This window comes from Gossypium hirsutum, chromosome A03 (genome assembly GCF_007990345.1).
Source record: "Gossypium hirsutum isolate 1008001.06 chromosome A03, Gossypium_hirsutum_v2.1, whole genome shotgun sequence".
In the NCBI taxonomy this organism is placed as follows: domain Eukaryota; kingdom Viridiplantae; phylum Streptophyta; class Magnoliopsida; order Malvales; family Malvaceae; genus Gossypium; species Gossypium hirsutum.
The window spans coordinates 4,019,167-4,091,255 of record NC_053426.1 but is presented as its reverse complement, the minus strand read 5'-3'; the positions used below and the strand labels follow the sequence as shown (position 1 = coordinate 4,091,255).

The window sequence follows — 72,089 nt, the reverse complement described above, 5'->3', positions numbered from 1 at the left end:
GAGAGATGTTCAAGCTAGTGCAGTTGATAGCAGTAGGAGAGGGACAAGACCGATCCCGAAGAGGGGTCAGATCAAGTCGAGAATGGCAGCGAATGCTTTTAACTCCATTGTCTTTGTGCTGTCTAAAGCTGCTGGCAGTCCGAATCGTCGTCATTCCCACCAGAATACATACTTGAAGGAAGCCTAGAGCATTATAATTAGTGAACATATACAAAACATTGTATTGCAATTAACTTGTTAATGTATTATAAAGTAATTTTCCTCTTCTCCTTCATTTTTTCTCTATTGTTATATTTACATATATATATATTTATATATATATGTATGTATATTTGCACTCTATAATATTCACTTAACATGCTGATTGAGTCTTAACTCGATTGGCACGGGCATTAATGCCAATGCAGGAAAACATGGGTTCGAGTGTACTGAAGCAGATTATTCTCCTATTTATGGGTTGGGAGGGCTATAGGTAGTTATTCTGTCAAAAAAAAGAAGATATAACAAGAACCTATAATGAGATAGTTTAAAAAAAAATTCACTTAACATATAAAAGTGTGATGATTCCATTGTGATCTTAAATCCCTATATAGCTTTCTCACCTCCAAAAACATTTCTTTACACCGGTGAGATTGATTGTTGTAGTACTGAGATTTGATATTGTAATAATGAGACGTGAAATTAAAATTAATTCAACCATAGTTATGAGGTGAACTATAATAAGAAAAAGAAATGATTTTTAACAAATTGAAAGAAATGATGGTAATGGTCTTTTCTACCTTAACCAGTGGTCGAGGGTTCGATCCTCATTTTGGGTATGGTGCAACTTTAAAACTCGTGGCAAGCATCCATCCCTTAATTGGTCTAAAGAATATAGAGGATTAATAATTGGGCTCGCTCCGGTACATTCAGAAATAAAAAAATATATATATGCATTTAATAGAAATCATAACATGATAAATCTCATAATTAAAAAGTATTAAGATTACTAATCATTATTTATCTAATACGGTAATATATTTGAAGTTGTTGTAATGTATTTGAGGAAGTTCAATATTTGAAAGATCAAATCGGATTGGACCAGGTAAAATCTCTTGGTTCGAGAAAGTTGGACTAGATCGAAACATTGAAGACTTAATTGCCAACTGTCCTTGTTTACCTTGATTGTTAATATTATATTGTATAAGGCTATTTCTACTATTTAATAGAGATATTGATAGATCTTCATTATGTTAGCAAGTTGCAAGGGGACATTGTTTGTGAAAGTGCTTTTGTGATTGTCAACCTTTTCTGTTGTGATTTTACGTGTTAAGTTCTTAAGGGATAATTTAGTGGTGAGTAATCTAGTCTTCAAAGAGACAAGAGTGAGGAATTATCATTGGGGTATAATAGACTTAGGTTCACTCGTTGTAATCGTTTGAAAATAGTAAATTCATCACATTGAATTAGACTCCACAAACGTAAAGAAGCGAAACTGCGTAAATAAATTTTGTTGTCCCTATTTTGTAAGAAGTGAGTTTTCATTTACTATACCCATGGAAAAATCAAGTAGAGTTGGCACAAACATACGCACCGATCTCATGTTCTACAAAAGTTGTTAGATGCTAGTGAAGAAGCATAAAAAGCATATTTTTCTAAGATGCAAATCTCATCATGAGTGTGATGAAATCTAAAGGCGACCCAAATTTATATAAAGTTCACACAAAAGAAAACCTTCATATTTTCTTTTTTGGGATCCAAGTTACATCCTTTACAAGTTTAATTTGACACATCTTCTTATTAGAATCGTAAAAATTTAATATAAATCTTAACAAAATAAGATTTGTTATATTAAATCATCAAAAATAAAAATTAGATGTAAAAGTGTACTTAAATTTATTTATACAAGTCTTTTGGCTTCGGTCTTCCGAAACACGGAGAAACACAGACAAAGGCGTCTCAAACTAGGCAGGGGACTTGCGACCCTAAAAATGATCTTCCTTGCATCTTTCGAAACCCCAACTTGGCCAAGCAGACAATCATGCAAGCATGCTGCTCTAAACCAGACCAAATTGCATATAAACAAACACAAATTTTTCAGTTGAAAGAAATTAAAAAAAAAAAACAGACATTGAATTCCACCTTTCTATTATATGCTATTACTTATCCATTAAAAAAGGGCATACCAGAAATCAGCACCAAGATTCCTAGCAGAGAGCTATTAGATTATATTTGAAGGTCCGCACGTGTAGGCTCGGAAACGTCGTGCATTAAAACCGGTCATCAAAATCATACCATGAAATTAATCTTGTCTAGAGTTGAGCTACAAGGAATCTTTTACAGCCTGATGAATTGGCTGGCATGTCACCCCAACTCCCACCATTCTGCATAAGTCTACTTCTAGACTTATTCCCATTTCAAGCTTGATCAAAATCCTATAAACTAGCAATCAAAGCAATCAAAGCAAGACAAACAGGCATTTCACATTTGTAATCCTTGATCATCAAAATTTATAAAGTAGGATTTGATTGAAGAAGGGAAAGGTTGCCCAGTTCGGCATCATGAGCAACAAGGTGAGAGATGTTCAAGCTTGTGCAGTTGATAGGAGTCCGAGAGGGACGAGACCAATCCCGAGAAGGGGTCAGATCAAGTCGAGAATGGCAGCGAATGCTTTTAACTCTATTGTCTCTGTGCTATCTAGAGCTGCTGCTGCCGGTCGGAATCATCGTCATTCCCACCGGAAAACATACTTGAGGGAAGCCTAGAACACTATAATTAGTGATTATATATTAAACATTGTGTTGCAATTAACTTGTTAACGTATTATAAAGTAATTTTCTTCTTCTCCTTCATCTTTTCTCTATTGTTATATATTTGTATATTTCTACTCTATGATATTCACTTAACAAAAAACCAAAAGTTCATTATATACACCAAAAAGATGACATGAGAATTTATCCACTTAATTTCCATGAAATATACGAGTAGTTTGTGCAAAGTGTTAAAGGAAAAGAGCCTTCCCCCACCCAAAGAGCAGAGAAAATTGAGAACAGTGAAGAAGCTTTATCAGAGTTGAAATAGCATGCCTGTTTCTAATGCAACCAAAGGCACCTATATTTCTATTGTTTAGAGGTATGTATAAGCCTAAGGGTAACACAAAGGTGAACCATAATGAAAGAGGAAATGCCTCAAGATATGAAAATGTAATTTCACCTCATTTTATCTCTTTTCCGTAGCAAAATAACAAAAATCTGAAAATCTCCTATTGGAAAAAGATAAGGTGACCTGAAATCACAGTTTGATACAATCCTTTCTCCTTAAAACATAATAGAAATTTAATTCATAATTGAAAAATATAAAGATTACTAAAATATAGATGCATTATTTGAAATATTTTGATTAATTAGTATATAATTATATAAATTTATTTCTTATATTAAATGAATGAAAAATACCAGAAACTTTAAATCAAAATAAATTTAAAAGGTAAAATTATAGATAATTTTAAAAATTAAATATTAATGAAAATATGTTCAAAGTTAATAATAAGTGAATAAAGTGAACTTTAATAAAGTTAATAATAAGGATTAAATCAAATTTTCATCATTTTTAAGAGAGGTTAAAGTGTAATTTTATCTTTACTAATTTAAAATTTTAAAAATTTTAAAAGGTGCAAATATAAAATTTTTCATTTTAAGAGAGTCTCTCTAGTTACGCCTCTAGTTTGGACTTAGCTATTACCTTTTTATAAGTTAGGTATATATGTTCATTTCAAGTTTTGGTTTGGTCTAACTAAAAAGTATTTGAGCTAAATCAATACTCAAATCAAAATACTCTGAATCCACATTATTTCGATAAAACTCTTTATTTTAAAATAAACAAAAATAAAATCATAGTTAGTTAACAGAAATGAACAACTTCATCTTTTCTAAGCTATGTTGGCTCCCTCTCTTTCCCTATGAGGGTGACGTTTTTGTTTCCTTGGTATGGAGGTTGCTTTTCTTTCCCCAAGTAGGGGCCAAAGATAGTATTCTCAAGGTTCAATCATCACAGCTTTGCGCTTGGCTTTGTTTGTTCTACTTGGCGAGGATTAATGTGACATGATGAAACCAACGCATTAGTAACGTTAATGGCTTAAGAGCCTTATGTTTGGGTTTGATTTTCATGTGTTTTTTGTACGATGGTGCTTTAGGTTTCTTCGTCCTTGCTCTAGGTTAGGCGTGCATGTTGATTTCATGTTGTGGTGTTAGCAGGTTGTGGGTCTAGTCAAGATTCTTGGCTCCCTGATTGTAGGAGCCCTTTGGTTTTGTTTCTTTCTATCCTACCACTTTGTTTGGATTTGATGCAAGTATTTAAGCATAATTTCATGATAAGTAATCATTAAATCAATTTCTTTCAACCCATGTTATTTTGAGATTTTATTTTATTTTGAAAAAATAGCTGCTTTAAATAGGCTTTAACTTATATACCGGCACTTAAATTATTCATTTCAACCATGAAATTGAAGCATATGATACCTGTACTTTATTCATTTCAACAGTTTGGTTTAATAACATTGCAATTTTCTGGAGAAATATACTATAATTCAATATAAATTTAAAAAAAAAAATTCAAAATATTCTATTCAACCTTAAAGATTTGGAGTAAATATACTACTAATATTTAAACAAGCATTTCAACAAACACTTTTATCTCGCTTTTCTCTTTTGTATGAATGTTCATCATTATTTTTCTTTTGACATCTTAACCATCATATCTGTTTGTTGTAAAGTTATTAACATCTTAAAAAGATAAAAAAAAAATAGTCTATGATTACTATCATCATTGCTTTATTGAACGACTGAGTTTTTTTTATGATAATTGTTGAAATAGCCATTTACATTAAGATAATCACCAATAACCCAACTAAGTATACAACTAAATAATCAATTTACAGGCTAATTCTGCTACGCAGTGTTGGTAGAGTTATTAACAGAATAAATGTAGGTTGGAAGAAAGAAGGGAAATAGAAAGGCTACCCAGTTGGAATTTTTGAGGAAATAAATGTAAATTGGAAGAAAGAAAGGAAAGAGAAAAAAGTTGTAAGAAATAAAAGAAATATTTCTTTCAAAAATTAGGATTTTTATTGGTTAAATTGTTTTTTCTTAATTTTGATATTATTTTGATAATAAAAGATACTTTAGATACTACTTCTCCAAAAGGAAACATTAAGTAGCAACTTAAAAAAATATTATAGTTTAAGTATTAAATAGTGGATTAAGCCAATTAATTTTTTTTTAAAAATCTACCTAATTAAATAAATTTTATTTTCTTTATTTTATTTTTCTACTCAAAATTTAGAAAAAGAAAATTATTCACATGTTTAAATAAAATCATGTTTAGTTAAAAAAAAAAGAAAAATTGATTTCATCTTTTCTAACTATTCAACCTTGTCACGTGTAAATCAAATATTAAACATTTTAAAAGCTTTGCATACTTTTATTTAGCTAATGAAATTGAACTCGAGATTAAAAATTAAAAAGATTTTGAAGGGTAGTTTTGAATAATTTGACTAGCATGATATAGATTTATTGGTTAAATTATTTAAATGACATGTTTTATGTTATTGAAATTTTTTTAAATTGATTAAATTATTTAATTAATGTAATCAAATATCTTAAAGAATTAAAAGTTGATTGTTTAAATTAACAATTAAAATAATTGAATACACATTAAAAGGGTTGGAGGATTTACTCCCGAATTTACTTCATTGATTAAATTAAGATTCGGATGACTAAATTCGAAATTTAAAATTTTAAACTAGGATAGCAAATAACAACATTTACTCTCTATAGATTGAATTTTGGGAAGACGAAGGTAAGAAAATGAGTTGGGGTCTCGTTGCTATTAATAGGCCTGTGGACGGTTAGGATGATGCAACATGTTGTTCTTCCAACGAGGGCACATGAAATGCACTGACTGTGTGAAACACCTTGTCCAAGCTCTTCCAAAAGATACATATAGCTGTAAGGAAGGGTTTTAGGTATACCTCTTCCAAAAGCTAGGCAGCTTACCTAACCAATAGGACCGGTTTAGGCTGATTTGGGAAAAATTATTAATTTCAGACAACACAATCCAAATTAGTACTTATTTATTTAAATTTAAATTAAAAATATTAATAAAAATATTTTTAATTTTTAATATCAAATGAACAAGAAATTCAAGTTGTCAAAGCCAGGTCAAAATAATCTTGGGCAAAGAAAATGATTATTGAAATATAAAAAAAAAATTAGAAATCAAATTGTTAATTAAGTTTAAATTGAATTTTCATTTTTTTTAAAAATAGCTAAAAATATAATTTAATTATTTAATCAAAAATTAAAAAAATTATATAACTTTTCCCTCACCAAGTCATTACTTTAGGTATTAAAGAAAAGTTATTTGGGATTTTGTTATGTTATTGAGTCTGAACTCTGAGGTATCATGGATGGATTAAAGCTTCTTTTCGAGCGAAGATATGATAGTGTGTTAATTCAAACAAATAGCATGGAAGCAGTCTAAGCTATTCAAGGCCGACGTTCAATGATTTAGATTTGACATTGGTTAAAAGAATCTACCTGCTTTTATCAGTATAGATCATTGGATCATTCGACATATTTTTAGGGAAGATAATGGAGAAGCTGATGGGATCACAAAATTAGTACAAGAAAGGAGAAAAGGTCTCCAGGTGTTTGATGTCTCCCCTACGAGGCGTTAATTTTAGTCTATTGTAGTCCTTTCACTTCTTTTTTATCTTATCATCAAAAATTAAAAAGAAAATTTTTTAAAAATGTTTATTGTTATAAAAAGGGGAATTCAAAAAAAAATTAGCGAGTTCGAATTAGATTATAAAATTTTAAAAGTTTAAACTATAATTTTATTATTTATTAATTTTTTATTTTATCATTTTCAAAAGGATTAAACATAACATTTTCATTTTTTAAGGGACAAAATGTAATTTTATCATATATTAAATTAAATTTTCATTATTCATAGAAGGAATTAAATCGCATAAGTTTCAAATTTGGGGCCAACACTCTTGCTTGTCCCCTTTAGGATCACCCTTAATTATAAATAAGGTATGTGTATATATATATATATATATAATGCAAATGCAAATACATGTTCGAACAACTATAACGTAAAATAAAATCAATACAAAGCACAATGAGCAAAGAATAAAAGTGATTCAGATAAAATCCAGATGTAACATATGCATATAATGGCATTGAAAATTCACATTACAATTGCATAAAATAAAACTCAAATTTAAATACTTGAAAATCCAAAATCGGCCTTTTAATCATAAAAATACCAAAACTTCATGTCGCACATAAGAACAAGAAAAGAGAAACCGACGCAGAGAATTTTACAAAATTAGGGTAGAAAGTGAGGCTAGAATTTTAGGTGGTCCAGTCATGGAGAACTAAAGCAATGATATTAAATCTATAAACACTTCTATCAGAAAAAGAAAATCTATAAATGGAAGTGATTAGCTTCAAAAAAACAGCACGATAAATTGATTGAATTTATGTCCTCACGCCGCATCAAATAAATCATTGCCTTACCACCTTCTGAAGGTAAATTTATTTTTAGTTTGATGTGTTTATTTTTTTATTTTACGATATAATATCATTATAATATTTAATTTTATCGTCATTATTATTTTTACACTAACAATAAATAAACACACTGTTTATTTAAAGAGACCTTAAACTGCCTGTACCATTCCATATAGCAATCCCACAAAATAACACAAATATCTTATTCTTCTTCAATTATTTGCCCATCAAATTTTCAAACTTTACTATACCCACAATTTTAAGTGTCCCCATTTTGATATTATAATATTATTTGCTACACAAGCGTTTACTTTATCATGTGTTTTAATTGTTAAATTTATTGTTTTCAGAATCAGATCGGATTGATCGATTAGATTGAAAATTATTTAGGGTACTAATCTAAAATAAGAAGTTAGATCGATTAACCGACGAATCGTTGAACCAAGCGGTTGGACATGTTGAATCAATTGATTAAACTAATTTTCTTTATTTTTTTAATATTAATATTAATATAAAATTTTAAATGATAAAATAGACATTTGAATATGACATATTCGAATTTGATAAATTTATAAAAGAAATAATAGTGAAGTCCTTAGACAATTTTTTCACCTTTGAGATTTTTTTAATGGAGAAAGAGATTTGTTGAGTATTATCGAGTGAAAGTATGTACATTGATAAAAGTTTGGTTTGCTTTCACTAAAAGAAGCAATGGTGTTGGTAGTCCACTCTGTTTTATTTGCTATTTTCTTTGAAAGTCGTGATAGCGTACCTAATTTTATTTTCTTTTACAGATCATTTTAATTTTAGAGTATTTGGTTTTAGATTTTGAGATGACGAGGGAAGATTAGATTATATGAAGATTAGTTTTCTGTATCATCGATTCAAAGAGATTATTTGAATCCTTTGACATTATATAATTTAATTTTAGTAAAATTAAAATATAATTATTAACGATTGATCAAGGTAATGCATCTATAATGATTTCTGATATTGCTAATATAGTGATTAGTGATAGTTTATACCTCAACGACTCTAAGCTATTTACGAAGTACGTGGCCATTAGTGTATACGTTAATGCTAGTTTATTCAATATATGTGAAGGGAATCTAATAAATATTATTAAGAATTATAGTACAATATTTTTCTTGAATTTTTTTTTAAATTTTAAGATAATTTTTTATATAGTCGCTTCAGTTTTAGTTCAATTGGTATGAGTATTGTTGTCAATGTAGGAGGACATGAATCCGAGTGCATTGAAGTGCATTATCCTCTTATTTATGAGCTGGGGAGAGACTACGAGTAAATCTAGGCACTATATAAAAAAAATAGATATGATCAGAACTTATAATAAAATTATTAAAAAAAAGAGATAAAACAAGATTCTTTTTACAAATTAGCAAGTATAAATACAATATAATTATAAGTACAATACAATTATATTATAAAATAGAATCAAATTAATATAAAATGCAAATGGACAGATAATCGAAATATATTAGGATAAAACTCACTCATGATCATTGCACATAGTGAGATTAGGTACAGTAAAAATATCATAGAGTTGGACTGCATTTTGTCTCCTCTACTAAAAAATAAACAAATTAGTTAATGTGTATTAGATTAAACAGTAAATTGATCATTCTATTTTAACTGTTAAAAACAGATCATTGTTCATCATTGTCTGGTTATTCTGATATTCAGGTCAATTTTTAATAATACAAATAAATAAAATTTTTAACAGAAATGATCAATTTACTATTTAATTTAACGTACATAAACTAAATTATCTATTTTTTAATATAAAAGACAAAATATAATTTAAGTACTACATAGAACTCCATAATATGTTTACAGATTAAAAACTCAAACAAATCATTGTTTATGATAAAATTTACCAAAAATATCAAAACCTCAAAAAAGAAATAAAAAATTAAGGAAGAAAGTCTGAATAGAATTTTAGGCCACATGCATGAATGGTTGAAGGACCATGCAATAAATATATATATATATATATATATATATATATGGAAGTGATTAGCTTCGAAAAGCAGCAACCATACCCACACTTAGATCTTCCCCATTTCCATATCTGTATGCGTAAAAAATGTTGAAGGGCTGTGGGATTTTAAAATTTTGGATCCGATTATGAATCTGATTAATTTTATATTTGAGTGAGTTCAGATATTTTTGTATTTTAATTATTTTAAAATTTATGATTTTTGAATTTAGATGGATTTAAATCTAAATTAAATGAAGTTTGAGTTAAATAAATTTTGGCATAATTATGTTTTGACCCTCTAATTTTATAAAAAACTTATTTTAACTTTTTATTAAAAATTTCATCTTTTTTAATCCTTATGCTTGCATTTTTATTAAATCACACTAAAATAAATGAAAAAAGTTAACTTTGTTGACACGTGGGTTTTCATATGGATGAGACGTCAGCATTTAATTATTTTTTAAAATTTTAAAAATATTAAAAAAATATATAATTTTTATACTTTTTAAATAAGTTTAATGATTTTCAATTTTTAAAAATACTTTTTACAATTTTTTTGAATTTTTAAAACTTTAAAAAAGTTATTAAATATCGATGTGTCATCCACATGTATGTTTTATCATCAAAGTTAAAAAATATTAACTTTTGTCATCTATTTGGAGGTGATTTGACAAAAAAAAACGTAAGTTTAAGGGCTAAAAAAAGTGAAAAATTAAATGGAAGAGTAAAATGTTTTTTTTTTGTAAAGTTGAAGGCCAAATAATTCATTATGCCATAAATTTTTTATAACTAATTTAAAGGGTAAATCACACCCAATGTCACTAAACTATTACTAAGTTTATGTTTTGGTCACCCAACTTCGAAAAGTTACAAAATGGTCATTCAAAAGTTTTTATATAAGTCGATTGGCTATTAAGTGTTTTTTTTTCATGAAAAAAAGTCTGGTTAACGAGCTCCAAGTGACGATTTGACAATTAGTATGGTGGATTAATGCTTATCGACGAGTAGAAAAATATACCTTAAATCCAATTCGATCTAATGGTCAGTATTGAGGTCGGAGAAGGAAACTGTTTAGATTTTGGTTTGCAGATTCGTGATATTCAAAGTTGTTTCATGAAAAAGAAAAATTGAATTGTAGAAAAGAAGGGAATGAGAACTTTTGAGTGGTGCAAGTGATGCGAACAGATAAGGCCATATAATAGCAATTTTAACAGCTTAATGACTTAAATAAAAACTTTCGAATGGTTCAATGACTATTTTGTAACTTTTGAAATTGAGTTACTAAAACTTAAATTCACTAATAATTTAGTGACTATTATGAATATTTTATCATTAAATCATCGTCATCACTCACATAAAGATTATATAAATTTCTTTGATAATGATTACCCATAGTGCACATGCCTCAATTGAAGACTGAAATTGCAATAGCCTTAGAAGGCAATCAACAACAACTTGAATAACAAATTTGGAGTGATCGTATTATAAAATAAAAGAGAATCATGTTGCTAACGTGTTATAAAATAAAAAGATAAAAAGTAAAAAATAAAGAGAATACGAGAGCAAAGAGAGAACAAATTTTATTGATCAATCGGGATATTTATAAAGCTTCTACAAAGTCTCTAATTAAAGGCATAAGAAGTATAAATGAAGTAGAGATATACTTCTAATGACTATTGGAATTTAAAGTACATCAAAACTTATCATGATCTTGATGGACATCCACTTAATAAAATATTCATAATATTTATTAATATAAAATATTTTCATTTACTCAAATATGTGATAAAATCTATAATTATTATTAAAATATAAAAATACTTTATTCTTACATCCAAATCCAAACCTCGAAAATCATTATTTTTTTCTTTTTAAGTTTAAAAAATAACATTATTCCAATCTAATAAAAAAATGAAGCAATGTCACGTGTTGTTTAGAAAAATAATTAAATTAAATTTTAAACTTAAAATTTATTTAATTAAACAAATCTTTTTACGTTTATATCTAATTGAAATTAAGGGAAATCTACGTGGTTAGTTTGATTAAGGTTTGAGTAAGCAAAATAAAATCGTGGTCAATTACAAAAGAATCTTTTCCTGTTTTCTATACTATCCAATTTTGCTTAAATGTTTCAAAATCTTTGAATACTTCCGTTTTTAGCATTGAAGAAATAATTGAATTTGATTATATCCTGATAGCGCAGTCAAGGTGGGCTTAAGAGAAATCGCTGTTGGGAGAGTGTTGAGGGATAATCATGGCGATTGGATTATTGGGTTTAATAAGAGATTAGGATTTTGTTCTGTTTTCAATGCTGAGTTATGAGATATCTTAAATGGCTTGATGTTACTGTATAATAGGAGCTGGGACAAAGTATCGATTCAGACGGATAACGTGGAAGTTATTTAGGCTATTCAAATAGCCTTCTCAAGGTTTTTTAATTCAGCACTTATTAAACGTATTTAACTTTAATGAGAAATGATACATATTCCTTGAGAAGAGGATATAGAAGTTGACCATATCACTAAATTGGCTTTTAACAAGAATTAGTGACTGCAGTTATTTGCAGAGAATCTATCAAATATTGGCAGTTTAATCTAAGTATTGTACCGGTTTACTTTTCACTAAAATAATAATAATAATAATTTGCACAAAATTGGTGTGTTATACATTTTTTACCTCAATTGATTTTAAAGTTTTTTTTCTCCAATTAGGTACTTAAATTTGGCTTTAAAGTTTAATTTAATTCCTAAAGTTTATTTTGTTCCGAATAGGTACATGAACTTGGCTTTTTGGTTTAAATTAGTACCTGAATTTAGCTTCATAGTTCAAATTGGTTCAATAACTCATTTATCATAAGTACTAATTTGGACCAAAAAGTCAAGTTCAAGTACCGATTTGAACTGAGAAGCTAAGTTAATCCTAAACCCTAAACCAAAATAAACTTTAGATACCAAATTGAACCTTAAAGCCAAGTTTAAATACCTAGTTGGACGAAAAAAGCCTTAAGTACCAAGTTGAACCTTGAAGCCAAATTCATGTACCCAAAATGTATATTTACCCTTTTTTTAATAATAAGAAACAATTAAACTACTTGGGAGGTCCTCTATATAAGGACTGGATCGAATTAATCCCTCTATTATTAAATGGATCAATTTAGTCCATATATTAAAAAGAATCAAATATGTCCAACTTGTAACAAAGTTAACATATATTGTATAAAAAATATCTTGAAAATTATTCTTTTCAATTCAAAACCAAAGATTTCATTTATAAAACCATAAAAATTTTAGAAATATTAACTCTGTTAAACGGTAAATGTTAACTCTATTCCAATTTGACATTATTTAATTATTTTTAACAGTAAAAAAATGAAACAATAGAGGACTAATTTGATAAAATCCTTGTAATGAAAGGACCTCTAAGGTAGGTAAAAAGACCCCAAAAAAGGTTATCTTGCAAAGTTTGCACGTAAAAAAGAAAAACAAATAAATCTTTGTTCTCTAGTTTACAGTTCTGAACATTTAGAGTAAAATTGTCCTAATTTAGCAAATTTACCCCTGTAAAATTTCCTTGGCATTTTCTACATCCATTTGTCGGCTGATCCGTGTTATTTTCCAACCCTTAAAACAAGGTGTGGGTCTCACATTTCCCTATCTCCAAAATCTTGGACCATTGTACCCCTACCATCTTAACTCGCTCACATGGTTTTTCATATCTCCCTTAATCACACTCTAAAAAGACCCTTTTTCATATCCCTAAAACATTCCAAAATTAAATTTAAAAAAATCAAAAAGAATAAAAGATAAAATATTTTTAAATTGCTTGGTGAGAATGGTGATGTTCTTATTGAAGTGATGAGGTGGCAACAATGCAAGCGTTCTACTTTACTCCTCTGCAGCAGCAGCAACAAGAACCAATCTTTTATCTTCTTCATTGAAAACCCTAAATTTTGATTTGATTTTTCCCTTTTTTGGGTACATTTTGTCACTGAATCTAATCAAAGTTGTTCACTTATTTGTTTACATGCAAAACAAGTCTAAATTTTTAAGAATGAAGGAGTCGAAGAAAGATTCAGAGAAAGAAGTGTGGGATCCGATTCAAATGAGGAGTTCATCGGGGAACCCACTTGTTCATGGGTCATCGTCAAGACCCATTCCCAAGCTTATGGTGTGGTTAATCCTTTTCGTTTCGGTTATTTATGTTATTTACACTCTTAAGCTATTAGCGAGCTCGGCTGAAGATTCTTACGATGATATCCCTTTCACTTCATCGCTTCATCGGTCTCTATTAAATCCTAACCGAACGGCGGAGATGACGAAGGAGAAGGCGTCTCTTCACCCACATCGGGATGCTAGAGAAAAACAAGTGGGTTTATTACGAATGCCTAAAGCTCCGCCTAGATGGAGGCCGACGGAGATCCACGACGTCGTTTTGGGATCGCGGCTTCTTCTAAGCTATGGCAAAAGAGGAAAGAGTACATCAAGATTTGGTACAAACCGGACCGAATGCGCGGTGTGGTTTGGCTGGACAATCGGGTGAAATACTCTGCCGAAGATAACCGGACCCTACCGCCGGTCCGGTTCTCCAGCGACACTTCGAAATTCCATTATACGAACTCGCAGGGTCACCGGTCAGCGATTCGGATCTCGCGGATCGTGACGGAGACGTTGAGTATGAATATGGATAACGTGAGGTGGTTCGTGATGGGTGACGACGACACCGTCTTCATCACCGAGAATCTCATTAGGGTTTTGAGGAAATACGACCACACTCAGTATTATTACATCGGAAGCTTATCGGAATCCCATATCCAGAACATATTTTTCTCTTACAGTATGGCTTACGGCGGCGGTGGGTTCGCCATTAGCTACCCCTTAGCCAAGGCCTTGTCGAAGATGCAAGACCGGTGTATTCAAAGGTACCCGGGATTGTACGGCTCCGATGATCGAATGCAAGCTTGTATGGCTGAACTCGGTGTCCCACTCACCAAGGAACTCGGTTTTCACCAGGTAGGTGACTCAGTCTTGTCACTTTTTTCCTATTGTTAAAGTGCAATCCTTTATGCTATGGGTTTTAATTAATTATCTAAATATTCACCTCTAATCATGATTTAGAGTAAGTTAATCGTGATTAAGTTAATGAACAGTGCAATCCCAGTTCCCGATTGGTTAAATTTCAGATTCGGGAAATTTCAGCGGTAGATGATGAGGAGGTGGGACCCACTGTTTTGTAGTGTTTAGACCTTGGTCTCTTGGTTTTTTCCCCAAGCGCTACTATAGCACGTGGTTTCCACGCTCCTTTTAGTGTGGGAACATCCATCTTCCATCTGTGTGATATATGTTGAAGTATTTGAAGAATCGTATATTATATCGATATATGTTGGACAGGAAAAGAACGTGTTTGTGGGTCTTTTGGGTGGGAGAAACGTCTTGTATTGTGTTTACCTGGTGGAGCCTAGTGCATTTGAGGCAACGAATCCTCCCATGGTGTGATTGGATTTTTTGGGCCAATTATCGACAATAGTACTCGGTGGGGGCTAAACTCATCGCTTCCCTACATCGATGATGTTATCTGACTAATTACGAGTTCGAGATGATATGTATTATGTATAAGGCTTGAACATCGAACCCACATTATCTAGGTGTATGCGTTTGTAGATGTTTGTTGTAATTGAAAAATCAATCTCTGATTATGTGTTTTTTGTTGGTTAATGGATACCAGTACGACGTGTATGGGAACTTGTTCGGGCTACTTGCTGCACACCCTGTAACACCTTTAGTATCGCTGCATCACCTTGATGTCGTCGAGCCTATTTACCCCAATGTGACCAGGGTTCAAGCTCTTAATCACCTTATGTTGCCTGCAAAGCTAGATTCAGCCGGGATCATGCAACAATCCATCTGCTACGACAAAACAAGAAGTTGGACCATATCGGTTTCATGGGGTTTCGCAATTCAAGTTTTTAGAGGAATCTTTTCTCCAAGGGAGATAGAAATGCCTTCGAGAACGTTCTTGAATTGGTATAAAAGAGCAGATTACACAGCGTATTCATTCAACACCCGCCCTGTTAGCCGAAACCCTTGCCAAAAGCCTTTCGTGTTTTACATGTCGAGCGTCGGAATGCATTCCAAACTGAACACAACCGTGAGCAAATATGATCGACACCGTGTTCCTCATCCTCCTTGCAGATGGAAAATGGCTGATCCTAACAATCTTCAAATGGTGATCGTCTACAAGAAACCTGACCCGAATCTATGGAATAGAGTAAGTTGCTTTTTATTCACAATTTGCATCAAAGATCAATTACAATCTCTTACTAACATCGAATTCGGGTTTTTTATTTGGCAGTCACCGAGAAGAAACTGTTGTAGGGTGATGAAAACAAAGGAGCCAAGAACAATGGAGGTGGATGTGGGTGTATGTAAGGAAGGTGAATTTAGTGAAATATAGTGAATAAAGTTGGACTATTTTTAGGGATTAGCTTCTTTTTTTGTTTAATTTTTTTATGCTCAAATCACTGTCTTTTACTATTCTTTTGTCTTAATTTATCTGTCCCAAATCTCCAATTCTTTTTGCAAGAGTTTTTGAGATAGTCTCATTAGGGAACCAAACAAGTATGTTGTATAGAAATTTGTATCCCATAAAAGTTACAGCCCTTTTTTTCATCATTATTTGACTCTGCGTTTTGTATTGCTATCATTTAAGGGTTTTTGTTATTCGAGCTTGAGTAGCTCGACCATATCTTGTGTCAAGCTTGAGCAAAGTATCGAACTTCAGATTTTGAATCAAGCTCAGCTCGGTTGAATATCACCCCTAAGCATGAAGAAGGAAAAAGGTGAGGCATGGTTTAAGTCAAAAGAAGGTGTCAACGGAAACCAACTACACACCAACAAGGATGGAATTTAGTGACCGGCAATCATATGTATACCTCAAAAGTCAAAAAAAAAAACCCTTGATTGAGCCTCTTTAGTCCAATTCAAACCCTAAATTTAATTAACAACATTTTCCTGGTTTAAAATGAAGCATTGGATTGCATTGCAACTCAAAAGCCATGAGAAACTCGCTTTGAAATGCGGAAAATTCAGTGCTGCAAATCTACCCCATACCTATTTCCATCCATTCCTTGACGACACCTATCCAAGTTTAGCACGTTGTGGGACTCGTGAGGATAATGACGGGTTGTAGCAGGTAGGCTTTTGTGTATCTTGTCACACTTTCAAATAATGGGTAAACTACTATAAAGATCATTAAATTATTATTAATAAAGTTACGTTTTAGTCACTCAACCTTAAAAAGTTACAAAATAGTTACTAAGTTATTCGTAAGTTTTTATTTAAATCATTAGACTATTAAAATTATTGTTGTATAGCCTTTTCTGTTTATACTCCTATACCGATCGAAAGTTTTTCTTCTCATTTCTCTTCTATAGTTCAATTTTTTTAATGAAATAACTTTGGACGTCATAAATTTGTAAACTAAAACCCAAATAACTTCTCCAAGCTTCGACACTAACCATTAGATCGACTTGGATCTAAGGTATTTTCTTTACTAGTCGATGGGTACTGATTCACTGTACCGACTATCAAATCGTCACTTGAAGCTTGCTAGCTAGACTTTAAAAAATAAAACTTAACATCCCAGTGATTTAAATAACAACTTTCAAATAGTTCAATGATTATTTTGAAACTTTTTAAAAATGAGTGACTAAAATATGAAATTACTAATAAATTAGTAACCTTTGTTCAACTTTAAATAATTTTAAAGAAATAAAGGGTCTAAAATTAAAGTCGATGTTGAAATTTTCTCCCAAATTCCCAAGCGATATAATTACTTAAAAGGTTGTTTGGTGCAGACCGGATGTGTCACTTTCTGCTTCGTATTTTTCAGACCAAAATGTTTCAATTTCATATTTAAATTGTTATTATTAATGTTATTCATAAAATATATCAATTTACAAAAAATAAATTATTATTATTATTTGAATTAGATTAAATTAATTGGTCAAATCGATAATTAGTTGGGATATCAATTGGATATAAAGTTTGAATTGATTTTTGAGCGAATTGCTCAAAACCTGGATAAACATAAGGTAATTTTATAATTTTTAATATACATTTTAAAATTTTATAAGATTTTTAATTAATTATTTAATTATTGTTTGGTCGGTGCTCAAACTAAGAATTGATGATTTCATTGATTTAACCACTAATCTGATTATTGAAACAAACTTATTTCTCCTTCTAATTATCATTTTTCAAAAGGATAATGTTAAAACAAAGCTATCACGTCATCAAGCTTTTATATTTTTCGAGTTCAATAACCAAAATGAATTTAGTTTAGGTTCAAATGCTAAAATAGATTAAAGAAAATACAGGTATCAAACTAGATTTAGTTGTCAAATTAGGGACCAAATGTTATATTATTCCTTTTACAAACCTAAAAAGTGTCGGTGCAATGTGTAAGCAGTGTTTCAGAGTTTCTTAATGACATCAAAAGAGCAAATGACACGAGTGAAGGCAAAATCAATGGACCCATCGGCCCTTTTATCAAAATTAAACTAGATATATATTTAAAAAATTTCCATCCAATAAATATCAAAATTATACAAAAATTTTAATGTAATTTGAAATGTTACCTATCAATTTTGATTTGTTGTACTTGTATACATCAAACTTTAATTTTGGTTAAGTTTTTACATTTTATTATATATATGGCACGATTTTAAGTTAAGTAATGTGTAAATTGCTTACATATCATTTTATTAAATTAAAAAATAAATAAATTAATCAACAAATTGATTTTGGGGCACGATTTTACTATAAGTAACGTGTAAAATCATTAGATTGATAAGTGCCCTAGGGCTTCTATTATTATTTTTCATTCATTAATATTTAATAAAATGATCATCACCGTTCAAATGTGTAGGACTCATGTAAGATTCATTTATTAAATGTGAAATTCAACTTGTGAATCGTTTTTAAGCATGCACCGGATATTAATAGATAAAAAAGTAATGAAGTGAGTTCCAACCTGTAGATAAGGGGTAACAGTGACCTTGGACCCCCCAGAAACGGTAAATATGTCTTTTAACCCTTTTAAGATTTATAAAATTACAATTTAATATAATGATAAAATTGCACTTTAACTCTAAAAAATTTATGGGTAAATTTATACTTTAGTTCTTGTATTTTTATTATAGAAATTTAATCTCTTAAAAACAACGAAATCGAACAAAAATGAGAGCAAACTAACCCAAGCCAAGACTTAGTCTACACCTAACCCTAAGCTGTTCACCTTCGTTGGAAACATCATGCATAATATCAAAAATTAAAACATGAGAAAGACCCACAGACAATCTACTACACTCGATGTGATTCGCATGGAATAAAGCTACCCTTGCAAGCAACTGAGTGACTTTTTTAGTGTTCCAACGTGTCCAAAAAAAAAAAAAGGAAAAAAGACAAATGTTGAAACTGAGATGCAACATTTCAATAGTCCTAAATCAATAGACCAAACTCAGAGACATCAGTATCTCGAGCATTCAAAGAGTTAAAACACTCTTAAATAGTCCAACTCAATCATAATTCGATCAAAATTCAGAGATTTAAGCCATGTAAAAACCTCTCTAATAGCAAACACTTCAACAAAATGTGTCTCCATAATCAAAGCTGTTGGAAAATTTTGGTTATGAAAACGGTTTATTGTTATAGCAGAAGTTTAAAATTTTTCGAAATCGAGTTGGTTTGTGATATTTATAGTAATAAACATTCTATCGAAAAATACCAAGAAGTTAAAATTCGACAAGATCAGGCAAAATTGGTCATTTTTAAAGTCTTAACTCTATTCTCGTTATACGACAATGAGTAAAGAGAGGCAGCTGTAATAGGCCAATTTTGGCCTAGACCCAAATCACAAAAATAAAATAAAAAGAACCAAACCAATAAATAAAAAGTCCAAAATTAAACAGTTCATATTTATGCATACCAGACCCAAATCCCAAACTAAAACCCAATAACCCAAAACTAACCCTAGTCCAATTAGCCTAAAACTTTTCAGCAAAAAAAAAAAAAAAACTAGGCCCCTAATGTTGCCACTGCTCCTAGCCACCCCTAGGCTTGCCCTTGGCCGTTGCACGCCATCACCACGCACTGTCACGGACTTAGAGTTTTCCCACGCGATCCGTGCGGCCTTAGGCAGTTTCTCTGCTCAAAACGCCTAAGTCAGCCTAACTTGTAACAAAAAAAAGATTCAGCAGCAAAAACACCCAAGTCAACTTCACTTGCAACAATAAATGATTCAATAGAATTCCCTTAAGATTTCCACGAAGAACAACAGAAGAACGAAGTAAGAACGAGCCTTGAAAGATGAACAAAAGCAAGAACACTTGAGAGAAAAGTTTGAGTGAATACTCTCAAAATTCTTATTAATAACTCCGCGCCTATACAATGAGCAAAGAGGTCTCTATTTATAGTTGAGCCTCACAGTATATCAATAGCTATAATTAAAAGCTGAATACAATTAGAACTCTAAGCTTATGTAACCAGCTATATACAAATAGAACTCTAAGATTCCATAATTATATCTTCTAGAACACTTCCCATTTCTATCAGGCTCTTGAGATGGGCTTTTAATCTCTCAAATCACCGGGCCAGTTTGGTTGGGCCCGTTTGGTTGGGCTAAATGACCTCCCTCGAACACGATGGATCGCACCAGTTTGTCATGGTTGCGGGCACCGACGCGCGACCCATGACATTCTCCCCCACTTGTTCTAGCGACGCCCTCGTCGCATCCTCCTTATGGAACTGATCAATCTTCCCTTGGAACTGCCACAATGCCTCAGCAGGTTCCCAACTTGCTTCGCTATCAGGAAGTCCCTTCCATCGAACTAAGTACTCATGCTGTGGTCGGTGGTACTTTCGTCTAATTACCCGATCTGCCTCAATGTTTTCTACTTCACGATCATACGAGACTTTTACCCCCATCGGTGTTCGTTCGGACTTGCCTCGATTCGGATCTTCTTGATCCTCATGAAACGGCTTAAGCATGCTTACATGAAAGACTGGGTGTACTTTAAGTTTTGGTGGCAACTCCAGCTTGTAGGCCACCTTGCCCACTCTCTTCACAACTTTAAACGGCCCTTCATACCTTCGCACAAGACCCTTGTGCAAACCAGTATATCGTAAAATCAAGTGTAGTTTAGCAAGGACTGAGTCACCCACTTGAAATTGTATATCCCTTCGGTTCTGATCGGCCCACTTCTTGCTACGCTTACTTGCGTTGTGTAAACAAGCTCTAGCCAAGTCATTCTTCTCTTGCCAATCTTTTGCGAATCTATAGGCTGCTGGATTTGGTCCTGTGTAATGGGTTACAACAGCGTTGGGTGTGAGTGGCTGTTGACCCGTCACTATTTCAAATGGACTCTGATTCGTGGTCCCACTTTGCTGCAAGTTATATGAAAATTGGGCCACATCCAACAACTTTGGCCAATCCCTTTGTGTGGCACTCACATAGTGCCGAAGATACGTCTCCAACAGTGCATTTACTCGTTCAGTTTGCCCATCGGTTTGTGGATGCATGCTCGTGGAGAAGTTCAAATCTGAGCCCATTAACTTGAACAACTCCGTCCAGAACCGACCAGTAAATCGACCATCTCGATCGCTGATAATAGATAGTGGCACTCCCCAATATTTCACCACGTGTCTAAGGAATAACCGAGCTGCTTCCTCAGCAGGGCACTCTTTGGTCGCCGGAATAAAAGTCGCATACTTTGAAAACCTGTCCACCACCACAAGAATACTAGCAAACCCGTCAGACTTAGGCAAACCAATAATAAAATCCATGGATAAACTCTCCCATGGCCTTTCTGGGACTGGCAGGGGTTGAAGCAAGCCGGCTGGAGTCTTTAACTCAACCTTGTCTTGTTGGCACACTAGACAAGTTTTCACATAGGTTTCCACATCAGCACCCATGTGAGGCCAATAATAGCGATCCTCCAAAAGGGCCAAAGTGCGATGCATCCCTGGATGGCCTGCCCATTTCGAGTCATGACATTCCTTCATTACTTCCTTACGGAGTTTCCCATAATGGGGCACATAGAGGCGGTGTCCATGAGTGTATACTAGCTCCCCATCAAGCCAAAACCTTCTTGTTTTTCCCTCCTTGGCAAGCTCAATCAAATTTTTAGCCGTAGGATCATGGGACAATCCCTCTCGAATGCGTCCCAACAAAGAGCCATCAGGTTGACTGATTGTTGCGAACTCCATCTTTCGACTAAGTGCATTAGCAACATTGTTGGCACTTCCTGGTTTATATTCCATTGTGAAATCAAACTCTGCTAGTAAAACCTGCCAACGAGCCTGCTTGGGAGACAACTTTTTCTGGGTTAGAAAGTAACTATTGGCAACATTGTCGGTAAGGACCACGAACCTGGAACCCAATAAATAATGTCTCCATGTGCGCAAGCAGTGTACTACCGCAGTCATCTCTTTCTCTTGGACCGTATATCTACGTTCCGTCTCGTTAAGCTTTCGACTCTCGAAAGCAATTGGGTGTCCATCTTGCATCAGTACTCCCCCAATAGCATAATCTGATGCATCTGTACGTACCTCATAAGGCTTCGTAAAATCTGGCAAGACAAGTACGGGCTCCCTCGTCATTTCTTGCTTCAATTGGTTGAAGGCCTTCTCACATTCTGGACTCCAATCCCATACCTTCCCCTTCTTCAACATGTCCGTCAAGGGAGTGGTAATTTTGGAGTAGCCTTTGACAAAGCGGCGATAGTAATTTGCCAATCCAAGGAAAGATCTCAACTCTGTTACCTTGGTTGGGGGCTCCCACTCTGAAATGGCTCGAATCTTATTTTTATCCATTCGGATCTTACCGCCTCCCACAATGTGGCCTAAGAATGACACCTCTTGTTGGGCAAATGAGCATTTCTCCTCCTTGACGAACAGCTCATTTTCCCTCAAAGTCTGGAACACCTCCCTCAAGTGTCTTACGTGCTCTTCAAGCGACTTGCTATAGACCACAATATCGTCAAGGTAAACAACCACAAAACGATCAAGAAAGGGTTGAAGTACCTTATTCATTAGGGTGCAGAATGTAGCTGGAGCATTCGTGAGTCCGAAAGGCATCACAAGGAACTCATACGAACCGTACCGTGTCACACAAGCTGTCTTTGGTTCGTCCCCCTCGACTATCCGAACTTGATGATACCCTGATCTCAAATCTAACTTGGTAAACCATCTTGCACTACCAAGCTGGTCGAACAAATCTGCGATAAGAGGAATAGGATACCTATTCTTCACGGTGATCTTGTTTAGAGCTCGATAATCGATGCACATTCTTAAGGACCCATCGTGTTTCTTTTGGAACAACACTGGCGCACCATATGGGGATTTAGATGGTCTAATGAATCCCGCATCCAAAAGTTCCTTCAATTGTTTCCGCAACTCTTCTAATTCTGGCGGAGACATACGATAGGGGGCCCTTGCTGGCGGCACCACATTGGATACTAACTCGATTTTGTGGTCCACCTCCCTCTTGGGTGGCAAACTTTTTGGCAACTGAGCAGGCATTACATCTCGAAATGATTGTAGCAATTGTCCCACTTCTTTCGGGGTCTCACTAACAAACTCAGCGGTCTCTTCGATCTTCAAGGTGGCTAAATATGAGACTTCATTTCTCCGTACACCTTTAGCAAATTGAATTGCTGATAGTGTTTTTCCCTCAAAGCTTCTCTTCCTTGTCACTTTCACCATGCATTGATGTTTCGCATCTGAAATCACCATGTAATTGCTCGAAGGGGCAATAAGAGCTTTAACTTGATCAAGGAAGCTTAGTCCCACCACAAAATCATAGTCATCAAGTGGTATTACCTTAATGGATACCTTCCCTGACCAATCGCCGAGCTGAAGATCCACTCCCTTTGCAACCCCCTTGATTGGAATACTTTCCGAGTTCACTGTTTTGATCCGACCCCCTTCATTATCTATCTTGAGGCCCAGTTTACAAGCAGCCTCCTCAGACATGAATAAATCAGAAGCGCCTGTGTCAACGAGTACATTCAATTTTCTGCCGGCCACAATGATGTCTACAAACATCAAACCATGGCTCATTCTATCTTCGACACCCCCTAGTATCGATCCAAGGTTGTTATCCTCCACATCGGACTCCCCCTTTGCTTCTATAGCCTTGAGAGCGGCCTTCTTTGGACAGTCCTTGATCATATGTGGACCCTCACAGTGGAAGCACTTTATAGGCCCACTCTTTCTCTTGTCCCAAGGTTTCTTACCATCGCCGTTCCTAGTGGGCCTTTCTTTATCTCCCCCACTATTACCCTTTAATCTGGGTTTAGAAGAATTGGAATTGTCTTTCCTCCCACCAAATTCAGCAAGTGATTCTGCTACTGACATAGCCTTGGTGAGCTCTTGAACTCCTCGGCGCTGCAACTCTTGCTTCGCCCACGGTTTTAATCCGTCCATAAAGGAAAAGAATGCCTCTTTCTCCCCCATATCTGAGATTTGGAGCATAAGCTCGCTAAACTCCTGTACATACTCCCTCACAGTGCCTTGTTGCGCAAGCCGACGCAACCTTGCCCGAGCCTCATCCTCGGCATACTCTGGGTAAAACTGTGCTTTGAACTCACATCGAAACTCCTCCCATGTTTCGATTTCAGACCCACCACGTCTCACATCAGTGGACCTACGACGCCACCACAACAAAGCAACGTCAGATAAATACATCGCAGCAGTAGTTACCTTAGTGACATCCTCCGTGATGCCTTTGGCACAGAAGTATTGCTCGATTCCCCACAAAAAGTTGTCCACATCTCTTGCGGACCTTGTTCCCTTAAACTCTTTTGGCTTGGGAACATCAATATTGGGCTTGGGTGCGGCAGCCGCTAACCCACCATTGCCCAAGGCAACCTTGTAGATTGTGAGTTCACCCTTGAGCTCCGCAATCTCTCCCTTCAAGGCCACCACCATAGCCTCAATGGCATCATCTCTACCAGTCAACTGTTTCATATTATCCGTCACATACTCTTTAAGCTGCTCCTGCATGGACTGCAGCCCATCATGGAGCCTATCATCAACGTCTTCCACCCTCTCCTTGATATCCCCCATTGAACTCTCGAGAGTGACGACGCGATCCTCTAAAGCAGACAATATGTCCCTTGAGCGACTGGCTTTCCTAGCCCTCCCACGGGTCTCCACTCCCTCAACTTCTTTTGACATCTTTCAACGGTGGCTTCGAACTTTAGCTCTGATACCAACTGTCACGGACTTAGAGTTTTCCCACGCGATCCGTGCGGCCTTAGGCAGTTTCTCTGCTCAAAATGCCTAAGTCAGCCTAACTTGTAACAAAAAAAAGATTCAGCAGCAAAAACGCCCAAGTCAACTTCACTTGCAACAATAAAGGATTCAATAGAATTCCCTTAAGATTTCCACGAAGAACAACAGAAGAACGAAGTAAGAACGAGCCTTGAAAGATGAACAAAAGCAAGAACACTTGAGAGAAAAGTTTGAGTGAATACTCTCAAAATTCTTATTAATAACTCCGCGCCTATACAATGAGCAAAGAGGTCTCTATTTATAGTTGAGCCTCACAGTATATCAATAGCTATAATTAAAAGCTAAATACAATTAGAACTCTAAGCTTATGTAACCAGCTATATACAAATAGAACTCTAAGATTCCATAATTATATCTTCTAGAACACTTCCCATTTCTATCAGGCTCTTGAGATGGGCTTTTAATCTCTCAATCACCGGGCCAATTTGGTTGGGCCCGTTTGGTTGGGCTAAATGACCTCCCTCGAACACGATGGATCGCACCAGTTTGTCATGGTTGCGGGCACCGACGCGCGACCCATGACATCTGACACCTACAAAACAAAGCCAACACGCAACAGAAGGGGACAAACAGAAGAACCAAGTAGAAACAAACAAAAAAGAAAAATGAACAGTTGTAATATGCCTATAAAAGGCTCAACAGTCAATTTGTTTTTTTTTTCCCGGAGGATGATATACAAAAAAATCAAAGATTTAAACTTATATTTTTAAAGAAGGTGATATTCGTTTGATATTTTTATTTTAATTTTAAGTTTTATTTTTTTATTTTTTATTTTTACCTACGAAAATTAAAAAAAGAAGAAAGAAAACCTCACTGGAATCACCCTGCGGTCTCGTTGTCTGAGGTCTCTTCTCTGTCGTTAAAATCGAACCTAAAAGGGTGGGGGAGCAACCTTTTCTTTTGATCTTTTTTTTGGGGGGGGTTGGGAAGGCTTGGCCTTCAAATTGTGAAAACGGGGCTAAAATGCTCATTTTGTCCGTTGCCGACCACCGGCCATGGCGGCGGTGCTGTAGACTGGCGGCGGTGCTCATGGCCGGCCAAGGAGGGGGTTGAGAGAGTTTTGGTAAAGTTTTGAAGTTTTTTTTTAAATGATAGACTAAATGAATTTTTGGGCAAAAATTTAACTTATATAGCTTGTATAAACGGTGCCGTTTTGAAGTTTAGGTTCAGAGGCCAAAACGGCGTTGTTTTGGCCTCTGACTAGTGATCCGATCTATTTGCCCTCAGGTTCAGCGTGCTTTTGCGGTGAATGGGCTATTTACCCTCCTGGCCCTTCCGCACTTCTATTCTTTTTAATTTAGTCCTTTTCTTTTTTTATTTTTTAAAATTTGACCACAGAATTTTGCTTGGTTTTCAATCGGGTCCCTGACCCATTGATACGCTAGAAAATGGACATGTGTCTAGGAATTGGGTTTTTTACCCATTTGGTCCTCGGCCTTTTCGCGTCTTTTGATTTTAGTCCTCATTTGTTTATTTTATCATAGTTTTTACCTTTAATTTCATTTTTGTCCTGATTTAGTCCCAAATCTGTTTCATTTCAATTTATTTTTGCAAATTTGTTATTTATTTATTTATTTTAAACCTTTTGTCTCATATATTATTTATTTTAAATTATTTTATTATTATTTATTTTAAGTTTTTCACATATTATGTATTTTAAACTATTTCAAAGTATTATCCATTTTAAATTTTTTTATATATAATTTATTTTAAACTATTATTCATTTTGAATTGGTTTTTTTATATATATCATTTATTTTTAAACTGTTTTGTATATTATTTATTTTAAATTTATTTTATATATTATTTATCTTAAATTCTTTTATATGTTATTGTAAAGTGTCTTATATATTATTTATTTTAAATTGCTTTGTATATTATTTATTTTAATTTGTTTTACATATTATTTATTTTAAATTGTTTTGTACTATTTACTTCAAATTGTTTTATATATTATTTTGTTTCGTTTTCTTTGATTGTTAATATTGATATTAAAGTGACATGTGTTGTGTGATTATTGCCATATTGCGTATTATAATTCGTTTATTCGTATTTTCATGTCATTGTGATTCATTATTATAACATTTTATTCGTAAATTATTACTCCATGATGTATATCATCATTCCATCTTATTTCATCAAAATCACTTCAAAGGTCGCGCTTAATTCTTTCAAAGGTCGCGTTTAATTCTTTTTCCTTCATCCATAACATGCCATTTTATTATATTTCAACTAAATAGCATGTATAGTTTCGGTTTTGTAATCGCTACTATTCAAAAAATTTAAAAATAAGGCAATGTTTCGTTTCTTTGAAAATTCGAAAAGTCGTACCCTAACTTACGAGGTTTCAATTTTCTCGTTAAATCTAAACCACCGAACACCCTTCTAAATTTAAAATAACTAAGTCTTAAATAAAAAATTAAAAGCAAACTTATTCTCGAGGGTTCAAATGTCGCATCCTAACTTACGGGATGTGACATATTATTATCGCGGGACGACTAGGCCTTTGATGTTCATTTCATTTTAATTCAAGCATTCTTAAAATTAACATTAATAAAAAGGATCATATTTTAAAATCTTTTCAAAATTTCAACTTTCGACATTAGGACATTAATTAATCAATTAGATACTAATTTTAAGCGTAACGAGGGTGCTAATCCTTCCTCGCATGTAACTGACTCTCGAACCCGTTTTCTCAAATTTCGTAGACCAAAATCGTTGTTTTAATAAATCAAAATATTTTATTAAAACGATCAAATTACGAGGTGATCCGATCACACCTCATAAAAAAGATTGGTGGCGACTCTATTTTCGTTTTTTTAAAATAAAAGTCGACCTTTCAAAAAATGGTTTCGATAGTTTTTATTTATGTATGTTCATTTTGTTCTACATACAACTCATTTCTAATTTCAACGAGTTATGGGAGAGAATGATTGAACATAAGTAATTAGGGCTCATAAGTAATTAAGGCTCAAATAAATTAGAATTAAGTTTCAACTTTTTGTCTATTAATTATAAATTTATTTAGTTAAGAAATCATTCCACTATAGTATCATGATTGAGTTCTCCCTAATTATATACTATTACGAAGGCTACTTAATTAATGCTTATCCAATAACCTTATCATTATTGTGTTACCGTCATAGGATATCATTAATCTCTTTAGGATAAATTTGTTCTCCTAATATGATCCTGTTTTATCTTATGATAACTATTAAATATTAAATCTTCATTTATGAGAAGTCAATTACTATTAAATAATATTTAAGTAATTTATCACAAAGACAAATGACTTGTGGCTACGTTTTTTTTCATCTATCATGTAATGCCAATGAAAAAATATCATTTATCCATTAATCGGGTTATGAATTCCACTATTGTGAATATGCTACATACCACAGAAGTTATATACCTAAAGCACCAGTTTTCGATTCTTTATCTATTTGAACTCAAATTTTTACTTACATAAGTTATGTCATACTATGAATGTCACAAGTGAATAAATTCATAAATGGATCTAGAATCTATTCTATTGAGGTCTTGTCTGATATACTGTCAGTCTAGTCACTCACATCTATGTCTCTATCTTCTGGGAGTCATTCGCTCCGATACTTAAGATAAAGTATCTCTCTAATTGAACTAATAAACAACACATTAGCTGATACATGTACGGAAGAGGTGAAATTTATTAAATTCTATTCACCAAAGTTGTCAATTTTTAAGTTTGGGAAATCATCAGATTTACGACGACTTTTTGGATGGGATCTAGACATTTCTGAGTTGATATGTTTCATGATGTTCAAAGATTTATCTTTTAGCTTCGAAATTCACTTTGAATCACTCCATTTCGAGTTTGGGAGCTCAAGTTATAATCGTTTTAGTGAAGACTGCGTGAGGAGAACTTTTGGACGAAATTATTACAGAAATTATGAGTTTCGGGTTTTTAATTCGAATTTAATTCATATTAAATTCAATTTTTAATTGAACAATTACAACACCACCACCACCAACAACAACAAATATAGTAGTATTCAGCTCCTTAAATGTCGGAACTTATGCAATCCAGATTGAGGCTTAGACCATCTAACATCCAAGGTGTTTGGTGATTCTACACCAGTTTGAGCACAATCAAAAACTCGCCTAACTTCATCCTAATTCTGTAGAAACATAACAGCTGGATAAACAATGTGAGCAGACTGGACATCCTTGTTCTGCCATGTAAAAAAGTTCCTATAGAACCAAATAAACCACATCAAAACAAGCAAGCACTCTCTCTTAGACTCGTCTTGCACATTCAAACAAACTTCAAGCTCTATACAAGAAGAAGTGGGGACTTGCAAACCCGCCAACTGCCAAACTTCTCTATCTTTATAGCAGTCAAACAACGCACGCTCAATACTCTCCACGAAACCACATCTAGAACAATATGGCAAAATGTTCAAACCCTTAGCCAATAATTGTTCTCTACATAGAACAAATTGTATCATGCAACGCCAAGTCCCGGACCTTTGAGGTATAAAGTTATTCCAAATCTGCATCCACAACCCTCTATCAAATGTTGATGAACATTCGAGTAATCCTGTAACACTACTCTATAACTTGTCTTGACAATAAACTTTCTATTAGTGCTATAGTGGCTGATCATGCAATCGGATGTCTTGTACATATTAACATGACATTTCATAATCTTAGCTATATAATATGGTGTAAGGATTTCATTGATAAGATCTTCATCCCAAGAAATTCCACTAGTATTGAACAAATCTTGAACTTTCAAGTGCTCCATACCAGGCAGCGGGCTCAACTCAAAAAAAAGAAGTATAATCATCACATATCCATGGGTCATTAAAAACTTCAACAGAAGTGTCATCCCCTACCCTCTAACGTATACCCCTAGTAATAAGACTCTTAGCCGCATAAATACTCATTCAAACATAAGACGGTCTACCACCCTTCGTATCTTTAAGAAAAATGCAATTAGGAAAATATTTGGCTTGGAAGCACCGACTAGAAAGAGTATCCGGATTTGTAACGAAGCGTGACACCTTGCCAAGTAGAGCAAGGTTAAAACGGTGGAGCTGAACATAATCCCAAAGTTGTGGAAATTAATGGCTTGCCCCGAAACTTCCTCGTACCACTTCAAAATATCCTTAATAATGAGAGCCTCCACCTCCTTCGCTCGGAAAAACAGAAAACTATCATCTTTGAAGAACAGATGAGATATACTAAGACCACCTCGACAAACTGAAAGACCATGGACATCCCCCCTTGCTTTGGCCCTACAAAGGAGATAACTAAGCTCCTTTGTAGCAGCCAATTTTGGCCCATACCAACAAACCAAAATAAAACACCAAATACAATAAATAAAAATAAAGTCCAAGAGTCTCCTAGCCCAAATTACAAACTACCCAAATTCCATCAGCCCACTACTAAACCAAACCCAATTAAATACAAACCCTAAAGCCCAAGACAGCCCAACCAACTAAAAATTTTCAGCAGCAAAAAACCTAGCTGCAGACTTTCAGCCGCTGCCTCCTCTGCCACGTGTGCCACCACCGCTCGGGGCCCCAACCACCAGCCTCTGACACGACCTGCAAAATGAAGGTCCACACGCAAGCAAATACCAACAGCAGAGAAACGAACAAAGAGAAAACGACAAGCAAAAAAAAAAAACGAGAGGAATCAAACAAAATGAAAAAACAAAGAACAAATCAGTGTAACTCGGCTATAAAAAGCCGAAATCAATCCCTTTCTTTTTTTACGGAGATTAGAAAGCAAAACGCAAAATAAAAATTAGAAAGGTCGTTGTTTTAATATTTTTTTGTTTCTTTTATCTTCTCGTTTTTTCATTTTATTTCATTTTTTAGATATCTATTTTAAGCATAAAAAACAAAGAATAAAAAACAAACAAAGAACATAATATTGTATTCGCTACTATTCAAAAACAAAATTTTCCAAATAAGGCAATGTTATGCATTTTGAAATGTCGAGGAATTGTGCCCTAACTTACGGAGTTTCGATTCTCTCGTTGATTCTAAATAGCCAGATATCCTTTCGAGTTTTAAGAACACATGAAATTTCAATTAAAATTAAAGATAAACTTGCGCTCGGAAGTTCAAGGTATCGCGTCCTAACTTACGGGATGTGATTCTCTGATGTCTCGAGACGAGAAAATCTTTAGCAATCATTTTGATCCAATTCAAGCACTTTTAAACTCGACATTCATAAAAAGGGATCGTATTTCAAAATTTATTTTAAAACTTTTCAATTTACGATATTAAGACATTAATTAATCAATTAGGTACCAATTTTGGGCGTTACGAGGGTGTTAATCCTTCCTCGTACGTAACCGACTCCTGAACCCGTTTTCTCAAATTTCGTAGACCAAAATGTCGTTTTAGTAAACTAAAATGTTTTATTAAAACAAGGGTGATCCGATCACATCCAATAAAGATCGGTGGCGACTCCCATTTTAATTTTCACTTTCAAAATCAAAGTCGATCCCCGTTTTAAAAAATGGTTTCGACATCCTTCATAGACAAGATGTAAAGGTAAGGAGACAAAGGGCCTCCTTGGCGCAACCCTCTACTCGAAACAACTAGTCCAACATCATTACCATTGAACAAACCCGAGTATTATGAAGTTGGGACACAAAGCATAATCCATTTCACCCATGTAGCACCAAAACCCAATTTAAACATAATGAATTTTAAAAATCTTCAGTCAACCCTGTCGTAGGCTTTACTGATATCAATTTTAAGAGATACCTCTCGTCTTACCATTGCTCTTGTTCTTCATATGATGAATAAGTTCAAAAGCCACCATAACATTATTCATGATCAGCTAACCAGGAATAAAGACAAATTGCATTTAAAATTTAAGTCCTGGTAAAATAGCTTTCAACCTATTGGCAAGAACTTTGGCTACAATTTTATAGAGAACATTGCAAAGAGCAACCTATTGGCAAGAACTTTGGCTACAATTTTATAGAGAACATTGCAAAGAGCAATAAGACGTAAATCAACCATACAATTTGGTTTATCATTTTTAGGAATCAAAACCAAAATTGTATCATTAAGAGAATTTGGAGACACGCAGTTATGAAGCCAAGTACAACATCGAATAAAAATATCATCTCTGAAAATCGACCAGAACTGCTGAAAGAAAGTCGATTTCATACTGTCGGGACCCGACGCCTTATCCAGGTGCATACTGGACACTACTTCTTGAAACTCCTCAATGTGAAACAGAGTCAGCAGTTGATCATTATCACCGTCAAACACACATTTTGTTAAATCCGAAAATTTATCGAAACCAATACCATTAGATGCCTAAAAAAGATTGACAAAATAATTAAGGACAACAGAGCACATTCCTTCATTATTGATACACAGGCTTCCATTACTAGCCAAAAACATCGGGATATGATCACAATGCTTCCTCTATCGACGCCTAAGCATGGAAATATTTTGTGTTAGCCTCACTATAATGCATCCAAAAAAACCTTGAACCATTGCTTCCAATAAATAAACTCTTGAGCAAGAATAAAATTGAGCTCCTAGCACTAGACCATGTCGTCACCAAGCCTATTCGGACCAAAAGTAGTTGATGCTCAACATCTTTAATTCTCGAAGCGAAATTACTATTCAAATAACGATACCAAGATCGGAGCCGCTCATTGCAAAACTTCTTTTTATCTAGTACACTAGACAAAGGACAATCGATCCAACCACCAACAACTGTCGCATAGGGTAACCAAAAACACAGGCATTATCATAGGAAATCCATAGAAAAGCCAAACCCTCGCTACGACCAATTTTATCCACACAGAAACAATTATGAAACCGAAGACTAACCCGCAGCTCCTCTATTACAGTGGAATGAACCAACATTTCCATAAGAAAAACAAACTTGGGCTTATTAGAAAATACAAGGTCATTTAAGGACAAAATTGCACTAGGCTTGCCCAAACCCCAACAATTCCAAGCTACACAATTTATTGTCCCCGACAAGTCCCATCCATAAGGCCGACCGATAAACCAAGTAAATAATCAATAGTAGTAGAAGATAAAGACATATCTCCGTTTCTACGAAATCTGTTGGAAGAATAAAAATCCTGGGAAACCACATCACAGGGCCTTTTCCTTGATTCATCAACCTCCATAATTTCATTCTCCCTAAGCCTCACTTGTCTCGCATCTGTAACAGTCTCCTGAGCATCAAGATGAGTTGGTCTCGTAATAGAATATTGGCCAATGTCCGCTTGGTCTAGTAATAAAATTCCTCTTCTTACTCATATCATAATCAATAAATTTCCCAATGACATTATGAAGGCTCTCTGAAGCAAACCTTGGCCCAGAAATTTGCATACGAAAAAAATTACATCTTCGGGATTCTTTCCTTCAGACAATAGACGAATTAACAACAAACAGTTGTTAAAAGACCATGGTCCTCCTGAGACCATTTTCTTGAGGTCAACTATATGAAGAACTGAAACAGATAAAGGCTTCCATAATCGATTGCTTTAATGCTCACCCCTTGTATTGGACGCCAAAGGGAGAGGAGTGTTCTTCCATACCTGCAAAATTATTGACTCACTCCCCAAGAAATTTCCCACCAAACACAGATCATAATCAATTTCATCCTTGTGAATCTCTTCTGAGTTAAAGATCAACTCTACCTCGACCTTCTCTTCAATGAAAGACTCTGTAACTCCTACTCCATACTCTTAAAACAGAAAGAAAACGAGGATAAAAATCAATGACTTGACAATGCAATACTAAACATGCATGGATGAGATGACGAAGCTTCTCTTTGGTGCTTGTTATTCCTCGAAGGGCTGATCTCTTTTATGGATGGATTATGCAACACAAGCTCAATCTCAAAGCCCTGGGTTTATAGAGAGGTTAACTGATAGTAGGCAATCTCACCATTATATAAACTTTACATAACAATAGAATTTATTCATTTATTAAAAATTTATATACTTCATATCATAACAATAATAAATTAAGGGTTAATATTTAGTGAACTTGTAATATATATATATATATTTTATTTCACAAGTCACTTTAAAAAATTGTTTTAAAAATTTGTTACGTATTTTTTTATGACGATATACCAAATAATTTCCATCAATTAATATATATAAATAAACATTATTTATGTATTTTTATCATTAGAATATTAGGGAAGAGTAAGGGTATGACAGAGTTAAACATCATAAAGGAGTTTTAATATATATATTTATTTTAAAACATATTTATTTTCAAGTATAAAATTTATTAAAATTATTTTATACTAAATATAATACAAAAATATATTTATTAAAACTTATTTAAATTATTATATTTATTATTAATTATTATTTTATTTTAAAAATATTTATTTTATTTTTTATACATTATTTAGTCGATTGTGTATATTATAATCAAAGTTAAACACTAATTTTGGTTAAGCTAGCTTTCTCTGGTAAAAGACTAGGGTTTGAGTCATGCTAGAAGCAAAATAGTAAACAGTTTGTAACCTTATCAGGAGGTAAATTATGGAATTAGATATTCCCATCCGTTATTCGAGTATCAAATGCAGATACAAATAATGGATTTGAATTACGAATATCCAATAGGCTAAATTTGTATCCATAGAGAATATTACTTTTACTATTCGAATTCGCAATTTGAATTGTCATCCCTATTCCAAAATACTTTCTTTTTTGGCTATACTAGTTTCCAAGTCACGTGTGTTGCACATAGGGTTTAGCAAGAAAAATTAAAAAATTGAAAATCGACCAAACTAAGGATTTTGGATAGTATATGAAATTTAAGTTTAAATTAATCAAAACCAAAGTGAATTTATTGAAAATTATTGTTTTTTTTAAATATTGATAAAAAAAAGACTTTGAAAATAATTTAAAAAGCCTCCAAAAATTATTCCCAAATATATGCCTATTATTAACAAATAAATCACTAAATAAATAGCTTATAGAATAAGGATATGTCTTACGTGATAAGACATGTCGATCTCTGACTTTCTTAAGCAGCCATACTTGATTACCAAGGTTTGAGATGAAAAAGAATATGTCATGGAGTCCATTTGCTTACGGTAAAAACGTATATGTAGGCGCAAGTCAAAATGCCAACATCTCATAGTACTCAGGTTGTCCCAAAGGTCTTATATGAACAAGTGCTTGAACAATTATTTAAACGCGTTGTGCTCAAACAAGTCTTTGAACAAGAGTCGAGTCATCAGTCTTGAACAACTTAGTCCTAACAATTAATGTTTTAACAATCCAACAATCATATTTCATGCTCCATACTTGTAGATGTCAAGTTTGACATAAATTAAAAGTTTCTAACTATTTATTTTACATAAAAGAACTTTCAACCGTTAAATATATATTGATAGAGACAATATTTTAAATAGATATGATAGAGATATCGGATCAATTCAAAATTTAATATGTATGACAAGTGCAAATATCATGATAAATTTAATAGTTGAATTGTTAAAATATTAATAGTATAAAAAATTATGAAAACATGTAAAATCACTTTAATCTTATAACGATGTAAGTGAGTTCCTCCCATTTTTAAATATAAAAGGTAAAAAAAATTAAAAATCTTGTTAATTTTTTTGGAAATTATTTTTTAATTTAAAAAATAAAATAATAAAATAATATATTCACTCAACTATCTTGATAAATCCAAAGAGGTCTTCCTATTTGAAAATCTTAGTTTAATTCAAAATAGTATTTACCTTTCCAATGGATCCCAATAAATGTTATCATTTATTTGCATTACTCTTAATATAAATATTGGGTACTTAAATTAATTCTATAATTATCATAGTTCTCACAAATTTTACATTTTCAATTTTCTTTTGCATTTTGTATCTCTTCATTTCCACCAAATATTCTATATAATATGTTTCACACCATAATTTTGTTCTATAAGTAAAATTAGACTTTTCACTTTTGAATGATGATTTTTATTTCTTTACACATTTATATGCATAGCAAGTGAATTTGTAATATTTTTATTAATATAGTTTTTATTATTTATGTTCAAAATATTGTGGTGTGGATTTTTTTTTCAGATTAAAGACTCCACAAATAGAGTTAATGAGTTGATAAATATCCTATAGAGATATAATAAAACATTGAAAAAAATATTTTAAAAATAGATACACATATAAATTTTTTAAGACTATCTATAAATAGGGGAGAAGTCAAATTTTTTTTGAAGGGGTCGAAATTAAATTGTAATTTTTACGATAGTAAAAATACAATTTCACAATTTTAATAGCCTATATCTTTATGATTTTTAAATGATTAAATTAAATTTTTATCATTTTAAAGGGGAGCTAAAGTGTAATTTTACCTTTACAAATTTAAAGGTTTAAAAAATATTAAGGGCATAAAAAAAATTCATTTTAGGGGGTTGGGATCTACTAACCCTCTAGATATGTCCCTGCTTGTAAAATAAAAGAAATACACTATTAATATACTAAATACTAATCCTTAAATTTTAGGTTTATCTTCTACATTAATTTTGATTAAATAAAATATCATGTGGTTTAAAACTAGTTTATATTATATATATATATATATAACAAACATATATCAATATTATTGCCTTCATTAATTATTAGTAGTGCTTGAGTCATTTTTCCCCATCACTTTAATTTGAAGCAAATTAAATGAGCCTTTAGGTCATGCATGGGATGATTTAATGCATCTAGTAAATTGTTAGGTTAATCTCCCATGCTTTACATTTTGCCCATTCTGAATGCAAAACATTGAGGGGTAGTGTACTTCTTATTAAGGCAAGATTTTCTTAATGCCATAACTTCTTCCTTTCTTTAAAACTATTTTTAGATATTTAGCTATGAATTATACACCACTCCTAAAAATACATTTTAGATATTACTTTTTTGCAAATAAGTTTTTTTATTATTCAAGTTATAATTATTCTGATAAATTCAATTATTACAAACATTAAACTGAATAACTAACTTAACTATTAAGTTGAAAAACTAACTAACTAACTAAGAAAACCACGCATTTTACATAAGTTGAGACTTGATAAGGGCGTAGATAAAAAGGCAGGTGGTGGCTTTGGCCCTTCCCAAATGGTAAAATTACTTTGTAGCCTCTTTAAATTTTTTTTAAAAAAATTTCAAGTTAATATAATTGTAAATTTGAACTTTAACTCGTCTCTGACCTTTCTAAAGCAATTTTTGGCTTCACCCCTAAACTTGATGGTTTAACTCGTCTCTGACCTTTCTAAAGCAATTTTTGGCTTCACCCCTAAACTTGATGGAATAAATAAGTTAGTAATATGAAAATGATCAAGAAGTTACAAATATTAAGACTATAAATCAACTTAGGTTTAGTTTGGATTATGTTCATCTATTTATACTTATTCAGTTGAGTAGCAAGGATGGTAAAACGAAGTTTAATACCCTTTTAAGTAAAATTTCAAATCCGAATATTGTAAATAAATAATAATAATAATAATACTATAAAAGCTTATCCCAGCTCGACCCAACTCGAGTTCAATTTTTTTATTTTTTTAAGACTTATACCTTAAATAATGGAAAGAAAAAAAACCCTAATAGCATGTTTCAGAGTTCACACTACATCTGAAAAAGGGAGTTATTAAAGGCACCTTCTCCATAATAATAAAGCAGCATCATAAAACATGCTCAAATTTTCAGAAAATCATATATGAAAAAATGCTGGCAATTCTTGTGGACATGAAATATCATCTTCATGAAGATGAATTAGGGACCACAACAATATAAGAACCATCACTATATCCCCCTAATATTCTTATGGTGGAATTGCCTTAATTTCCAAAACTAAGGACCCCCCAAACAAATTATGGTAAAAATAAATAAATATATAATAAAATAATCTAGATAAGCCCCCAATATATTCTGAAAGTTCAACCGAAACAACAACCACAAACATTCCAATCACTTAGCTTTCAATGTGAGGCCTAACAAAACGTATACATCTGTATAAACATGTTCTTCCAATACATATATATATGTATATATGCATGCATGTATGTATGTATGCATGTACGTAAGCATGTATGTATGATGCTACCTAATCTATTTATCTATAAATCCCATCAACAATATGATTAAAACCCATTTTTTTATTATTGCTAACCAGCCAAATCATGTAGCAATTGAGCACCCATCAAGTTCCTATAAGGCAAATGCTGTCCTTCACCATCTAAAAGTGAGTACTGAACCGGTTGACAATCTTCAATTTGGTCCGATCTAGGGTAAAACAATGAACTTTGTGATGTTGGGGAGAATGCTAAGCTCACCCCATTATTCCCACCATGTTGTTGTAACCCTAACGTCAATGACACACCTCCACCGTTAGATGCTGCTGCTTGATGATGATTGTAGGAAGAGAAGTCCAATTCCATGGCACCATAAGTTGCAAAGCTTTGTTGTTGATGATGATGGTGATGGTGATGCAAGCTTTGATGGGTTTCAATGGTTTTGGCACTTTTTGGATCGTTTTTATCTAGGTTTGTGACAATGGAAGATAAACATTCTGAGTCAACTCGAACAAGCTGGTCCGGGGTCGGTTTTTGATCATTTTGATTAGTATTAGTCGCTCCATTTGGTGAGGCCATGTTGTTGTTTTCATGTTCCTTTGTTTCTTCCAAATACATTTCTTCTACCATTGGTTTCCATAGTCTTACTCTTGCATTAATGAACCAATTGGATACCTACAAGTAAAAACAGAAGGCATCATATATATAATATGATCAAATATATTTTAGTACAAAAAATTTTGGTATGATTATAATAACTTAAAATATCCCAACAAGATATGCTCCATTGATAATATAAATCAATTCAGGGGGACTTATAATATATTGATAAAATATTTTTGGTTAAATTTTACTATTAGACCCTGTACTTTGCGAAAGATGTGAATATAGTCTATATATTTTAATTTGATCAATTTTAGTCCATGTACTTTTTGGATTGGTCAATTTTAATCCCTGTACTTTTCAAAACTTGAAATTTTAATCCTGACCCAAATAATAGCAGTTAATTCCATTTAGTTAAATTCAATTACTAGTCTTGTACTATACAAAGAGTTATATTTAGTCTATATTCTTCAATTGGATCATTCTAAACTCCTATATTTTTTGAAAGTTGAAATTTCAACCATTACACATATAATAATATGTTTACCACGTTAGATTTTGAAAATAGTAAAATTTAAGGAATTTAGCAATTATAGTTTGGTAAGGACTAAAACTTTAAAATTTAAAAAGTACATAGACTAAAAAATAATCAAATTAAAGGATAGGACTAATGGCAAAATTAAACCTATATAATAATATAAAGGGATGTGGACATGCCTGGCTTCTTGAGAGACCGGTTTGGCGGGCTAAGATATGTTTATCAACATCGCTTGGATACCTGCAAAAGTATTGAAACTTTTCAGCCATGGCAGTACTTTTGGTTACTTGTAAGTGAGGGAAAAGATGGGTCCTAGTTATATATATATATATCAATGGAACCAAATGGTCCAAATCCACATAAAAAAATAAAAGAGAGAAGCTAAATGATTGAAATAAGATGACAAAACATTTAAAAAATGTGGAATCTGAATGATGATGACAAGAAACTAACAAAGATCAACCACAAAATGCTTTAAAACTAGTAAAGAGAGAGATTTACGGGTGTAGAAAATGCTCAAATAACCAAGCTCGAAGAACCGAGACTGATCTTTCGGGCAAGCCTCTTTGGGGTCTCCATGGATGTGATTCCATCATGTTCATTTGTTGATAAGCCCTTTGTTGCCTCAAAGCTTGGTCAAGTATCCTTAGCCTTGGTGTTTCACCTTTGGTTGTCCCTGGTGCAACTGGGTTTTTTTCTCCCATGGCTTTCCTAGTAGTTTGAATTTGGCCAACGATGCCATCTCTTAAGCATCTAAAATGCCTTGACATCGCTTTCGATGCTAAAGCCGAATACACTGATGCCGCGCCGATGCCGGCCACTGCTTCGAAGGACAATACCGCGGCTTTCATTTGATCACAATAGTGCTTGTATCTTCTATCCAACTAAAGATGCATGAAAAAAAAACAATAAATTTGCATTTATTGGGAGGTCCCCTAAGTCGCTAAATTAGGCCTAAGAAAAGAGTATTTTTAAACCCCATTTCAATCGACCACAAAAAGTTTTCATACATACATACATCACAGTACAATCAAAGTTTTGTATTAATATTTTGATTACATTTTAATCTTTCTAATAAAAAATTAATTGATTCATATTCATTAAATTAAAGAGAAAATTAATTATTTCATCAAAAATTTTATTTATTTCTACTATTATAAACTAATAATATACATTAGCATAAAATATAAGTGATGCATCATATGTTACTATTTGATTTAATATATATGAATTAATTTATTCAATTTTTTGAATAAAAAAAATAAAATACAATATGAAAACTAATGCAAGAGCTTCCAAGGTATTTTTACCATCATACATACATACATACCTCTTCTAGCATTGAAAGCAGCTTGGTTTTTCTTTTCTGCAACTCCATGAAATCTAGGGAATGAAGGGGTTGTTTCATTGAAGAGCTACCTCCATTCTCATCATCCCATTGTTTATTACCCTTATGGATCGATTGCTTTTGTTTCGATGCATCCATTTGTTTCATCCCAAGGCTACAAAACTCATTCAAAAGCTCTTGAGTTGGTCCCAAGTACTTTGAATTCCTCAATTGGAACTCCCCTTGATGATGATGAAGATTTGCAGGCTTTGCAAAGAAAGCCTCTCTAGAACTTGATGAAGAACCAATGAACCTCATATCATCATGTTGATTATCATAGCCATGGCCAACTTGCTTGAGCTCAAAAGATTGTACCCCAATGGTAGTGGGATTACTTGATGAAAGAGAGAGTGAAAGACCTTGACTTGGTCTCTCGTTTCCTTCGCAAGGGAAAACACACCTTAAAGAAGAATCATCTTGCCAAGGACCTGATGACTCAGTTCCAACTTCTAACCCAGTTATGAACTCGGCATGTTGATAGAACTCGGTCGTTGACTCATTAACAGCCTTGGAACAAGAAGGAGTACCTGTGGTGGTGGTGGTGGTGGTGGTGTTGCTTCCATTTTTATTGAAGAATCCTATCATCTCCATGCCTGTTGTTAAGTTAAACATCTCTGGATTGGATTCAAAGCTTTGGATCTGATTCACGAGATGGGTTTGCATGGTTGAATAGCAAAAACCAGTTGATTTATCATCCATGTAATTTCCCTTCAATGATTTATGCTTTTCATTTGTTCCATTATAGCTTCTGAGATGCTGATTCTGCAACAAAACAAACAAACATTAATTGAAACTCAGTTCAAAACAAAACATTTCTTCATTTAGACCATACTTAATGTAAACAAGAGAAAAAAGAGATGCCTTACCAGTTATGGAACAAGTTTCAACAGACATGGATGAAAACTTGAAAGGAGATCTTGATGAAGAAGAATCTTGTTTTGTTCTATGTTAAAAACCCAACATGGGGTGCCATGAAAATTTAAAATCTTCACAACAAAAAGAAGTTTCAGATCCAGAGATGATGGTGATGGGGGCCCTTATGCATAACCATGATCATATTCATATCCTTGCCTTTTCTCTCACTAGCTCAAGTGGGTCAATAGGATTATTGATATAAAAATTTGTAGGAAAATGTTAAACGTTGTCTGATAATATTGGATTAAATTGATACTTATAAAAAAATATAATTGTTAATACATCCAAAATAGACATCCTACTGAGAAAATTCTCCTTCAATTACTTCATAACCAACAATAAAAAAATAAAATGAAAATATATAAATAATTTAACGATTAAAACAATAAATTCCTTGGTTCCCAAAGTACTGAAGCAACAGGTGACAGGATAGGATAAGGGGAAGAACAGAGAGTAATGATGGTCCTTTGCCTGCAAACCAAACTACAAGCCGCCACATGACATGACTTCTTTCTTCTCCATTTTGCTTCTTTTTAACATTTAAGGGTAATATACAATTTGACAAGCGACATCTCAATAATCGGGTTAGAAAAAAATTTGATTAATAAATTGAGAGAATGATCACGTCTTGTTTTTACATAAGGGTTATAGAAATTGTGTTAAGTGATTAATCTGTTGTGGTGGTTAAGTGTTAATTATGTGTGCTTAAGATCTTCTATTTAAATCTATTCCTTTGGCTTTGGGCTTTTCTTATGCAGTTTAGGTGGAAAATAAAGAAGGCCTCCTTTCGGGGGGGCCATCAGTGAGATACCACTCTGAAAGAGTTAAAATTCTAATTTTGTGTCAGGACCTACGGGCCAAGGGACAGTCTCAGGTAGACAGTTTCTATGGGGCATAGGCCTCCCAAAAGGTAACGGAGGCGTGCAAAGGTTTCCTCGGGCCGGGCGGAGAATGACCCTCGAGTGCAAAGGTAGAAGGGAGCTTGATTGCAAGACCCATCCGTCGCAAAATTATTTTTGCTTTACCTCTGTCTATGTCGTCCATATGGTCATAATTTGAGTTAAATTCAAATTCTAAGAAATCTAATAGGAGTTATATAAATAAATATTTTATTTTATTTTAAAAAAATATTTTGGAATATCCCCAAAAATCCCTCCACTACTGTCATCCATCTCTCCACCCTTCTCATTTTTGTTTTCACCTTAACTTCTTGTTGAAAATTTTGTGATTTCTTTCTTTTCTTTTCTTTTCTTTTCTTTTTGCGAATTTGCTCTTCTTTCTTGCCCTTTACCTTTTTACCATCCCAATTCCAAAAACGTTAGGTGTGTAACTTTAATTCCGTAAAATTAGTGATTGACGTGAAGTCGAAAAGCTTACTATTAACACGACATGAGCATGTAGGCCCATTTTCAGTAAAATTTAGTTATGGCTGTGTTTGAAGTGCGTTTCAAGGTTAGATTCTCCGTAGGATTTGTTATGTGATATGTGTGATTCCGATATATGAAATTCGTGGTATTGGTATTGTAGATGTAACACCTAAAAGCATGTTTGTAGCATAAATTTTGCATTTGATCTGCAAATTTGACAATTTTGTTAGCATGTTTCTGATATGTTAAAGCATGATTCATCTATGTGCATCTGAGTATGTATTATGTTTCAGCACGTACATTGGGGTGAGATAATTATGTGACAGAGGAAGTATTGACAGTTTAATGATCTGCTCTATTTAGTGGTTTAACCACATATCTGTTCTGACATCTTGACTGCAATTCTGGTGGCTTGACCACACTTATTTAATGGCTTCACCACACTTATTTAACTTTGGCGGATTAACGCATTATTTATGTAAAGTGACATGCAATCACTTATTTGGTGAGTAGGATTGGATGATTATTTATTACCCTAAATGGTGTTTAGGGATGGACAGAGATGGTGTGTAGCAAATGGGGGTAGGATCTGTATCTGATATATGAAATATGTTGCATCTTATGATAAGTCATGGCATCAGTATTTGATCTGCCTATTATGGCATCATTTAATTGAGCTTTGTTAGTTCACCCTATATTTTTATTTTCTAAAGTAATCAACAAACTTAGGACGGGGGAGTACAAGAGCTCGGATTGGATTCTTTGTTAATAAATAAGATGATTTATGTTTTTAAACTATTCCTGGTCTTTTTGGGTTGTAAAATTATTTCAGATTTTACATTTTGGATTCAATTTGTTCTATCGAATTTTGATATTTTTATTGTAAACTGTAAAATTATACGGTTTATAAAATTAGAATCCCAATTTTCAAAACTAAAACTTTGAAATTTCTGCTGCAAAGACTAAGTAACCAATTAAGTGTTTTCTGTAAAATAAATAACTTTAACAAGTATCTTCCTAAAAACTTGTAAGAGATTTGCCAAAATTAATACTGTTGAAACACTTTTTTTTTGTTCAAAATCTGAGTTTAAAATGAGTTTATGTAATTACTCAAGATCCGACCATAACGTCTAATCTGAGTGTGAGGTGTTACATGATACCTGAGCTTAATTTCAATATTTAATTTGGTACTTTAAGTTTTTTTTTCTAATTTGGTACATGGATTTAGCTTCAAGGTTCACTTTGGCATCTAAGTTTTTTTTTTTAACTTGATACTTGAGTTTTTCTTTGTCCCAATTAAGTATATGAGCTTAGTATCAATATTCAATTTGGTACCTGAGCTTTTTTATCTCAAGTAAGTACTTGTGTTTTTTTTATTAAAGTGCCCATGTTAAACATTCATTGGATTGTTTGTGTAGCGACGTAAAAATTTTAGCGTAGCTTGGTCGCTAATTGTGGTGATTTATGGAAAAAAGTTTGAAATTTGACGTTTGATTTTGAAATAAATAGTGGAGTCGCCAGCTGTAGCGACGTAAAAATTTTAGCGTAGCTTGGTCGCTAATTGTGGCGATTTATGGAAAAAAGTTTGAAATTTGACATTTGATTTTGAAATAAATAGGGAGTCGCCACCGATCCTTTTTTCTAGGTGTGATCGGACACCTATTAGATCTCTTATTAAAACAAATAAAATGCTGAGTTTAGGTCTACGTTAAAATCCAGAGAAAATTTAGGGTTCGGGAGTCGGTTACGCGCGAGGAAGGTATTAAGTACCCTCGCGACGCCCAAAATTGGTATCTTATAAACACGTGTTGTCTTGATTTTCAAAAATACGAGTTCAATATAAGATCAAATCGTGGTCCGTTTGGAAAGACAAGAATTTTCAATCTTTTTGATTTTTTTTTGAGAAGGATATACCGTTTTAACACGAGTCGATTGATATTCACCTAACATAGCGATGAAATCGATGACATAGTGTTTAAATCGGTACGTTGCATTGCTTATTGGAATAAATAAAAACACATATAAATATGTTCGAAACTATGTAAAGCAAATTAATAAATAAAAATAAGCAAAAAGACAGATCTAGAAGCATATTGAAGCAAATATAAGTGTGACAATAATATTACAAACAATGAAGATACATGTAATACTAGAATAAAACATGAAATAGAAATAATGAATGTATACACATGATATTAAGAGTATGTATGTAAACTATATATAATATTTGGAGTATATACCTAAGATAGTAAAAATATAACTAGTAATAATAAAATATTTACATAATATATACATATATATATAAAATAATATTTAAAAAGGTATATATATATATAAGTATGATAAAATAAATGTATTAATATTAATAATAAATATAATAGGGGTAAAAATAAATATATATACATAATATATACGTAATATAGTACTAAGAATATATATATACATATACAATATAGTATTTAAAAATATATACATAATATTTACATATATATAAAATAAATATTGAAAAATGTATGCACATAAGAAATATATACACCAACATATAATAATATAAAAAAGGAAACAAATAATACAAAATATTGGAATGAAATGATGAAAACTGCTATATATACATATACACGTATATAATAATAGTATTAATAACAATAATAAGGATGGTATAAAAATAAATACATGAGATAGCATGAGAAATGTACACATAAATTAGCATATGAAACTAACTAATAGAGTATAGACATATACATATATAAAAAAAATGTATGTACATAAAGTTTAAAAAAATGGGTAATGCAAAAACTTATAACAAATAATACATAGAATACTAAAAATAAATAAATAAAAAGGGTTTGAGATAACGAAATAATTTTAAATAAATAAATGGTACTTTAGAGTAAAACATAGCAATTTATAATAACTAATATGAATAAGAATCTTAATGTAAGGCAAAATAGTATAAAGGACCCAAAACAGATCAATAAAAAAGTTTAAAACATCATGAGAAGGATTTAAGAATGAATATGCACAATAATGGAACATGAGAAGAACAACTAGTCTAACGAAGACAGAATATGTAATATATGTATGGGTTAAAATAATTAATATGTAAAAAAAAACTTAAATAAATAAATATAAAACAGTTTTTTTTTTAAAATAAAAAGGACAAATATACAAATACCGTATAAAGTTTGAAACTAGATAAAATAATGTCTAAATAAATTGCAAAATGGGGCATATAATAAAATATGATGGAACAGTTTGAAATAAAGAGGAAATGATTAAATTAACATCAAAATGAAATTATAATAACAGATAAGTGTCATGGACTACATTAAAATGCATTCAAAGTTATGAGGACAAAATGGGACATTATCCTAAGTCTCAAATGCACTGCTTTTCAACCACTCAGGCCGAGGATTAAAGCGGAAATAAAATGAAATAAGTGGGCCAAAATTAAAAAAAAAATGCAAAAAGGACTAAATTAAATGGCGCAGGAAAAGAGGAAGGATCATGACCGAAAATATCCCATTTTAGCCTAAAAAAAGATGCTGTCGTTTCTGTGGCCATTTAAGCCATTCATTTTTCTTTTTCATTTCAGCTTCTGTTTTAAAGAAGAAAAAAGAATGCAGAGGGCCTTTTACCCCCTCTCCCTCTTTTCCATTTCCTCTGCCAGGGTTTACAAGAACCCATCATCGCATTATTATCGGACCGCCGCACCACCACCGTACTTGGTGGCCGGTGAGGCACAAGCATGGGCCGTTCGGCCTTGTTCCAAAAGGATCTCGAAGTCCTAGCCTTTTTTGAGTCGACAAGAACCAAAAGAAAGGACTCCACCTCCCTTTAGTCCCGACGACGGAGGAAAGGTCTCCGGCGAGACAATCACGGGCGATTCCTGTGAGGTTCTTCTTCTTTTTTCTTTTTTGGTTTTAAGTCTACTCTTATTTAATAGATTTGTGTTGAAATCAAGAGAAAAATTAGAGAAGAAAAAAAAAAGACGAAATAAAGAAAGTAGAATCACATATCAACCTTTTCTTTTCTTGCTCTTTTTATTGTTTGTACTTGTTTTGATCTCTAATATCTGTGTTACCACCATCCCCCCTTTTTACAATCAGTTTCATTTCGGCTTTATAGCCGATTCCCATATTAAAATATTGTTTGTTTTATTCTCTGCTACTGCTTGTGCTGTCTGCTTCTGTCTTGGTGTTTGTTTCATTTTGCAGGGTATGGAGGAGTTGGTGGGAGTGTGTGATGCCTGGGAATGGTGCTGCAGAGGCGTGGGGTGGCAAACATCATGGGGTGGCCAGGGTTCTTTTTTCTTTGCTATTTTTTATTATTGGTCTGGGCCAAAAATTGGCCATTACAGTTTGGTCTTTGGTCTAAGTGTCAAGTTAAACATTGAAGCCAAACTTAGTTACTAATTTGAGATAAAAACTTTGGTATCAAATTGAATATTAAACCAAACTCAGGTGTCAAATAATATATTTTTTTTGAAAGTTGAGGGTTTAAGGGTTATAATGTTTCGATATAGAGTTTTTTAGTGTTGAAAAAAAGTTACACAGAATTTAAAGATTTGATACTTATGAGTATCGAGATCAATACAATTTCGTACCTATATCGAGATTATAGTTAAAAAAATCATTTCAATAAATAACTTTGAATTATTCCTATTCTGTAAAATATAAATTTAAAAATTCAATTCAATTTATTATTAATTAAATTTATTTAATTATTTAAAATTTTACAAAGAATGAATTATTTCTTATATTTTGATTAATTAAAAGAAAAATAACATTTTAGTAAAATATGTATTAAAAGGGGAAAAAAAGGTGCACTAGTGATAGGACCTTAGTGGAAGTAGAGATCTTTGTAGGGGCATGAATCCCAAAAGAAGCCATTTTCCAAAGTAGAATATGAATCCTAGCTTTTTCATATAAGTTTCAAGCGATCCCTTTTTATGCCTTGGGAGAGGTGAGCCAAAAAGTTCATAATATATAATTAAACATGTATATATTCACAATAATATTTTATTTTATAGATTTCTTAATTTACTTTAAAATTTTAAAATTTTATAATAATATGCCAATTAAACTAATATTTAATTAGTATATGTTATCCAATTTTCTTTATGCTTATTTTAAGAGTATATAAAGTAAAAAAGTAAAAACATCTCTTTCTTCCTCTCAAATTTTTAAAAAATTTGGAGTAATTTAATTTCTATCAATTTCAAAATTGAGCAACGAAAGATAATTAATCACGCCGTTAATTGTATATAATTTTGATTGGTATAATTTGTGTGTAAATAGTATTGATGGAATGTACAATTATTATAAGCTAACTTTGTTAAATTAGGATCAAATTTAAAAAATGTATAAATACTGTAACAAAATTTTTTAAATCGATACTAAATTGATAAAATATGTAAAATTTAAAGGCTAAATTTATTATATGTCAATAAAAATAAATACAATTAATAAAGAAAACATTAACATTATAATTAATTATCATTAATTACCTACTTTCAAAATTATCATAAATTAGAGGACCAAACTAAAATATACCTCAAAGGACCTATGCAATACTTTTGGTCAACCTCAATACCAAAGACATTGTGGTTGGAAAACAAAATAATAAATTATGTTTGGTTTTATTTGAATTATTATGTTAAAAATAAGATATAATAATGTGGAATATGATATGATTAAATTATAAGAATAAGACATGATTTTTATATAAACTAAAAAAATAAAATGGATACATTAAAATTTATATCTTTTTAAAATATAACTAAATGTAATAATAAGAAAAAAATGTAATTAAATGTTGGAGGTGCGTAAGAAAGAAGGAGATGATGAGATTGAAGTGGTCCAACGTTTTTTCCCATCCAATTCCATTTCTAATTAATTGCTCCATTCAAGTACTCCACCCCATTCCCATTGCCAATAGTAATAATTAAAAAATCAATCGATGAGTAAAATAATATACTTTAGATCCAATTTGATTTAAATGGTTAGTGTCGAAATCAAAGAAAAAAGCTGTTTAGATTTTGATTTTTAAATTCGTGAAGTTAAAAGTTGTTTCGTGAACAAAAAAAAAACAACTGTAAAAAAGAAAAGGAAGAAGAACTTTCAATTAGCACAAGCAATATAAATAGAGAAGATCATATAGTAATGATTTTAATAGCTTTGTGAAAATGAAAATTTTTGAATAGTTCAGTGACCATTTTGTAACTTTTTGAAATTAAGTGACCAAAATGTAAACTTACTAATAATGTAAACAAAGAAAAATGTAATTTACTAACAATTTTACACTATTATTGTTACGTCAACTTATTTTTTTTTAAAATAATCTCATTATAGGTTTTGATTATATACAATGACTAAAACTACCCATAGCCCCTCCTTAACGCATAAATAAGAGGATAATACGTTTCAGCACACTCGAACTTACGTTCTCCTGCATTGACAACGATACCCATGTCAATCGAATTAAAGACTCAATCTACAAATCAACCTAAAAATTATAAGATTTATAAAAAAAAAAATCCATTTATCATTAAATTTATTTAATTATAACTTCTAAATAGGAATTTATTATCAAAATCGACTCTCCCAAGTATGAAGCATGTGTTACTTTTTTATCGCTTTCAATTTATCTCCATTTTTACAAGTGAAAATAGACTTTAAAAACATATATTAATACAAATAAAGATGGGATATAATCCTAACTATTATAAACAAAGACATGCATAATTGTAAACCATATTACATGAATTTGAATTGTGAAAATAATATTGATTGGAAAATAATTATAAATTTTAAATATAAATAGTAAAAAAACCATTAAAAATATCTAAAAGAAAGTAAATTATATCATTAGTCACTAAACTATGAGTAAGTACTCGTTTTGGTCAATTAACTAAAAAAGTTAAAACTTGATCATTGAACTATCTGGAAATTTTCATTTAAGTCAATAAATTATTTAAAAGTTTTTGTTTAAGTTATTGAGTTGTTATGAATTTTTTTTAAAGTTCCGCTATTGAACTTCAAGTGACAATTCAACAATGGATATGATAGATCAATACTTGTCGACGAGTACAAAAATATACTTTAGATCTAAGTCGATCTAACGAGTAGTGTTGGAAAACGAAGAAAAAAGTTGTTTCAATTTGATTCGTATATTCGTCATGTCTAAAGTTGTTTCATTAAAAAAAAGAAATTATAGAAGAGAAGAGGAAAGAGATATTTCGATTGGTGCATACAGTGTGAACAGATAAAGTCTTATTGCATCGATTTTAATAGTTTAATGACTTAAATTAAAAGGTTTAAATAATTCAATAATCAAACTATATAACTTTTTTAGTTAAGTAACTAAAACGAAAATTTATTCATAATTTAATAATAATAATAATAAAAGAAAAAAGAAAGAAGTGGTCCACAAGACTACAAGACTAAGGAGGAAAGCTTTCACCGCCCACTTGCCAAATTTCCCTTACACCATTGACGACGTCACTATTTCTCGCGCTTTATCTGCTTGTACTTTTGCCACCCAGCCAATCCTAGCCCCACCCCGGCGCATTTTAGCAACTACCCCTTCCTAGTTTCCCACACAGGATACTGGGAGCTTCCATTGGCTTACGTAAACTCCTATTAGATATTTTCACCAGCAAAAGCTTAAGCATCACATAGTACATGCAGATAACAACAAAAGAAAGAAGGTACCCATTATAATTTTACACACAAAGCAATAAAAAATTGTACGAGTCATAAAAGGAGGGCAGAACAAAAAACTGGGAGAAATACTGGGTGTGCAGTGTCCCTCTGGGTGTTTACTGTTTTATATTTTTGAAACCTGTATATGCTCTTTAGCTATAGGTTATTGTTGTACAGGGTGGTCCATTCATGAACCTTTTTGACCCTCTTCTCCATTTTTTTGTAAGTAGTGTATGTGTGAATTATCAGACTGTGAGTTTTAAGTTATGTAGGGTTTTCAGTGGTGGACTGTGGCTAAACAGGGTTTTGTAATCCATGCAGATTGTTAGAGATTTTGGGGATTGGACTGGGACCTAGCTATTATAATCAGAAAAAAAAGGTGTATTTTCAACTGGGGGTTATTTAGGCTAATTAAGTCTTACCACGATTGGTATCGGTATTATTGTCGATGTATGAGGACATGGGGTTCTAGTACGTTGAAACATATTGTTAGGATCGTCCCGAATAAGTAACGAACAAGTAAAAATAGTAGAAGAAATTGAGAAGATGAACACACAAATTTAACGTGGAAAACCCCTCAAAAGAGGATAAAAAACCACGGGCAAAGATAATTTTACTATAATGGCAAAAGAATGAAGAGTACAAAAGATGGAGATAAAAACTAAACCCCGAAAACCCGAAAAACAAAGAACCCTCAAACGTAAACACAAAATTCTCTGAATGTGTTATGAGTTCTAATCTAATGGGTGTCTCATTAATTCTAAGATTGTAAAGGAGCCTATTTATAGGCTAAATTAGTAAGTCAAATAAACTATACTAATAAATGCTAAATATATTATACTAATAAATACTAAATCTTCTAGAAAGAAAATATATTTTTGTTTAACTTGACTTGCAAGCAATCTCTTAGAATTTGGGTCACATAATTCTAACAATCTCCACCTTGACACGAATTCTTTCAATGCCATCTTTGCCAAAACCCGCCACGGGCCTATCTTGAACTATGCAGGGAATTAAATGAGTCGAATCTATGCTTAGAAGCTGGAAGACTTCTAGCCTTCGACTTGTGCATTGCCAAATCAAAACTAACCCGTGTCTGATTTTCACGAATACAGTGCCCTAACTTTTCAAAACCTGCATCCAAAAGAGAACCTCTCTTCAACGAAACGGTCATACCTTTTTCCCTCCTATGACCAAGTTGCCTCCGGTTCAAATGAGTTGACTTTGACTCCGTAACGGACGAGGGACGTCCGATTTCACCGGTCACTGTAGAACCTTCCAGAATATAAAGACTGCCGGTTTTTTTACCTTTTAACAAAACGAGAGCTCCACGAGATACTTTAATGTCGCTCGACTCGATGTTGATTCTCATCCTTTCAAGTCTAAAATACTCAAGGAGATGAGATTCTTTCGTAAATCAGGTACATACCTGACATTTGAGAGTGTCTTAATCGTCCCATCGTGTATCCTAATTTTAACAGTACCAATACCGATTATTTTACTAGATGAATCGTTTCCCATGTGCACAACTCCACCTTCAACTGAACTGTATGTGGAGAACCATTCTCTATTGGGACACATGTGGAAAGAACATCCTGAATCTAGGATCCACTCAGACGTAAGCTTGGAGTTATCGCTCGTTGACACTAACAAGAAATCATCACCGCCTTCATCGACCAAATTAGCACCAGCTACATCTTCCTCGTTACTCTCAGCAGCTTTTTTATTTCGCAGTTTATAACAGTCTGCTTTGACGTGACCTAACTTTTTGCAATAGCGACACCTTTTGTCTCGTTTCTTTGATGCTACCAAAACGGAAGCTTGTCTATCTGCTTTGCTATTCAAATCAAACTCATTGTCGAGTTTGTCTCTACTCAACAAATGACCCTTCACATCTTCGAACGAGAGTTTGTCTCTACCATAAATCAGGGTCTCCCTGAAAGACTTGTATGAAGAGGGTAAAGAGCACAATAATAGCATAGCTTGATCTTCATCGTCAATATGAACCTCAACGTTCTTTAAATCATTTAAAAGAGTAATGAATTGACTGATGTGATCTTTAAGAAGCTCACCTTCGTTCATGCGAAATGTAAATAGACGTTGTTTCAACACTAAACGGTTAGCCAGAGATTTAGCCGCATAAAGAGTTTCTAACCTTTTCCACAAGGCGAATGAGGTCTTCTCCATCAATACCTCCTGCAATACTGTATTCGCGAGGCACAACTGGATTGCAGACAAGGCCTTTTCATCAAGCTCTTCCCATTCTGTTTGATTTAGATTCTCAGGCTTTTTCCCTGTAACAACCTTTTTCAAGCCATTTTGAACTAGAATTGCCATCATCCGAACTTGCCACAGATTGAAATTTGTCTCACCATCGAACTTCTCAATTTCAAACCTTGTTGCTGCCATCTCTGACCGGACTGATCTATGAAAGTTAAACTAGCTCTGATACCACTTGTTAGGATCGTCCCGAATAAGCAACGAACAAGTAAAAATAGTAGAAGAAATTGAGAAGATGAACACACAAATTTAACGTGGAAAACCCCTCAAAAGAGGATAAAAAACCACGGGCAAAGATAATTTTACTATAATGGCAAAAGAATGAAGAGTACAAAAGATGGAGATAAAACTAAACCCCGAAAACCCGAAAAACAAAGAACCCTCAAACGTAAACACAAAATTCTCTGAATGTGTTATGAGTTCTAATCTAATGGGTGTCTCATTAATTCTAAGATTGTAAAGGAGCCTATTTATAGGCTAAATTAGTAAGTCAAATAAACTATACTAATAAATGCTAAATATATTATACTAATAAATACTAAATCTTCTAGAAAGAAAATATATTTTTGTTTAACTTGACTTGCAAGCAATCTCTTAGAATTTGGGTCACATAATTCTAACACATATTATTCTTCTATTTAAAGGATTGGAAGAGGTTATGGGTAGTACTAAACATTGTTTCAAAAAGAACAGATATGATAAGACCTTATAATGAGATTAATGTTCAAAAAAAAAAGGGGTTATTTAGAAGTTATCAAATTATCTATGGGATAAATAAAAAAATTATACATGAACTTTGATGTAATTTATAATGTTATACATCAACTTTAATTTGATGCATTTGTATACATCAAACTATCATTTTGGTTCAATTTTCACATTTTACTAAGCTTGTTATTTATGCGACACATTTTTTTCATTAAATCATGTGTAAATTACTGACATGATATTTTATTAAATTAAAAAAAATATTTTCACTTAGATTAAAAGAAAAAAACACATTTGGGAAAATGATTTTTTATTTCCCCCAAGAAAGTTGTTTCTTTAATCTATGTGAAAATAATTTAAATTTGTTTGTTTATTTTTTAATACAATAAAATGTCACGTATGCAATTTATACATGACTTGACAGAAAAAATGTCACATAGAAAATTGAATCAAAATCAAAGTTTGGTGTATACAAATTGAAATTGATGTATAACATTACAAATTGTGTCAAAGTTGATATATACTTTTGGTATTTATCCAATTATCTATTAAAATCTCTAGCAATTAAAATAAACAATAAAGGAACCCCATGTGATAGCCTGATGGTCAAAGGTATTTATCGCCCCAGGTGTGGCTTGAGTCGTGTTCTCCGTTGTTGCAAAAATTGTGATTGAAGGTTAAAATATCATTTTTCCACATGATAGTAGAAAGTTAAAAGTTAGTTAAGTTATATAATATTTAAGTATTTAATATATTAGTACATGAAGTATAAATTTTAAATACATTTAAGTAATTAATATAAATTATTTGTAAAATTAATTATACATAAAATATAAATAAATCTAATTTTTTTATATATTTTTCACGTAGTTAATATAAATAAAGGTATTTTAATAATTTTCATTTGCAATCGCAAAAGCCAAGACACCTAACTCTTGACTTTTACGTTTAAGTGGAAAAATACTTTTCTGCAACAATCTTGACCTCAAAAATTAAGTGTTCTTCGTTATTTCTATAATGAAAATATATTTTTAAAACCGCAAACACAATGAAGAACGGATCTTTAATAAAATATAATGATTTTAAATAGATTTCGGTTATCTTTGTTAAACCCTGGTTTTAATTATTAATTGGGTAAGATTGTTGTGCTAATTTTAAAAAATAAGATTTTTATTAATTTTTATATTTTTAAAAATTAAATTAGATAAAATAGTTTTAATATTAGAAACAATAATTCGGGTTAGTATAACTAAATCAATCAAGACAGACCTGAACCGGAGAGACTGTCCGACCGGTTAAGGGGGGGTAGGGTCTTTCGTGCTTAGAATGGAGCGTACATTTTGGGACGGTACTTACGGTGCTTGGAGCATGGGGTTGTCTTTGCTTCCCTTAGCATTAATATCTTCTAAGCTTGTCCCCAAAGACATTCCATCAAATATGTTATGACATATTCTGCGTGTTGTCCTTTTAGTTTTAGGGTTTAAGTACCTCACTGGATTAACCACTTTAATCAATAGAAACTAATTCATATAGGGGCTCAACATATTCTTATCTACTTTTCACGTGCAACGCTATCAAGTCGGATTAAGATCCATTCAGAGTCTTTTAATTAGATTCGAGAAAATTTCCAAAACTTCACTGCAGACTTTAAGAGAGTAAAATTAGACTCTATCTAATCACATCTTCACACAACACTTTAAAGTTTTATCAGTAGTACTCTACGATCCTACATAGAACAAAACACCTATTTAGATTAATTAAGTTTCGAACCTTAAATGGTGATAGTCTAGTAGCCAAAAGCATCACTAACTTACACTTTAACCAGAGTAGCGTGGGACAAATGGAATTTTGTGTGAATTAGAGGCTAAATAATCCTAAATAATCAATAGTGAAATAATACCATGGGAGAAGAGTGAAAAGAGTTCCCAAGCAGTGAGAGGAGCCCAAAGCTCCAACTACGTGCCTTTTGAAGAACGAGTTGGCAACTCATAGGTAATGGTTTGATTCATACATTTCCAAACCTTTCCAATTCTCGTTAGTGATTTGTCGATAAATTAATGTGAAACACCTTCTAAGTTATTTTTATTTTTTATTTTATACAATATAAATTCAAATTTAGACACTCACATTGACACACGCACACATTACACTATCGTACAGATAAACTTATTGCAACTAAATTTTAGTATTAAGCATAAATAAATTCACTTCAGCTAACCCGAATCATATTCAATTCAAATATAAAACTACAACGGTGAAGTAGAACTCAAAGTTTAGCTAAATAATTTATTGATGTAGTAAATTTTATTAAAAGAAGATTGAGATACGAGTTTCATCGTTTGTATTTTTCTTTTAATCTCGCAATGGTGATATTTTTATCAAATGACGAAAGGCAAAAGGCAAAACTTGTTACATAAGGGATGATGCAATTTTATCAAAACCATTCACATAAAAACAAATGGTTTAAAAAAAAAAAAGAGCCAACATTGAAATCATAAAATAAAAAAGACTTGAGCTGTTTCGTGAAGCTATTTATGTGTTGTTGACCGGTAACTAATCAAGTTGATATATTTGGAATATGATTCCATCTTTAAAAAAAAAAGAAAAAAAGAAAAACCCAATCAAATTGATGAGCATGTTCTTAAGGTTGTTTTCATTATATGTAATATAAATGATTTTAATTCAGAGAGGAATTGAGTCTTAACTTGATTGATATGTGTATTATTGTTAATACAGGAGGAAATGGGTTTGAGTATGCTAAAATATATTATTCTCTTATTTATGAGTTGAGGAGGGGTACAGGTAATTCTAAGTATTATCTCAAATAGAGCAGATATGATCTAAACCCATAAATAGAACTATCCATAGCCCCTCCCAAACCTATAAATAAGAGGATAATGCGTGATTCGTCCTCCTGCATTAACAATAATACTCATGTCAATCGACAAATAGATGTGAAACTTAAATACACATTTATTGTTTTATTGCATTCAAATAAATCATCATTGAGCTTGTTTAATGTTATGGGTTGATTTAGGTATAAATTAATTAATATAAACATGAAATTTATAGTGGACAACATGGTCAAATATATGAAATGAGAGTGTGAAATGTGAACTTTTCATTCTTTCAAGTGTAACCATATCTTTATTCTTTTCTTTTTTATTCCCACTATAGTGGGAGACATTGCAATTTGTCACAACAAGTGTGGTCCTATGGACCACCAAAGAAGGTCCACATGAAAAAGCAAAAATAATAATATAAATTAATATTTCTTCTTTGGTGGGCCAGTTTATGAATTGTTTTTAAAGAGTTATAGGTAAGGGTTATTTTATTTTATTTTCATTCATAGCCTCCACACCAAATTTCAAAATCTACACCCATTTTTTTGTTTTTCAATGGACTTTCAAGAACCCTAAGATCATACTTTCCCAAAACAAGTTAACCATCCATCAAATTTTGCATAATAAAACACTAGTTCCCTTCTTTAACATTATTGTTTAGTGAAAGTGAAAGATGAGATTTGATATCTCTCAATCCAAAAACACTATTTTCTAAACACTTTTCTAAATCGTATATCTGTACAAAAGTTCATGTAAGGACCATATTTGACTTGCTAGCTATAGCTTTATGCATGTACAACAATATGGCATTAATCAAGACATTTGAAATAACACTATTCATTTGAACATTTCAATCAATTAATTCTGCAACTTACCATATAAGCCTTACATACAACATATAGACCTTATTTAGCAATTAGTTGACAGTTGATCAGCTAATTGCGGTGGCTGATTTGACCAACTGATTCTATTAACTGTTAATTTAAAAACGTTTGGTAAAACTTAATTGATAGCTGAAAGTTAAGATGTGTAAAATGACAAATAAGGGCATGACTCATTTTTTTTGTTAAGTATTTATTTGTTTATAATAATATAGTCTTTATTGGGTGAAATTATTGAAATAAAATACTATTACCAAGGAATTAAAACATCCATTATGGAAATTAATTAGTGAATTTTTTTTGAAAATTTAAATAAACAGATTTCTTAAGTTCCTTATTTGCGAATATTAACCTTGTGAAAATTGATATATTAATAGTGTATCAATAAAATTGTACATAGTGGCAAAATGAGTAATTTTTTAGCAAATATGGTCAGATATGTCATTCCACATATTTCATCCCCAATCAATTGTGAAAAAAGTTGTTCATCTCAGCGTTTTTCGTTTTAGAGGTTTTAGCTCAACAAGCTCTTGCAAACCTCTATTCACCAAACACTACTTGACTACCTAATCCTCCATTTATACCCAAATCAATTAAAGCAGCCCCAGAACTCTGTTTACCAAATACTCCATAATACTTTAACATTTTAACAAGTTATTGTATTTTATGTATTGAAGATTACATGTATAGGGTATAGTTTATTATCCCAAAGTTTATGGAAGACAAAAGATTTGGTTAACACTTAGAGTGCCAAAAGAGAAAAAGAAAATGACATTTGCAAATTATCAACATCATGCTATCCTCTAACGTAAATCATTTTCAAGTCTAGCTAGTTTATCTTTTGTGTTGCCATTTTTATGCACTTAATCACTAAATATATATGGTGCGGAGTTGACACCAATAACTTGATATTAGGAATGATTTTACTAATGGATATAATTTTTAAAATACTTTTATTAATTTATTATATTAATGCAATTATGGTTTAAATCCTTGACAATCCTTTTCCCTCCTAATACAACTAGCCAAATAAAAGAATAATAAATTAGGTAATTTAAAAAAAATAATTTTAAGGGTGTATTTTTTTTTGGTGAATTACAATAATAAGATAAAGCCCGAACAACAAATGCGATTAATGCGACTCAAACTCAAGCCATACCTGAGACAGTGAACACCTTTGACTATCAGACTATCACATAAAATTCGTCTTAAGGGTGTATTTAATTCAAAGGAATGAAACATTTTCAGATTTTTAAATTTGATGTTTAAACATTATCTCGAGTTGATATTCTCAAGAGTGTCAAGATTCCAGAATCTAAGACGTAATTTTAATTTTGGGTTTTTTTAATATGTTAATTTTTGCAAAATTATTTCATTTTTAATTTTAATATGACATTTTACTCACATGCCTATAACATAATACTTTTGTAACTAGGTCAAGAAATTATTAGTTAAAAAATTCATTTTACTTAAATTAAAATAAAATATCTGGCAAAAAAATAAAATAAAATAATAATAACAACTATTTAATCAAATTCTTCAAAATTTTATATATTTTTCAACTAATATTTCAACTATATTTATTTATTTATTTAGTATTATTATCAAGGAAAATTGACATTGACTCTATTAGATTACATTTTGTCTATTATATTCTGCTCGAAAGATTACTTTTATTTGAAAAATGATATATGAAATTAATTTATTAAAGAAATGTATAAGATAAAATATTATAAACTTTTTGACCATTTTGTAATAAATAATAATAAAGAAAAAAGAAGCAAACTCTACCGAAATAATTTAGGTAATATTATATTCCGTTAATCAAATAAAATCTTACATTCTTACCAGGTAAATTAAACAAATAACATATCATACTCAATAATTTACAAAATAATCTTACATTTTTTTTAGCTCAATCAATTAATTACAAGTAAAATGGAGTAAAAAAAACTCCCAACTCATATTTGATCGACAGAAATGTAAAAAATAATCGTACAATCTATAAAGAAATATAACAGCAAGTAGACTGCACTAATACAAATCATCAAGAAATAACAGATTATCAATAAATTTTTAAAAAATAATTCCTAAAAATTCCAACGTTTGCGATATTCGATAATCATATTACCAAAAATAATCTTTAACCCATCACCACAAAGTATACCCAATTTGGAAAATTGAAACGTCAAACATCAAAATGAAATTGATTTGGTCACATAATTAATCATGACCTTACAAACTTTGTTTATCCTTATCATTCAAGAGCAAAGTTAATATTCATTACATCAATCAAAGTCCACATAATACAAAATAGTGCACGCGGTTTGGTGAAAAAAGAATCAAAAAAATGTTTTCAAAAAAATCCATTTTTGTTCGATTCTAAAAGTTATTTGTTTGCTAGCTTTTTCGACTGCGAATGGATTAAAAAGAGGATTAAATTGCAAGCTTTTCTTGCTTGCTAGATAACCCTAGTTTTGTCACCAATCCCCATCGTATGCTTTTGAAGATGGAGCAAATTTGAAAAAATTGGTGGTTTTAAAAAATATTTAGAAAAATAGGTTGATTTTAGAGAGAGAAACGAAAAATATATATATCCTACAAGAAGCATTTTCTGACTCTTTTGACACATTAACTTCTTTGATCAGCTTCTTCTTTTATTTTTGTGGTTAAAAAAGCATGTGACCTATAATTTTTCCTCATGAAAGCACTTGATTTTGATATTAAAAGTACAAAAAAATTAAAATTTTAAACTAATTTGCATTTTACGCTGTTGTGAATTTTAAAATAATAATTTTTATAGTAAAACAAAATAATATTTTAAAATTTCTTGAAAGTGCTTATATATGTAAAACAATTAATCACTCTCTTAAATTTTATGTTGATGTTTAAAAGTGTATAGAATTTCTATTGCATTAATAAGAAATTAAGATAAGGGCTTGAAATTCAAAATAATTTTACTTCAATATTAAAATCAAGGGGTTTTATGGGTAAAAATGATAGGGTAGGGGCTTATTTAACTACAAAAAGAGTTTAAAGGCTTGTTTAAATAAAGTGTAGTGGTTTAGGGTTTTTTTAGTAGTATATTAGGATAACCTTTTTTTCCATAATAGAATAATAAGAGATTTGAATCAACACCAGAAATTTGATAATTAAAAATTGTAGGAAAAAAATGAATATATTTGTTTATGTTTGGATTTAAACTAATGTGAATTCATCAAAATTAAAAAATATTTATTTTTGAACCCATGTGATGGCCTGATGGTTTCACTACCCTAGGTATGGCCTGAGTTCAAGTCGCACTAGTTGTTTTTGTTGTTCGGATCTTGTCCTATTATTATAATTCAAAAAAAAATACATTTGTTTTCATTGTTTTCTAATTTCCACACATTTTCATTTTCCAAAAATGGTTTTTAAAATTTTCATCCAAAACACATTTTTTTAGTGTTTTCCATTTTCCATAAAAAATAAAGTCTTAAAACCAAATTTTTTAATCTCTTCTCAATTCTATGAGAAAGGATTGTATGAAACAGCGGCGCCACGTCATCTGTATCCCTTTCTAATAGTTTTATGCCACATCAGTATTTTTATCCTGAATTTTAGTATTTTAATTTGGATTTGATTTTTTTCAGGATAAAATCCTGAAATTCAGGATAAGAGTACTGATGTGGCATAAAACTATTGGAAAGGGATACAGATGATGTGGCGTCACTGTTTCATACAATCCTTTCCCCAATTCTATAGTTCATAATTCCACAAATTTCATTTAATTAGCTTTTCTTGGCTGGAAAGTGATGGAAAAGAACAAAATAAAGAAAAGGAAAGAGGGGGGGGGGGTGGGGGGCAGACGGAGAATCCAAAAGAAGGAAAGCAGCCTGAGGAAAAAGGCTCAAGTGGCTGCCATTGTTTGTCCATGTGAAAGGTGATTTCATATTCAATCCAATACCCTGAAATTTTAGGTCGACACACACTTGCCATCTCCATATATCTATGCAACTTTGTACCATGTTATATACACATAGTTGGCGCAACACTTACCTTGCATGTTGGGGCAGATTTTATTTTAATCCTCAAGCTTCATGCTTAAACTATATAAAGCTACAAGACAAGTTTTGTTAATGCGACAATTGGATCAAACACAGGCAACTTATCAAGCCAAGCAATGGTTAAAATGTCCCATGGTTGGTTTGGCAGCTTCCCTCCTTTGACCCTAGTGGTCCAGCCTTTACAACTTCAGCTCATTCTTCTTATTCAACTTGTATCTTGCCCTGCACGAAATTGAACTCTATTTGCTCATGCGTAAGGATAAAGAAATTAAAAGGTTACAAATGCATGTTGGCTCGGGTTAGTTCGAATCTCAAACCTTTTATATGTTACTTTTAAAAAAAAGTGATTGTATGAATCAAACTTGATTAAAGCTTGGGTTTCATGAAAAATGTCAAACTTGTTAGATACCACCTTTTAGAAATGATTGTATGAATCAAACTAAACTAAATCTGGTGTTCTTATGACAAGATTTGTTCGGGGTAAAGGATAAAGCTTCTATATGAAACTTAGATGGCATAGGTACAAGCTGAACATAAAAAAATTTCATCATAAGATTTGTTTGGGGTAAAGGATAAAGCTTCTATACGAAACTTAGATAACATAGGTATAAGCTTAACATAAAAAAATTTCATCATATATCTAATAGAAACTAACCTATTTAAGGGTCGGTCTACTTGCCCAAATGTGAAGGCTTGTCCACTAAATAAATGGTTTGGACAAAAAGATATTAGATATGTTCTATTAACTTATATCTTCCCCACACAAAATCATCCTACTTTTTTTTTTTGTTCAGGTCATAGGGTAGATAAAGAAAAGGGTTGCAAATACACGTCTGTTGGGTTAATTTAAATCTAAAACTTATTAAATGTTATCTTTTAAAAAATGATTGTATAAATTAAATTGAGTGGACATATAGTAATAACATTCTCCCTTTATAGTGTCCTTTGTCTATGTATGACAACGAGCTTAGTAATTAATTTTTCGCATTTTGTAGGCCCATTAAAAAGGTAGATGTTGACCACATAGTAATAACATTCTCCCTTGTCCACATATGATAGTGAGCCCAATGACTAATCATCCACATTCTATAGGCCCATTAAGGAGGTAAATGTTGATTGCAAGTTTTAAAGCTGCTCAATACCCAAGACGAAAATCGAACCCTCGACCACTAATTAAATTAGGAGAGACCATTTCCATCTCATCTAACACTCGTGATTTCATTTTTTATAAATAATGTATGAATCAAGTTGAACTAAATTTCGAGTTCACATGAAAAAAAAATCGTGAATATATAGTAATAACATTCTCCTTTGAACAATATTGTCCGTTGTCCACATATGGCAACCTTTTCTACCATATTTTTCTTTTGGGTAGTTAAGTGGAAAGACATGGAATTTGAATTTAAAACATGATTTATCAATTTACGTATGGAATTTATGTTTAAAGTACAAATAATCATAGTAACGCTAAAAGTATTTTGTAGGCCTTTGTACTAAAAGTTAGATTACATTTTCTTTCCTCTATTAAAAAAATGAGCAATTTAGCCCCTATAAGTTAGATTAAAGAGCAAACCGTTCCTTCTACTAAAATTTCTATCCATTTCTAATATTAAAAATTGATATTCGACATGAGATATACGTGATATGACATGTTTAACTATCTGATTATTTCATAATTTTAATTGAAAAAATTAATTCATTCTTTAATCTAAGATATAAATATTAATTTACTCATTTTTTGAATAAATTCGTGGTAATTTTCAAACAAACCACCAATGGTCAAATTAGTAGTTGTGATTCAATGTCGTCTCCCATTTCTAAACGTCGATCAAAGTCAATAAGCAAGTTGCCTGTTATATATGATGAATTTTATGATATATTAAGAACCACACAATATCCATAACAATGTGTGGTTCAACATTAGCTACAAATTTTAATTAGATTTTTTTCAACTAACTATAAACTTGTTATTTGGGTTTTGTTTTTTTAGTCAAAATGGTTGAATTTATGACCAAATTGATTCAAATTTATATGGTATTGGTTTTCATCCATTTAATTATTAGTATTCTTTTGTCAAATTAACCAACCACATGGTTTGATTTTTAATCCACAATTTCCAATCAAAGTGGTCGTAGTTTTGAATATATAATCAACAAATTGATATTTAAAAAATAAAAATTAAATAGATGAAACATATGTTGGATTTTTAGTTGTCACTTGAGAATTTTTTTTTTAACAAAAATGCATATATTAAACGAGAAAAAACACAAAGAAGATCACTACAACCCGAACTAATAAGTCTACATCACACACTTGAATCTTAACGTCTCACAATTTCATCGAAAGACAAGTCTGTATTATCAAACATTGAGTCTAACCAAAAAAGAATGGATAAAATATCTCGTTCAGTATAATTTGCATATAATAAGATAACCTCAAAAACGGAACGAGAGCCACCATATTAACACCCTAGTGAAACAAAGAACTCAACATCAAATAATTGTGAATAAATTATACTAAATTTGGAAACGTCTGTCAATGTCTCATTTAAAGCATTCACTTTAGAAGTTAAAAAAAAACTATATCATTAATATATTAAATAATAATTTAACTACTTAAGTATTAATTTTTTTTCCCTTTTCTTTGTGATTTCGTGCAACTAGAAATCTAGGCAAAGCACTGCAACGACAGCTCAAAAACAAGTGATATTTAGTACTTTTATATAATAGCAAAGAATATTGTTTAGTTAGTACTAGTAATTGGTTCATCCAGGGGAAATTTCTTAGCTTTGATCTTTTTCCAAATACATACTCTAAACAATCTTTTTCGTGTGTAAATCTTAATGAAGAACTTTATTTTTTTCGAATAATCTCTTTATAGGTTATGATCATATTTGATCTTTTTGACACAATACCTAAAACTATTCATAACCCCTCCCCAACCCATAAATAGGAGGATAATGTACTTACGCACACTCGAACCCACGTCATCCTGCATTGGCAATAATGTCCATGCCAATCGAGCGAAAATTCAATCGGCTTAATGAAGGACTTTAGACAAGTCTAATTAAACGTTTTTAAGCTGTGGTCCAAATATTAAATTGGTCCGTGAAACTAAAAATCATTTTAATTGAATTCTTAAAGTATCAATATTATATCAATTAGAACTTTTCATTAGCTTAGCCATCAATTTGTGTATTAAATGTTAGCTTAAATCAATAGTATAGTTAAAACATATTGATCAAATTTTAAATAAGCGTGCATCTATCACGTAGACAAACTTGGATCTCAAATGTTTTAAAAAAAAGTAGGCTATGTTTTTTTAGCACGTTAGACCTAAGTTGTCCATATAGTAATCATACACATGTTCAAAATCTAATTCATGTATTTTAAATACACTTCATATTATATCTTGAGCTGTCATTTAATGCTCAAGCTAACAGCTGGATACTAATACTTTAGAACTCAATTGGAACATTTTGAAATTTGAGGATCAATTTAAAATTAATGAAATAGTTTGAGGGCGTCAAGTGCAATTAACCCTCCCAAAAAAAATTCATGAACCCATTAATCGTCCAAGTCATGTAGAGTGCTTTTGTCAGCAACATTGTTTAATCTTAAACAATGTATCATTAACTCAAAACTTATCTTATTCAAGTGTTTAATTAATCATATTTTTGGACACATACATTTGAACTTTAAGTAATCAAATGGGAATTTTTATATCGCTTCCTCTCTATTTTTTTATCCACGGAAGAGGTTAAGATATAGCTTTAGACCAATATGATTTCGACAGACAAAATAACCTATGTCATGCCAGATGATGACAAAAATGGAAAGAAAAGAACAGATTTGGGAAAATTCAGGGAGCTATAAGAGAAGGTAAACTTAGTAAATATCCAACAATGGTAATTAATTTTCATAGTGAGGTTCCTCAAAACCCATAAGACTACAATTTAATACTTTCCATGCAATTTCCTCAAATCAAAGTTTAAATTTGAAGACTTGTAGTATCATTCTTTGGTATGTTTCTTCCTTTTTGATGAGTTTTAAAGTGGGATTATTTGTACGTTTTCGGTCCAAAGATTTCTACCATGTGTCTGTTTAAAAGCATCGGAAAAAGTTTAAAATAGTATGGTCAATAGAATGAGTTCATTAATGGCTTGAGATCGAAGAAAACATCAAACTTTCATATATTTATAATAAACGTCAATAATGGTGGTAAAACTATCACAAAGCAATAAGAAAAGAAAATAAGAACACAGATTTTACATGATAACCATTTTTGGGAAAAAATCACGGGTAAAGGAGGAGAAATTCACTAATGTTGAAAAAAAAATGATACAAGAGGAGTTTCGACTATATCTCTTTAAGGGTTGAAAATCCTATTCTAATCAAAGTCAAATAGAAGAAATATAGTTTTATACGAACTCAACTTGTGCCCCTACAGATCCTCTTATTTTGTCACTGTATTTATTTCTTCAACAACTATCAAAATTTGAGTCACAATCTCTAACATATACAGCACTAAATCAAAAATCTTTTTAAAATTTATGGATTTAGTTAATCAAAGTGTTTGGGCCATTAGTCAAGAGTATTTATCCTAAATTAGTACCGTAAAATCAAATTATAGGAATTGCATACTAGTGATGTATGTGAATATGGAAGTGGTCTACTCCTACCAATTTTACGTGAATTGTAAAAACAAAATTGTACGAATTTCTTAAATCATAAACAAGTCTAGTCAAGAGTTGTTCATCTATAGAACCTATCTGAGTTCGAGCCTTTGAAGGAGCAAGTAGTAAACCTTCCTTCAGACAACACCCTTTAGATGTAGTGTGTACGACACTCTAAAATATGTCTCTACTGAATGCGTGAATATTAACCCTCTAATTATAATAATAATAATAATCATAAACTACAAAAGGTTGGCAAACATGTAATTGGAGCTGAGCCCATCAAAATCTTTCATACCAATTAATAACGAGCTGGGATCAGCCAAGTGTGGGTCAATGGGCCGCATTTTTCTAATTTAATTAGTAAGCCCAAATTAGCATCAATCGATACCGGAAAGTGCCCGTCTAATCATTGCCATTTTATCTCTATCGAATTTTAATTCATATTTTTTTTTTGGATAGTCGAAGTACATTCGTGAATTAAGCCAATTAAAAATATTGAAATTAAATTAGAACCTTTAAAAAAAATTGTTGAGTGTAAAATTTTTAGAACTAAATTTATGGTGGAATAAGTTGGACCATCGAATTTTCAGTTTACTTGGTTCATTTAGTTTGATTAAATAAACTATTAAAATTTTATAAATTTTAAAAATAGAGAAAATCAATTCAACCGATTCATCCCAATTTTAGAGTCAATCAATCCAACCCCTCTAATCGAACCAATACCCCGTCTGATTTTGGTCAAATTGGTCTTACTAGTCGATTTGGTTGGTTCAAACAACATTAATTGAGAGGGCTTGACTCTTTTAGAAGAAGTCTTTGAAGTATCGCCCACTAGGTAGTCAATCGGACCCTCAATAATGCTAGGTGTTATCCTTAGGACGTGTAGAAGTTTTGTCTACCACCTCTGTCAAAAGCGATATATGATTCACAGAGGTGGAGTACCTCAAGGCAATTAGTCTGTACATGAACGTACGATGCACTCCCCCTAGAGGGAGATAGGGTTAAGCGGAGCTAAAAAAGTTTTCCATGAGACGGGAAATGAAAACTATTAGCCCCACACGAAGTTTGTGAATAAGTGATTGTCTAATAATGAGCAAGGAATATCCGCCTTTATGCTAAACATGATGTATTGAACTCATAATTCATTAGATACTTTTTATGAATATCAACTAAGTATTATAAGTAAATTGGTTCGACAAAAGCGGGAGACAAAACCTTAATATGACCCAAGGACAATCCTTCCCCATTGTTGGGGGCTTGGTCGACTACCTAGCTAATAACACTTTGAAGACTTCTCTCTAAAGAATGGACCCTTCAACAAAAATAAATAAATTTTATAAATATTTAAATATATTGTTTGTAAAGTCAAAGATACTTTGGTTGCGTTAGCAATGTTGAGACTTGAAATTTTAATGGTTTAAGTTCACGTCCTATTATGCACAAACCTATTCACCGGTAAGATTTTCGGGGATGAAAGTCCCTAAGGGGGAGAGTTGTAATAGTCCGATTTAGACCCTAATTGGAATGGTGGCTTCGGAACCACGAATTCTAGTTAGAAAAATAATTTAAAATTATTTCATGTGTTTATTTTGTGTGAATTTATATCTGTGAAATTTTCGTGATTTAATTTTATCATTTGAGTGTCCGATTAAATAAAAGGACTTAATCGCGTAAATTAAAAATTGGGTAGTTTAATGTATAAGGGCCAAAATGCTATTGGCTTTTAAAATGGAAGCCTTTATATTGCAATTAGCCCATAAATTATGAGTTTAAATTTCATCATGTGAATTTTAATCTATTTTACTATATATTAAATTCTGCTATCATGTTATAATATAGAATGGCATGTGTTAAGAAAATAGGATGGAAAAAGATAAAGAGATCAGTCAAGGAGCGACGACAAAGTTTCTCTAATGTTCATTGTCCACTTGAAGGTGCCTTAGGCCACCATTTTCATCATTAAAGTTGCCAATAATTTTTCCATGGTCCTCTTTGCCAATTGGGCCGATCAAGTTTTGCCAGGTTCACCATGTGACCACTACTTTTTCATAACACTCTTAATTGATTAGTTTGGCCACTCTTTATTTTCACACCATCCTCATTCCCTCAGCTACCATCATATCTCCCACTTTTTTAACTCCAATAGAAGCTATTCAACTATCCAAGTAATGAACACATATTTCTCACTACTTTCTCTAAAAAAAAGTCAGTAAATTATATAATATTATAGTATCATGTCATTATTTTAATAGTAAAATGAATAAATTAAATTAAATTAAATGATAGTTGTACGTTGAGAAGAAAATGAACTACTTTACTATTGAAGTGAGTAAATTAATCAAACTATCTAACGAGTTATCGTATTATAAGTTGGAGAGTAAATTTAAAAAATCAAAATTCAACATTGTTAATGTTAAAATTAATGTCAATAATGGCAATAGAACGATCACAAAGTAGTAAGAAAAGAAAAATAAAAACATGTAGATTTTACGTGGAAATCTTTTCGGAAAAAAAAAAGGCTACGGCCAGAGGAGGAGAAATTCACTAATGTAAAAAACCGATTGCTACAAGAGGAGTTTCGACTATATCTATTTAAAGGTTGAAAAACCCTATTCTAATCAATGTCAAATATAAGAAGTGTAGTTCTATACGAATTCTACTTGTGCAGCATGATCCATACTCACAGATCCCCTTATTTTGCCACTGGATTTTATTTCTTTAACAAATGATGGGATTCAAGTCACACAATTCTAATATTTAAAAATGATTAATGAAACCCTAAAAAAACATGATCATTGAAATTTTAATCATAAGTAGTTTGAATAATTTTTTTATAAATATATTTTTAATATTAATTTTTTTCCTTTTATTTAACTGTGGGTCTTTTAACCTTTCAAGTTCTAATGCTTACCTATGAAGTTTCTTGGTTTCTAAATAATTTGGGCAAAAAGATTGGAAGATGAGGACGGCAACAAAGGCAGCATATACCATTTTTACTGTTCAAATTCTCAGTTTACAAAAGAAACAAGCTGATAATTATTACTAGACAAAGTAAAAGCCAGACAGACAAACGGAGCAAACAACATTTCGAGCCTGTTTAGTGTCTTTTTCATTTGGCTTTGTGTAGTTCTACATCATGATTCTGCCGCTGTTATGTCCATTTTCATCATTATTTGCAGAAGGTTTTTGCTTGGAATGACAGTCAATTTGCTAGAGAGAGCACTATAAGGCCTATAGGTAAAGGAAATTGAAATCAACTAAAAGGAAAGGGTAAACTACAACGTCCTTAAACTATTAGTAAGTTTATGATTTGATTATTTAACTTAAAAAAGTTACAAAATAGCCACTAAACTATTCAAAAATTTTCATTTAAGTCACTAAATTATGTGAAACTTATCATTTAAGTCACTAAGCTATTAGCCGGTTGAGTCTTAGCTCAATTGGCATCAACATTGTTGCCAGTGTAGGAGAATGTGAATTCAAGTGCATTGAAGCGCATTATCCTCCTATTAAAAGTTAGGGAGGAACTATGAGTAGTTCTAGGCATTGTATTAAAACAAGCCGATATGATAATAACCTATAATGAAATTAATGTTTAAAAAAATCACTAGGCTATTGAGATTTTTTTTTTCAAAAGTCCGATGATTGGTATGGTGGTTTTGTACCATCAACGAATAGAAGAACATACTTTTGATCCAAGTTGATCTAACGATCAATGTCAATATTAGAGAATAAAGTTGTTTGAATTTTAGTTTGCAGATTTGTAACGTTTTTAAGTTGTTTCATGAAAGAAAATTGAATTATGGAAGAGAAGGGGAAGGAGAACTTTCGATTGTACAGGCAGTACAAATAGAGAAAGCCATACAGCAGCAATATTAATAGTCCAATGACTTAAATGAAATCTTTCTAATAGTTCAGTGACCATTTTGTAACTTTTTAAAGTTTAGTGACCAAACCATAAACTTACTAATACTTTAGTGACCTTGGATGTAGTTTACCCTAAAATATTAAGAAAAATTATATCGATAATCACTTAACTATTAGTAATTCTTTTGTGGTCCTCCAACTATAAAAAATTATAAAATAGTCACTTAACTATTCGACTTTTTTCTTTTTTTGTCCCCCACCATTAAATTATCATAAAAAATTAACTTGGCTACTTTTAAATTTGGCATAATAGAAACTTTAACTTTCAACATTTATACAATGTGTCAATTTAGAACCGATTTTTAAAAAGTTAACTCTCAATATTTGCATATTATGTAATTTGATTTTTTTTGCAGTTTTGTTTTTCTTTATGGCATTGAAGTTTAAATTTTTTTTAAAATAGAAAAAAATAAAAATTATTATCTTGAATTTTTGGGTGTTTCTATTTTTGGTTTTTTTTGTCAAATTTACCGTATGAATTTATTTTTTTACAAAAAAAATCAAATTACACAATGTATAATGGTAGAGGGTTAATTTTTTTATAATCAAGACAAATTGATACAATATATAAATGTTGAGAGTTAATATTACTATTAAGCCCATTTTAAAAGGTGTTATGCCATCTTTTCATTAGCCATTTAACGATTAATGACCAAAAAATAAAATAAAATAATTAGGTGACTATTTTATAACTTTTTATAATTAAGTAATTAAAAAAACCTTAACAATAATTGGATGACTACCAATATAGTTTATCTAAATATTTAAAATTCTCATATTGAATCCGAAACCCAAAATATTTATTTGTCTTGTGACATGAATCATTTAAGTATTTTCAACCAGACAAAAAAAACAACATTATGTGTGTAGTATAAGTGATGGGGTCTAAAATGACAGCCACTTTGATACATACCTTTTTACTCTATTTTTTTTTGGGTAAATTATATTATTAGTTATTTAATTATGTTTTTTACTCAATTACAAAAAATTATAAAATTATTATTTTATTATTTTATTTTATTTTATTTTATTTTTATCACGTAATTATCTTAATTTTTTAAGTATTTTTATTTTTACGTTACTCAACTGATAATCTAAAAAGATAAAATTAAATATTAAAATAATTATTTTATAATAAAAAAATCATAATTGGATGAATATCAGTAGTGAATTTTTTTGTTTTGAAGTTTGAATTTGTAGTATGTGAACACATAGCAAGATATAAAAGAAGATGGAATTATTAGATTTAGTCAATGAATAAAAAAGGGTTTGTTTTTAATCAATAATTTGTGGTTAAGAGACAAAGATGCTGGAAAGCTGGTTCTCACTCGACAGATAAGACAGAAGCATTGTTGCTATAAAATGATTGAAAGTTGTCCAGCACGTACCAGATTATAACTTTTCATTTTTCTTTTTTGGGTTAATTCATAAGAGGTCCTCAAACTAGGACCCAAAATTTTAAATTAATTTTTGAACTTTAAAATGTCTTAATTAAGTCCTTTAAGTATAAATAACGTATAGTCTAACTGTTAACTTGGACATTAAATGCCAACTCAAATTTGATATGAAGTACACTTAAAACTCATGAACTAAATTGTAAAAATATATCTACTTTTTGCATGGATAACTTAGATATAATGTGTTATAATAACGAAAGGTTTCCCTTTTCAATTCTATTACCACTATTTTATTAAAAACATCAAATTTAAATTGTCCATATAGTAAGCACATACATGCTCATTGTCAGTGGCATATCTAGAGGGGCTGGCAGGAGCCTCGGCCTCCCCTAAAATGAAAAATTGTCCATTTAGGTCTTTTAAAATTTTAAATTAGTAAAGATAAAATTATACTTTAGTCCTTTAAAATTGATAAAATTTTGACTTAATCCTTTAAAAATTATAAAAATATACTTTTTAAATAGTAAAATTACATTTTTACCATCGTAAAATTTATAATTTAATTTCGGTCCCCCTAAAAAAAATTTCTAACTTCGCCCCTACTTATTATTTGATTCACATGTTAAAACATGTTTCGTATTAGGTCAAACTAGCATTTATTGTCTAATTGCCAGCTACACTATGAAAAAACTTAATTGATAATACTAGTAATTTGAGGATTCATTTAGAACAATTTGAAGTCTAAAGACCAATTTAAAATATGAATTATAGTTGAGGGATGTTTTGATAAATTAACCTTTTCTTTTATACCATTTGC

The 72,089-nt window shown here is 31.6% G+C and overlaps 2 protein-coding genes, 1 long non-coding RNA gene and 1 other non-coding gene across 4 annotated transcripts; 2 read left to right on the top strand and 2 right to left on the bottom strand.

Moving 5' to 3' along the window:
- The first annotated feature begins 13,336 nt into the window (after positions 1-13,336).
- Positions 13,337-16,229, top strand: LOC107963802 (uncharacterized). The gene is made up of 3 exons (XR_005921106.1): positions 13,337-14,570; positions 15,283-15,825; positions 15,910-16,229. It is a non-coding gene; the product is annotated as an uncharacterized protein (transcript).
- Positions 16,230-29,065: 12,836 nt separating this feature from the next.
- Positions 29,066-32,806, bottom strand: LOC107887507 (uncharacterized). Its single transcript, XM_041104150.1, has 6 exons — positions 32,771-32,806; positions 31,910-32,245; positions 31,682-31,757; positions 30,394-30,505; positions 29,960-30,193; positions 29,066-29,330 (listed from the first exon to the last, which is right to left on the bottom strand). Exons 1-6 carry the CDS (start codon positions 32,804-32,806, stop codon positions 29,066-29,068), a joined length of 1,059 nt encoding a protein of 352 aa, XP_040960084.1.
- A 5,061-nt stretch (positions 32,807-37,867) lies between these two features.
- On the bottom strand, positions 37,868-41,768 carry LOC107963801 (homeobox protein BEL1 homolog). The gene is made up of 5 exons (XM_016900276.2): positions 41,391-41,768; positions 40,468-41,286; positions 39,639-40,021; positions 39,317-39,377; positions 37,868-38,671 (listed from the first exon to the last, which is right to left on the bottom strand). Exons 2-5 carry the CDS (start codon positions 41,221-41,223, stop codon positions 38,090-38,092), a joined length of 1,782 nt encoding a protein of 593 aa, XP_016755765.1. The 5' UTR covers positions 41,224-41,286; positions 41,391-41,768; the 3' UTR covers positions 37,868-38,089.
- Positions 41,769-45,609: 3,841 nt separating this feature from the next.
- On the top strand, positions 45,610-47,290 carry LOC121223759 (uncharacterized). The gene is made up of 2 exons (XR_005921103.1): positions 45,610-46,697; positions 47,024-47,290. It is a non-coding gene; the product is annotated as an uncharacterized lncRNA (long non-coding RNA).
- Positions 47,291-72,089: the final 24,799 nt, after the last annotated feature.

Coding starts and splice junctions, on each gene's coding strand:
- LOC107887507 (XM_041104150.1), bottom strand. CDS start 32,806: ATGTTGGTTCATTCCACTGTAATAGAGGAGCTGCGG. Junction 31,758..31,909: donor GTCTTATTGCTCTTTGCAAT/GTTCTCTATAAA, acceptor ATTCCTGGTTAG/CTGATCATGAATAATGTTAT. Junction 30,194..30,393: donor CTGCTGAAAATTTTTAGTTG/GTTGGGCTGTCT, acceptor TCTCCTTTGTAG/GGCCAAAGCAAGGGGGGATG.
- LOC107963801 (XM_016900276.2), bottom strand. CDS start 41,223: ATGGATGATAAATCAACTGGTTTTTGCTATTCAACCATGCAAACCCAT. Junction 39,378..39,638: donor TTTGAGCATTTTCTACACCC/GTAAATCTCTCT, acceptor ATACTTTTGCAG/GTATCCAAGCGATGTTGATA. Junction 38,672..39,316: donor CCGGTCTCTCAAGAAGCCAG/GCATGTCCACAT, acceptor TTTTACTTGTAG/GTATCCAATTGGTTCATTAA.